Genomic DNA, 58482 nt, shown 5'->3' on the forward strand with positions numbered 1-58482 from the left:
CCATTTCCTTCTGCAGCGATCATTTCCATAAACACAAATACTGACCTCCCCCCTCTATCTTTTACTGACACAGATCCAACACACTGGCATCAAAACACTTTTTTTTCTTCTTCGCTGGTTTTCAAAGATGTTGCACTCAGACTGGCAGGAACATAACTTCTGAGTCAACATTACTTTAGTTACTCTGATTTTTTGAGGCTCAGAAGTGACATAATCTGGGGGCTTGGACATGACATCAGGGAGCAATTTGGATAATTTGGACACAATCTTGGTGATTCTGGCACGATCTCAAGGACTCGAGCATTACTTGGTGACTCGAACATAGACCGGGTGTCTTGGTCTTGACCTGCATGACTTGGATATGATCCAGTGACTCGTCCGTGATCTTTTTGGCTCAAACAATCTGGAGGACTCAGAAATTACCTTTTCTGACTTGGACACAACTCTCTTGGTGACTTGGACACGACTCTCTTGGTGACTTGGACACAACACTTGGTGGAGTTGATCCACGGGTCATTTAGCTCAGTGCCATATGGTCCAACTGTGCAGCCTCATAACGTTTTTAAAGGCATTGCACTGCAACAAGTTCTGGTACTTCTCCTTTCTACTGAGATGTTACCATTACTGTCACTCATACAAGAACTGTTTAATACTAAAGTAAATTAAAAGAATTAGAAAAAAGCTCTGCTGGCCTAGATATCCTAATTTCTGTCATGATACAAGTCTGTGTGGGACTGAGTAGTGAATATTAGTTTTCACCTTCAACAATTGTACACGTTATACACCTCAGGAATTAGAAACTTGTGTGCAGTTTAAATCGGCTGTCTCACTGTGTGTGCACTCAGGTGATATGTGACAGATCTCACATTTGTAAACCCTGGTTGGTACAGCACCAGGGGACTGTGTGGCGAGACAGTATAAAAAGTAAAAAACTTGACAGCAAATTATACTTGGTCTGACACTGAGAAGGTTTAGGGAAATGTTCTGCACACAAAACACTATATATTTTTTTTTAAATCTAAACTGCATGTACATTGTTTCCCTCCAAGATGCAACTTTTTTGCACAGCTCCTTAGTCAGTCACCTTGAAACTGATAGGCAACTCTTTTCGTGACATTTTCATCCCTTTGGTGTTTGAACATTGTAATCGTAAAAATGATCAAACTCCACGTCATCCTCCTGTATTTCCTCCACCTTCCTGTAATTATCACAAACAAGCCACCGTTGTTGGCTTTGACAAACATACATAGCATAATTTCCTGTGAGCATAGGATTTCTCCCAGGAAACAGGAACCCCCTTCCTGTGTGTTTATACAGGCACATGTTTAAGCTTGAACTGGGTGAAAGACAAATACAAGTTTCAAGGTATCAATCAGCCAATTCTCTCCTCAAATATTAGTTATTAATATAAAAAAGTTGTGCGTCTTCAGAGACAGAACAGAAACGGCAACCTCCTGCAATTCAGAAGCTGCAGCATTCAATAATGTGATTTTTACTTTTTCATTTGATTCTGTTTGTTGAGTCAGACGTTTGTGCGCGCGCGCACACACACACACAGGGCGAGAGAAACACACACACACAGTGACAAAAGACTACTATCTGCAAACACACTTAATATTACATTTAAATAAAAACCTCTGACACCTTTTGCTTTCACACATAAACAGACACACCTTCAGCCCCCCGGCCTACGCTGTTAAAACGCAGAGATAACCCGAGGCGTGGGGCTTAGCCACACACACACACACACACACACACACACACACACACACACACACACACACACACACACACACACACACACACACACACACACACACACACACACACACACACACACACACACACACACACACACACACACACACACACACACACACACACACACACACACACACACACACACACGGTTTGTTTGTCTTATAAACTCAAACAAAAGACCTGGACAAGTTGAAGTAGAGTTGACACATACAAGGGCTTGCAAACACTCACACAAACTCAGATACACCTCATGCTGTGACTTCCAACCTTTTTTTCTGCTGGACACACACACACACACAGAAAGACACACTGTGTTAATAACAAGCATCAGGTTAATAGGAGGGCAGCAGCTGGCTGAAGTGACCGCAGACTACTGATTAGGCCAACTATAGTCACAGTTATTAGCCGCCCTGTCATCTGGTACCAGGCCTGCCGTTCCCAGAGGATTGCTAACCGGACAGCTCTCAAGGTAATGATACATTTTTCAACTGGTCATTGTGGGATGCAGGTGATTTATTCAAGATAACATACATACTGCTATACAGTATTTTATTCTTGGTAAAAGGCAAGTACTTAACTCATCCAGGAATGGTAATGTTGTGGATCAGTCGGTCCACCACTTTAGTCCAGACTGAAATATCTCAACAACCATCAGATGGATTGCAATGAAATGTGGTTCAGACTTTCACCGTCACATCAAGATGAATTGAAATAACTTGTTACCATTTTCATTTTGACCAAGTTAGCAGGCTGACGTTAGCATTCAGCTCAAATCACAGCTTTAATTTACTCAATGTGACCATGGTCCAACAAGCAATATAGATGACAGTAAGTAGTAAGTTTGAATATTGGTGTTATGTTGGTAAAAGGCATTAAAAAAATACTGTGAATTAGTCTTCTCTCACTCATGCACCTGCATCCTAATCAGGCCCTGCAAAAAGGTGTTCCGGTACCCATATAGCACCAAATGGAGTTGTGATTTTCCTGTCCCACCATTTAGTTATTAAAGGAAATGCCAGTTGAAACGAGGTGGGTTCTACCAGAGTCGCTAGCCAATTTCACAGAGCTGGCAGCCACAGTCCAAGAAGCATTTGGCTGGTGGCTAACAGTTCTGCTTGCCGTGACTTGTCCTGAGCTCCTTGCCTGAGGGGAGGGAAGTGGAGGACAAGAGACAATTCACTTGAAAACACTGTAATCATGCCTCAAAGGCATTCAGTGCATCAGCCTGAGTACTGAAACATTCCTCTTCCTCAGCAATACACATCTTTCCTTTTCTATGCTTCTCTTCTGTGGGTAATATTCAAAAAGCTCCATATTTCCCCACAAGTGATAACACTGATAACCTTTATTTAATCAAAGCAGTCCACACTTATTGGCACTTATTGTGCCAAAAAGCTAACTAAACTTTGAAGAATATTGTGTTCCAGTTAATCTTATTTCATTTTCCTGGGATTACATTATTTGCTCTGCCATAATGTAATGTATGGCATAATATAAAAATAGCCTGAAGCCATTTATTCAATATCACCTCAGCTTTAAGATAAATATAGTGTGCTTGAAAAGATTGGAGACTTTACAACAAAGAGTGCCAACACGGGAAATTAAAAACCCCTTCTTTTATATTTTTTGGTTGCCTTTTTTCTAACTCTATTGCTACTATTGCTTGAGAACATTCAATTATTTAAACATTTTAATAAACCCTGATGTGAAGTAAAGAGTCGGGATAGAAAAGAGTGAGAAAGTGTGTTTTCCTCGTCCAACACTGAAACCCAATCTGAAGGAAACCAAAGCCTCGACCGCCTGCTTTCAATGCACCTCATATTTCTCCTTAACGCTCTTATTTTGGCTCTTGTCACTGTCACAAAAGGGATTTTTTAATATATATTAATTACTTGAGCTTGGCTTGTAACGTCTGTATTTGTGTTGCTTTAATTGGGCCAACTGGGCTTTTCAAACCTTAATATGATCTTGTAATATCTGCTACTTGGTGAATGCTTTCATCCTTCTCTTAGTGCGTTGGCCCCAGTTGGAATTGGACTCCTACCGTAACTTCGGCAGTGTGACTGTGATTCTTTATGTATCAACACACACATTCGTTCTAACAGACAACTTGGAATAATTGAATTTAGAATTGGAAACCTACTAAATAAGTACAGAGTGTATGTGAAGGTTCCCTGCTTTGCACTTATTCTGTTAAATAAACACATTTCTTATCAGTTCAGTATCATCCATCCAGCAGGCTGTCAGTCTGTGTGTGTGTGTGTGTGTGTGTGTGTGTGTGTGTGTGCGTGTGTGCGCAACCGTTTCTAATATCCTGTGTGTATGCATCACTCTGTTTACTGAGCAGAAACACACACACACACACAGACAAATAGATGAATGGATGAAGGCGACCTGAAGGTTGGTTGCTGAGCTAATCAATGGACGTGCAAATGCAACGAACAGACGGATAGGTGGATGAAAGGTGGCAATGGCCTCATCTGATAAGGCCTTTTCTAGTTAGTGTATCGTCAGTCTTCCTCGAGGATAAAAGGATGGAAGAGAGAGAGAAAGGAAGAGAGAGAAGGAGACCCAGGTGCCTGTATAGCCACTGTTAGCAAAGTATCACTACAAAATTACAAAACTGTCGTGTAACATTATTCAATTTATTGGCAACTCACCTTATTGTCAATATTTTAGATGTGTGCGCAATCCAGAATGTCAGTCCAGGAGAAACCTGTAGAGGGGTCAGACACTCAAGGAGACCATGCAGCCATGCAGGTCGAATAGAAATACGACCAGAATAAATAAATGAGATTAGAGCAGGTAAAAAATAGGCTGCATGAATGACTGTGACCAGACAGCAACAATAACAATGTCAGTTGAACCTCTGCTACTGGAGTGCAGAGATTGTTTTTATTCCTGTGGATCGTATTCACATGCAGACCAACCGGGCAAAATCTGTGGTTGCTTGCTGAAATATCTTGTGCCACAGTACTGCAGCACATCCTGCTGGTAGCTCTTTGGTAGTACATCAAGAAAGAGAGAGAGAGGGCGTCATATTCACTTTTGACCAATCTAGGAGGAGAGGAAACGGCACAGGACAGAGGAGGCAATGTGTTCATCTTGAGATCAGTGACGACATGCAGCAGTTGGTTTGATACCTCAGATATTTTCTCTTGTCTCAGATTTCCATTATAGTGCCTTAACACAGTGGTTCTCCACCTTTTTTGCTGGTGGCCTCTTAAACTGAGGCAATGAGTTGTTAGCGGTTTTTATAATAAATTATAAATGAATTCAGAAAAACTCTCTCTCTCTTATGCCTTGAATCTGCTGACCTCACAGATTTGGGAACCACTGCCTAATATCATGACGCTGTATGTTACAGGTCTATCAGAGCTTTGCTTTATTTCTACTACACAATAAAATAATAAACAAAAAACAGGCATTTGTGATTTTTAGACAGCCAACAGCCTCATGGGACTAAACCAGCACTAAATCCATCATGTCGAATAAGTACAAAGACTTCAGACAGTCCTAAAGATGAAACCATAAGCACAGTGTAGAATCAGTTTGTTTATTAAACACTTAATCAACTGTTTAATACATCAGAACATCAGAATTAGCTTTAAGCTGCTTTGTCAAAAACAGACTGTGGTACTGTGTGAGCTTATATTGTCGTTAAATCTCTGGTAGCGGTGAAAATAAACACAATTGAAAATGTTGGGGCCCCCACTCTGGCCTCATGAGGTGAACACAAAGCAAAAATAATCCCTTTAATTAAGCGAGTGAACCAACCATCAAAGCTGAAGTAGAAAATTGACAATATCCACAGCACAATGTAGAAGGAAATACATTCTGTCGGAACATTGCTTTTGAAACCGCGGTTGTGCTTTTTGAAGGTGGTGTCCATAAAATACTGATTGTCTACAGAACTGCGGCACGATCACCTGTTACACGAGCACTTCTGATATACAAGGTCAGAGATAAACAGATCTGGGAACAGAACAAGAGAAAAGATGACCACCAACTGTGATTAGCAGCAACTTGAGGTCTTAAGGCAAATGCTTTCAGGCTTTATTGTTGAACAGTCAGTGAGCCCGTTTCAGCCAACTAACGACCACAGAACTCCCTCCAGACGTCTTAATACATGTGAAGGGACACGTGTCACACTTCTGCATACTTTCATTTGCTAAACCTCAACTGTTATCATAACCAACCTTTCCAAACGGCCTCCAGACAAACAAGAAACATTTCCGTCTTCTTTTTCAGAATCACAACCTTCCAGCCATTTTCCCCAAAACTTCACCAATGTGTCGATATCAGCTTTTAAAGAATAATGATATATCTACAGTAGACTAATGAAAAGCCTCCAGAAGAATCACTAATGCAGAACAAGTCATTTTTGTCACGCTACCTGCTGATTGGCTGTGTGGAAAAATCGTATTAAAGAACTCTGTAAACGTATCCAAAAATGTCAAAAACTCTAATGTCCAGGGTCCCTATTATATCTTCTCCAAACACTGCAAACTCAAAACAACAAAACATCCATGACCTTTACATGAGCAATGTTAAATAGTATGTTGTATGGCATCACCCGAGCTAACAGTTTTGAGATCAGCAACTAACACAACATGTCATGAATGTTTATCAACTAGAAAACATCACCAATGTCTGTAAAATGTTCCATAGTCATTTTACACGCTTCTTGTTTACACAGCTGAGGAAGTGTTGTTCTTTTATCATCGTCCTGAAAATGGAGCGCTGCAGAAAGCATGTTAAGAACTACTTCACCTGTGAAATGATTTGTCAGATAACTCAGTCCTACAAGTCAAGAGACTGAAGAAGCGCTTTGGATTAGAAGCCAAATGCCCACAGAAGCACAGATTTACAGGAATCATGCATTTCACTGCGTACAACACCGAAGCACATTGAGGAACAACAAATGAGACGCCCACCGAACAACTGACTTCGGAGACTTGCAGGCAGTTCACCGTGACGTACGCCGTGTGTTAATTCTACTGTTTGGCAATAAAGATTGTTGAATAGAAAAAGTTTCCTGCATTTGTATTTAGTAATAACTTCTTCAGGATTAAATTTAGTAAAAATTCAATGAACCAGGCAGTGTTGTGTTGTCTAAAACAAACAAGTAATGTTAAGTTATGTATTGTAACTTTTTGGGGTGAAGGCGTAGCCCTCCAAGAGTTGTAGCAGTTGGGTTCATCCCCATGCACAGGCGCAGTCTTGATGATTTTTTTGGCGCCCTTGTGCTCTGCACGGCCCGCCCTTACATCCGCACTCGCGTCCATAGTTCTGCTCCCAATTTGAACCTTTATTTCTTCAGTGACCGAAGGCGGAACCAGAGGGGCCCACAGCTTGGAGGGCTACGTCTACACTCGTAGTATCTGGAGTTACAAATGGTAACTAACGTTTCGTGTCGTATGGGCTTGGCCCTCTTAGAGCTGTTGCTATTGGATAAAAGGTGAAGCTGATATCGTCACTGTGACACCAATGTCCCCGAGCAGAAAACATACACCAGTTCACAGACTGTAACTTCCACACATTATAAGGCAGGGAGGCCCCGACTGTGCACGTCTTTCATTTACGGGCACGCAATAAATCTTTACGTTTGCAAATACCTGCAAGGACAAACCCAATAGAGACAGCTCTTAGGGGAGAAGCCGATACGATATAGAAACAAGTGTTTACTCAGGAGTTAAACATAGATTACAGACACATACTGTATAAGAAACTTGAGCATCACTAATCCATGCTCTACTTTTTTGTTACCATATAGTTTTCAATTTGATCTTCTCATGCTAGTATGTCTAAGCACATGGTGGCACAGTGTATACACATAGTCAATTCTGATGATATTTTGGAGGCTAATGAGGTACAAAAATCTATTTATATCAACTTTAAGCCTTCTTAAGTCCAGCTAACCACATTAAAGGGTAATTTCAATCAAATAACAAAGAAACAATTCATTTGTGGAGGTTCTGTTGCTGCCATTCCAGTATATTGACAAGATATTTCCAGAATCTGTGCTCCCATACAGTATAGGTATGTATATATGCATATACATATTCAAATTCTGTTTTTAAAAAGCAAGCTTTTGTCACCTAAGTGCTTTTGTCAATATAAAACAAAAGTGTAATAGGTCAAGTGCTTATATAGTAATCCTCCCCTTTAATTCTTAAAACATAAAAGAATATATAATATAATATATATATTATCAACGGAATCTACTCTTTGCTACAAGAACATCTTGTTTCCCAATTAAATCTGGTTGGCAGCACATGACACTAATTGTAGTTTAGTAATTATTTGGCATTTCCACTGGAATGAAATGTTTTTTGGCAATAAATGCAACACGTCTTAGAAATGTTTCTTAAATCTTTCCTTAAATTTTAAACATGTTGAGAGAGAAGATTTGCACTCTGAAGTGTCTTTACAAATAATGACATCTTATGTCAAAGTGGAAGTTTCTTGTTTGCATGTGTCATCTTAAAAAAAACAAAAATAAGGGGTAATTTATCCTTTAAATAATATGTATAAGGTCTCCAAGATGTTCTCATTGCTGTAGTTTATCTGATAAACACCATTCTTCTAAAGCAGTACCTCCTCAGTTGGCTTGTGCGTTAAATTTTTAGTAACTGTTCTATATACATTGTGCCTGTTAATGTCACATACATTTCATCACGCAAACTAATTCCTAGCAGCTATATATCTACCTGGGCATCGAATCATTTGTACATTTTTTTTTTTTTTCACACGACAAGGGTAGAAATCTGTATTTTTTTCTATTCGACACACTGGTTGCCCAAGCAGGAAAAACACCCTGAAACCAGACTTGTGATTTACGGACTGTAGCTGTAGTATAAATGCTCCCCCTCTGTGTCGTCCTGTCTCTCCCAGCAGAGAGCAGTGTTGAGCCATCAGGAGCTTAAGTCCATGGTTGGAAACTAACTGGGGGAGAGGTCACCGACTGTCGACATATAAAATACTCTTCCTTTTTGTTACATTTGTCAGATTGTACTTGTTCATCTCCTGGTTTTAATGACAAAGCTCATCTCTCGTCCTTTCATTAGGACTGAGAGCCTTTGTGAGCTCATTGAAGCAGTTGGATCACCATCTGTAGAAGTGTTGACTCTTTTATGCCTCTAAATCCAAAGAAAACTAAATCAAGCCCAACCGTGCGTGTTTTGTCTACAGGTTGAATAATTTACTTGACTCATATACCTTCTTAAACACACCGTCTCTCAGTCATCCACCTTGTCCAAACACCATTGGAACAGAAAGAGTGCGAGTCGTGTTTCAAGTCGTCCACGTTACTCTGTCGCTGTGGTTAGGAGGTCAAGTCCTAAACCTTCTAGTCCCCGTGTTATTACTGCACTACTCATCTATGAGGGATTCTGTCATGGCTCTGCTCAAACTTATGCCTCCTCCATCACCTCCATGACTATTGTCCTGGCTCCGGTCAGGATCAGGCTGCTGACGGTCCGGTAGTCCTGAGAGAGGACGTTGCGTCCGTTCACCGACACCACGAAGTGACACACCTTTAGAAGAGAAGGACAGAGAGAAGAGAGTCAATCAAACAAACGAATCAACGAATCAAACAATATTGACCATCAACCAGGAGTCGAAGAGAAAGCAATATAAGAGAGAAAAACAAGGGACATACAAGAAATACTGTCTTTGGGGACTAAAATACTTAATTGCTTTGATTTGGAGATATTGTTTGCTAAACTATAGTCCATATCAACTGACATAATGAGGACCCGCAATGAGCTGTAATAAGCTTTCTTGTTAAGACTTCAATGAGAGAATTTACACCACTCTCATATCTGTACTATAAATATGTAGCTGGACCCAGCAGATGGTTAGCTTAGCTTAGCACAAACACTGGCGACAGGGGAAAAAGCTAGCCTGGTTCTGTCCAATGGTAACACAATCCACCTACCAGCACCTCTCAAGCAAGTTTACACATTCTATCTTGTTTGGTTCATCTGTACAAAAAAACAAAGTGTAAAAACGGCACTTTGCCATTTTACAGTGGAGTCTCCACTTGTGTCCACTTCCTGGTGGGGACAGATACGAGAGTGGTATCAATCTTCACATCTAACGCACAGCAAAAATGCAAATGCGCATTTCCAAAATGTCGAACTACATATCAAAAGCAAAGAGCTGCCTTCTAAATGCTGCTCTTGCAACATGATGCTGCCGTTTGACTCTTTGCAAGCTATTACAAGAGCACACGCATACACAAGCACACCGCTCCCAAAAGTGTTCCAAAAGCTCTGCAAGATGCAAGTTCGAGGAACGTCCCAGAAAACTAAAGCACACAATCACTCTGAAATTTATAATGGCTATAAATCGACAAAGTGTAGACGGCTGAGTGACGATGGAAGAAAACCTTTTACAGATGTGCTTCACGGGGCCTTGACTCAGGAAACAATTACAGGGAGCAGCTATTTAAACCCTTACTGCTCCTTGCATAAACTGGTGTTACGTACAGGTTACTATTTCTGTATTTTCACAGCAATTGCGACTAGAGGTTTTCCCGGCCTTGATGAAAGTTTCAGGAAAGCAGAGATCAGAATAGGCAGATGGCTTAAGGGGAAAGAGAGATTAAAAGAGTGATAGAGGAAAGAAAGCCTAGACTGTTAATTCTGTGCTGCAGAGGAGTTTCAGACTCTCGCTGTCATCAATATAAACCTCTGGAGAACTGTTCCTGTGCTAGTACATTTCTACTTAGCTTATGTGCCTTACTCACTAACATAGAACCATATATGTGACATACGATTGTGTACCTAGCTGAATGGTAACAAGACTATATGGGGCATTTCTGCCTTTGCTTCCATAAGAGGAAGTAGGGTTAGGAAGTAACTGAATGGGGGTGCGTTTAACCAGAGTGTGAAGATTCTCAGGGACAATCAAGGGTAATAAAGACGCATGTCTTTGTGTGAGGAGGCCCTGTCCACACTACTCTGTTTCTCCTTGGATGCAGATTTGTCAAATAGAAACGATCTCCGTCCACACGGGAGTTTCAGCATCATTCTCGAGTTGATCTGCGTCCACACGGCAGCCTTCGAAGGCGGACAGCACGTGACCATTAACGTACACTGGGCATGCGTGTGACGGTGTAAACAGGAAGTGGATTGCTTGCTTAGTTAAAAAAAATAAAAATACGACAGAGTAATAAAGTAGTCTCCGTTGAAAACTCTTTAACTCTTTCCAACTCCAACACCTCCCCCCCCCCTTTCTCTCCCACTGATGCTTCTCTCCATTCAGGCTGCGGTCTCGGTCTTGGCTGAGGCCCAGCTGCACTTAATGGCTCCTTGCTCTCAGAGGGTTAAAGTCACTCTCACACAGCGGAAGGAAAGAGACAGAAACAGGCATATAGAGAAGCGAGAGAGAGAGAATTATCAACACGTGTTGGGAGGCCTCGCTGAGATATTGATGAAGCAATAACAGCTGTACGCAGCGTAGAGAATAGTGCCTCTTTACCAAAATACTCAGGTGCTGGAAGACCTGAGGCCATGTTTGTCTTTACGTCTCTTCTTGAGGAATCAGAAAGCCAAAGAAACAATAGAGTTGAAACCACACGTTAGGGCTCCCTGGTAGGTTGGTGTCTTAAAGAAACTGCTTGACATTTTGGAAAGTATTTGACTTCTTGCCAAGAATGAATGAAAGTCATGAATCAAACCAATTGTCCAATAAGAATTTGGGCAATTAATCAGGCATCATGACCTCCCTCAAACTCAATGTCAAATGAAAGGCAACCTGGCCTGAATCTAAAATGAATTATGGCAACCAATTTGGGGTTTAAGTCAGGATTAATGTTTCTTTAGCTCACTAACCAACACTTTAGCTTTCTGGTTGCCTGGCAGCCTCACGGTGACTACAAGACTCCAGGGCCTCTCAGGATTTGCATGAATAGGCAGAGAAGAGTATTTCCCAAAACGCTGAACCTTTCCTTTAAGAGAGTCAGACTATTAAATGTTTTGTGCATGTCTCAACTGATGCACACAAAGTGAGACAAACACACACCCTGCTCTACCTGCTGCTGCCTTATAAAAGTGCATTAGTAACATAAGAGCCCGAATCCATTATGGTCGGGACGATGCTGATGTGTGCGTCTGTGTGAGGTGGAAAAAGATACAGAGCCGAAGTGTTTGAAAGCGTGTGAGCGATTAGAAATGAGAGGAGCTTTATGATGCTTTTTACTACCTCCCCACTGAGGTCGATAGGTGTAAGTTGCTCCTTTGGCCTTTTGCCTGGACCGCGGTGCCAACACCTCACAGCATGGCATTCCCTCTGCGGGATTGTTTTACTGCTTAATAATTACACATCAATAAAACTACTCAGGTGAAGTAGAAGAGGATAAACCTTCTTGAAACTGCAGGCAGTGCGATGAACTCACACTGCTGCACACCAGGAATCTCATGATCTCATATTTCTCAATTAATATTGTGTTTTTAGGGAGTTTTCTTTGCCCTGAGCACATAAAAGATAACGATACCTTTCAGACTAAATATATTAAAAATACAAAAATGTGGTGTAAAAATGTTACAAGACGTCCTCACAGTACATCCACAATCAGTCCACACTCAACAGAGCCACACACACACACACACACACACACACACACAATATGACAGTTAACAGTGACAAAAGCAGAAGTGATATTATTGACGGTTTCCTCTTTCAGTGCTAATCCTTAAGATGCTGCTTCCTCATCCTCCACACTCTTCAGCTCATGAGCCTTCTCGCTGACATCACCCCGAGTTAACATCCTTCCCTTTATTTAGTCGGAGAAAACTGAAAGGTTGCGTGGTGTTTTTAACCGCTGCTTTTGTAAAATCACTTTTTTCAAAGGGTCGTCACCTTTCGGTTTCCGTAAAAAACTGAAACACTGAAATGTTGGACACTTAGCAGATTTACTCCTGTATTAGCTTCTCTGCACTGGCTCAATGTAAACTCGCATATTTAATTTAAAATCCTGCTCCTCACCTACAAAGTCCTAGTTGGCCAGGCACCATCATATCTTAAAGAGCTTATTGTACCCCGTTACCCCACTAGAGAGCTGCGCTCCCACAATGCGGGGTTACTTGTGGTTCCTAGAGTCTCATAAAGTAGGATGGGAGCCAGAGCCTTCAGTTATCAAGCTCCTCTTCTGTGGAACCAGCTTCCAGTTTCAGTCCGGGAGGCAGACATCCTCACCACATTTAAGAGTAGGCTTAAGACTTTCCTTTTTGATAACGCTGATAGTTAGTGCTGACTCAGGGTTGCCTTGGACCAGCCTCTAGATATGCTGCTATAGATAGGCCTAGACTGCCGGGAGACTACCTCCTAGAATACACTGAGCTCCTCTCCTCTCTCCTTCTGTATGAATTCATGTCCCATTAATGCACTTTACTAACTTTGCTTCTTCTCCGGAGTCTTTGTGCTTTTTCGCCTCACAGGTTTCCATGGATCGTGGTTATATCTGGACCGTGGTCGTGCCTCCTGCTGTGGCCCTGCTGACACCCACTGCTGCTACTATCATTATTATTAGTCGCATTACTGTTACCATTACCGCTTTTAATATCATTAGTTTTTCTTGTACCGATGTGAGGGTCCAGGCACAGAGGAAGTTGTATGTGTACAGACTGTAAAGCCTTCTGTACGAAATAAATGGAATTGAATAGAATTGAAAACTCTAAGCCCGAGGAAACACTTTAATGTTCCCTTCATCATTTCAAGTGTTCACTGGACATTGTAATGATTTATCAATTATTCAAACGCAGACTTTTTAAAACACAACCAATAGTTTATGTGCTTAATAACTTCATGTTTACTCCCCTGTCTCTGCTACTCTTTCTGGCTCCTGCTGCTTTTTTTTTTTTTTTTTTTTTATTCAGTCCTTGCTCTCTCCTCCTCTCTCCATGTTGTGGTTTAAGTCACTTTGCATTCCCAGGATTCCTTGCTGCCACTCTGCTTCCACACCTCCATGCCAGCTGCGGCAGCAGAGCCAACATCACCCTGTTTACCCTCTTCATGACTGTTTTCCTCCCTCAACACTTATCCTGCTCTTACGGCTCCTCTCTGCTCCTGTCCCGACCATCATCCTCATTACAGGATGAGCCCTTGTACTCTTTCTATTCCTCTCTGTCATTCTTGTGTAACACTTATCTCACCGTCTGCACTTAAATGTAAATATGTATTTTAGTACAAACTTAACAAACCACTGTTCATACAAGTATTGTCACAACAACTAAGCGGCCAAGCACAAGAGATGCATCTTAAGTATCGAAGGATTTTCAATCTCAGACATAACAAGGGCTTCCTCATATTACATTGTGGTCCCACAGACACGTAAAACAAAACCACAACTTCCTCATCTAACCTTCAAGCTCCAGAATACATTATATACGCTACACACGGTAACATCTACCCTCCTTTCGTTCTTCACACCGGTACCTAATGCGTGAAGAGATGGCGGAAGTCCTCTGGTGCTCACAGTGCTTTCAGGACTCCATACATCGCTCCTGTCCTTACCTTCATGCCAGCAGCTGCTGCAGGTCCACCAGGGTCCACAGCCTGGATGTGACAGGGTTTGCTGCCTCGCACCACAAAGCCCCAGCCCACAGCATCACCTACAATCTGAGGAACAGCGAGAAGACACGGAATGATGACATGAGTCGGCACACTGTTTGTATTTAAGTGTGGTTGTAGCTAGTAGGTGGACCTTTGTGGTTAGATTCTCTCCATCATAAACTGTTCCCAAAAGGTGAAGAACAAAACATCGACACTGTGAAACCATGTCTGTAAATTGTTGTATACACATTACATTTATGTCCCTAGTATTATTCGACTTTCAGTATTATTCAAGTACGATACCCAAATTTATCTGAGACACGTGCCGGAGCTTCCTGCATATCCACATGACCTGAAGGCCCGGCCTTTAGTGTGTGTGAGGGAGGGAATGTGTGAGTATGCGTGACTACATCCACGCTGAAGTTGTCTTTGTTAGAGCGCTGTCGTGTGTGTGTGTGTGTGTGTGTGTGTGTGTGAGAGAGAGAGAGTGAGAGAGTCCTACAGTGACTGTCTTCTTAACGAAAAGTCCTCCTGGTGTCTGCAGCTCCTCTGGACTCACTTGTCTTTTCAGAACTGTTGAAAAAAAACACACAAAATATTACTTACTAGCGTGACAACCAGGCAGAGCCAAATACATGTGCACACATACTCAAATAGGCATGGACATGCAAACACACACACACACTGAAGAATACAGACATAATATTGTTGTCTAACAAGTGTGTCGAAAGTGGTGTTAGTCACATGGTAACGGGGCCTGGAGGCTCACTGCTTCCTGAAATATTATAGCTCCCTTCCCCTGATCCAACTTCCCCTAACTATTGCTCAATTCAACATGACTCTAAACCGGATTTAACTGGACTTTTGCGTCTCAAAAAATATCTAAATTAAATGTTATGTTCATTCCATTAGTATGATTGAGAATCCCCCACGTACACAATAATTACCACATAAACTGGTCACATTAAAGACAAATGTAAGCTGAGAATATGCATCTGAAACAAGTGGGATCATATAAACGACAATATTTCAATGTTTTTTTAGCCATTGTCACTGTGTGCATGTGTGAACTTCTAATTAACTGCTCAAGTTATATATTGTCATTTAGTCCGTTTCTGTTTCTTCAGTATTTTTAAAGCTCTGTGTTTATGTTCTGTTCATTAGCAATCCTTGATGAGCGGGGCTCTTTAAGTAATTACTGGTCATCTTTCTGGGGTTTAATGATTGACATATCCCTGAAGATCAGATGAATGAATGAAGACAGACACTTTACTGTGCGTGCTACAGTATAAAACAGCAGGATTTAATATTTGGTCTTCTTCTTTAGGAGTGAGCACAGATTAAGATTTTTTATTTTTTTATTTAAAGTGCTAAAATGATTTGAACTGTATTTAATTCTTCCACACAAACCTGACAGCAAATCCCTCCGGTAGCCTGTGGCGTGTGCATACTGTTCAGTATGTGTGTATTTGATGAATCTCTTGCGGTCTGTGTAGTACTTCTAATCTAGTCTAATCTGATGAAATTGAGGGAGTGAAGTGAGAGACTTCTTTTATCCTCTTCATCTGGACATTTCCATAATCTCTCTGTGGAAATCCTGATCTGATTAGATCTACAGGACAACCCCTCTTTAATGCCTCATCTCTTTTTATCCATCTGCCTTCATAAATGAATAGCAGAGCTTTTGTACAACATACTGTGAATGTTTTATGTTTTTGGACTCTTTATCTTCCCACAGTGTGATGCGCAGAATTATTAAGGTTTATTTGAGGCAGAGGGGGATTTTTTGTGTGTGTGTGTCTTCCTTTTCCTGTCCATTGTGCACGGCGTGTGTGAGTGCTCATGTCGAGGGGGCTCTGGTGCTACAAAGAGACTGTCAAGGACTCTGCTTGGATTAGACACATCAAAGGAAACCTCACAGTAGTAAAGACACGGAGTAGAACACACACACACACACACACACACACACACACACACACAATTGATTATCACTTGCTACAAGCAGCACATATTGATCTTCCTCTGAAGTTAGCCTCTCTCTTCTTCAAAGTTTCTATATTTCCTTCTAAGTCCACTAAAAAAAAAAAAAAGGTGAAGTTTGCTTGTATTGATTGGCAGGAGGGGGTTAAGTAATTTTGGGTATAACTTCTTTTTGTACTTACAAGAAACAATATGAAATTTTTAGGTGAATCTTTTTTAATAAATCACATCAGGAATTAGTGTCTTCATAACACATTTAATCGATACGTTAACATTAGCAGGCTTCAACTAGGAGCCATTAATCTGTCTGTGTGAACACAAAACCTTTCCCCCTCCATACCAATGTATTCACATTCATTAGGAGATGGATGCAGCTGATCTGCATGCATTGGTTGAAAACCAGGAACACGACTTGAGGTTGGGCTTCGTCTATCGCTGATGTCATACACACAACAATACTTTTTCCATGACTTTTCCAGGCCTTTCTTTTTGACCATACATTCTCTGAAACATCTGTGTATACATGAAAAACAAGAGTAAAAGGTCACAGTCTGACGTTACCCCACGCAGAGAACTAAGTATCGTCAAAGGGTCCAGGCCTGGAGTTTGATATTATCAAAATGCATGGCTCTTCCAGGTTTATCATGACTGTAACAAACCCTGATAATAAAGAACCAATTGAAAACTAAGTTTATAAAAGCTGAAACATAACCTCTAGTATTTGTTGTTAAGAGATGAAGAGTGAGGCCCTTCATAGACTGGACTCTGTGTGTGTGTGTGTGTGTGTGTGTCTCCATGTCGTCTCACCAGACTTGGGGTTGCAAAGGACAGGTGGACTGCTGCCGAGCGTAGGACTGCTGCTGTAATAACCGCTGCTGCTACAGCTGCTGCTCATGCTGCTCCGCCGAACTCCGACCACTACCTTAATCTCTTTAGTGGGACTCACTGAGACAGAGAGAGAGACACAAAGAGAGCTGTGAGACCACCGACAGACAGGGCAAAGCTATGAAGCTGGATCTTTCCTTCTTTCTACCTGCAGGTCAGTCAACAGCATGAAGAGTAGCAACCCCAGCTGCGTTTACATAAGAGCCTTTTACTTCATCAATATTTATGTTCTCAAGACAAATCCCTCATCTAATCCCCCTCAATTAGTTCAAACTAGCACATATGTTTGAAAAGAGTAGGTTAAACTATCTCTACCATAGTTTGCTAATTAAAGTGCATGTTCCCCAGAGGAACTAGCATTGAGTAAGTAATGAGACAAGGTTTTAATAGAGAATCTCCAGTAGTAGTTATTAAGATAAAGATGCTTCAAGCACAGCTCTAAACCCAGTCCATCTAGTACCAGAGTTTGCTTAAGATAGAGAACTGGACTGTTTCTTTTAGATTTACAGCTGAGCAGCTAAACTTTGCTGCTGAGCAGCCCTTGTCCAATCATTTTACATTCACGTAAATATCTTTGTGAAAATTGTGGGTCCCATTCAGGGAAAGTCAACCTGACAGTGTGATCGCACAACAGGACTCAACACTTTCCACCATGTTCTTCAGCCTGGCAACACAAATACCTCTACGGTGTTATCTTTATATGACGGATACAATCAAGGACACCAGTCATTGTGTGCGTGTGTGTGTCAACAGAAGATAACGCAATAGGCGTTAAACTGTCCCTGTGTTTTTCCCCCAGAAGACTGAATCCAATAACTGAGGGTAATATTGAAATTTTACAGTGAGAATAAAGAAAAAACACTGTTATGAATAAATTTTAAGTTTTCCGTCAGGTTTTAATTGAAGAACAGGTAACCTCAGCTTCTATGTTCTGACCACTACTAATAGCTGGCATACTATTAGACACAAATGGTAAGAGGTTCAGTTTGTACCTGAGAGGAAGCTGGTGTTGCCTCCATCTGAGTTCTGTTTGCGGAGACAGAAGGGACTGTCGTGACTCTCTGGGATGCTGCGGCTGCGCTCGTGAAGGAGTTCGATCAGCCGCCGTCGACGCCGGAAATTCATCCTGAACTGGTAGAGGAGGGGCCCGTCGACAAAGTGGTGCTTGTAGGTTACTGGTGACAAGGAAAAATGGACACGGAGAGAATAAATGAACTTTCTTTAAGAGGAAGAGAGAGGGAGAAATAAGACAATGTAGAAAGCATGAAAGGCTTTTGACACTTCATCATGATGGATATTCACTGAAACTAAATCTCGTCTGCGGTTCTCTAAGCAACAGAAATGTCTTCTTAAGAATAAAGTATGAAGAAGGCAGAGTGAGGCATGAGGAAATGGACTAATTACCACCACCCAGACATGAACAGGGTTTCTCTGCAAAATGGTAGTCAGACTAATGTAAAATGATTTGAGTAACTAAAGGGAATATGTCATATTTATTTCCAATGATCAGCTTGGCTTAAAAAAAAAAAAACCCTCACAGATTCTGCTGAAACTCTGAACTCAACTGAGCAGCGCTAAACAAACTGACCACTGAGCTCACATCACCCGTGCTGAACAAACATAACGTGACCTTAGAGAGCGTCGACCTCCGCCTCCACAGCTGAGCTGATAAGACCCGCTGGACCAAAGAGATCACGTGTAACTGTCGGTCCACCATCACCAGCTTTTATTTTACCGTTAGTTTTGTTTTAAGAATAGAAAAGTATTTTATGAATTCAGAGATCCTCAGATAGAATTTTGGAAAAATGGAAGACAAAAGATTAAGATTAAGATACACAGTTAACAGCCCAGATAAATAAAACAATTTAATTAAATTGTATTTACCTTTTTTAAATGTATTGTCTCTATTTAAGGTTGTTATGAACCTCCCTTTTAGATTTTGATCTATTTTGTTATCGATATAAGTCTTGGTTTTCAAAATTATAATGAAAAAGTACTACAATGAATCACAGGAAATGCACAAGCAGGTCAATGAACCACACACCTACATTCATCAGATACCTGCGTAGAGACTGTAGGTCAATAGCCTTTGTTCAACAAGTAAAACATTAAACTGTATTCAAACCGGTTTATTTTCATTTGCCCTCTACAGTATAGCCGCAGTTCCTCTTACCCAACCTCCTTCATGAGGATTTAGAGTTTCAAAGACCAAACACGGCCCTGACTCTCTTGCTGAAGCCTCAATGAAATGATTTCCATGGTTTAAATAGATCATGTTGCACTAGTAAGCACGAATGACGATTCAAACCCATTAGAAATATTTCATGTAGTTTGATTTAATTCATATATTCTCTTATTTATTCATTATGTACACATATTCGATAATGGAATACGTGTACATAGCAATAGCAGGTACACATTTGAACATGTTTGATATTCACATGCCCTTCGTCCACCCCTCCAACATCAGTGACGGTCAGTTATTGTCTGTCAAATGCTAATCCAGTGTGTTTATACAGTGAAGCCCTTTAGTTATCGTTTATCAGCCGACAGTACAACAAAAACACACACTGAGCTCGTGGTTAGTCCACATTTCCTTTTGTGGTTGTGAAGCTATTGTCAACCTAACAAAATCCTTTTATTATATGGGACAAAGAAAAACACACTAGTGAACACCCTTTAGGGGAGAGTTTTACTCTCCTCACCACAATAAAGGACTCAACTAATGCAACACTGAAATGCTACTTTCTCTTTGCTAGTTTTCTAATTCTTCTCGTGCTGGTTTAAACTGATTTAGGAGGAAATTCTGTCAATATAAGATGTACGTCATAACACCTTGCCCAGTATGACGACAGCGTACTATTGGCTGACTGTGTTTGGCAGAGCAATACATCTACTCTACTAAGTCATGTGATGCATTTGCTTACATTATCGGCACATTTTACTTTAAGGCCTGTTTTAAAGCTACCTCCTGCCTAATATCAGCTGGTCAGAAGTATAGTGTAGAAACACAGCTACCACATTGTCCCTCAGAAAACAATGATGACCCAACACAACGTGGATCCATCCACACTTGCCTGAATGTGAATGAATGAATGTGCGAGTATGACCTCTGCCCAGCACAGCAGAGCGTTTAGGAAAGCAGATTAGATAGTCTATATCTCTACTTGTTAATGTGTTTCTAATGGGAACATTATCACTACAGATAGATCATTTTAAATAACCATCTACTGTAACTACAGGGCGTATGAGGATATGAAACGGTGCAAAGTCTGCATATCATCCACTAGTGGAGCAGTTATTTCCACAGGGAGGATGAGACTACGAGGCCAGCAAGACACTAATCAGGCTCCTTATCAGGGAGAAGACATCAACAATGTTATGGCCTGTACTGGAGTACTGATAACTGGAGCATTCAAATAATTATGCCTTTAACTGGCCTGGTTTAACATGCTGTAACACATATTCACACCTGAGAGCAACATGTTTGATTACACACAAAGCATTTTTTGTTTGATTTTAACATTTGAAGTTGATTAAACGTTAACTTTGTGAAAAATAAAATATATCAATAGAAATGTCTCTTGTTGCTTGTATTCAAGTTGTTATTAAAAGATGTTTCTGTTTTCATTCTGGAACTAAATCTCAGTGCTGGAGAGTTTAAAGAACTTTACTTAAGTATGTCCATGTTTTGCAACTTTATATTTCTTCTACATTTGAGATGAGAACAGTGGACGTTTTACTTCACTACATTTATCCGATACTACGTCATTTTACACATTCATATTTCACTGGCTGCTGTAGTAGAGCATTTTTTGTTTTACATTTTTGACATTGTGCCGTTTGCTAATGGATGCAATGTAATATCCAGAACATATCCGTCACAAATTCCACTACTTCTGCCTGTTTTCAGGTCCTTCCACACACACACACACCATGAAATCACTCATTGCCCTCACCTTGTCTCCCACGCCCATCTCACCTGCAGCACATTCTGTCTTTAGTCCCTCACTATTTACATCCGTCCACTTGCACTTGATCCCTGGCAGATTGTCTTGTGTTACTACCAACCTCTCCAGCGGTATTCTAGTTTCTGTATCTGACCTGCCTGTTCCGACCCTGCCTGACCCTTTTTGGATTTGTTTGCCTGAGTGACTGATCTCCCTGTTTTAACCCTGCCTGAAAACTGTCCTTGTATCTCTGTCTCTTTCTCGTGTACAAGTACAAGTAACCTTTAAATGATCAGCTTATACAATGTGATTAATATTGACATTGTAAAAGATCCTTTATAAAAAATGTAAAATTAGCTCAACCTCGATTATCTTACAGTAAAATTATTATTTTTTACATAGTGGTATTAGTATTTTCACTTGTGGCCAGAGTATCTCTTCCTCCACTGCTAAGACTATCGAGCTGAACAAATCACATAAAACTTAAATCACATATTCGTAGATTACATGATAGCCCCACAGTTAGTCCAACTTGTTGACCTCCTGATGCCTGTGACATTCAGCTCACATTTCCTTGCGTATATCACTCAGTAACATTGAGTAACTCAACTCATCGTGGATGGTGTATTTATACTGTGTTCTGTGTACTGCTTATCAGCGCAGGACCGATTCTACTGGCAGAATGTGTTTGTCATATTTATTAATTATTGGCGTCTGCATGTTTTGACATTCTGATTGCGACGTCATTATTAAATAACCCGGAGTATGATTATGGCGTCATTTGAACACTGGAATGAATTTATTAGGCTCAATGTTTTGGGGGAAATTGAAATGATATAACTCATCAAACCCGACACTCAGGAATGATCAGCCTCACGCGACTGAATGAAAATGACGATAAATTATGTAAAAGGTGTCTCTCTCTGACTTTAATTGTATCCATAATAAAAGTTATTGGGGGAAATAACAGATGATGAAAAGACAAATCTTTCTAATAATCAAAGAAAGTGGTTTGTGGTCCTTTTGTTGTTCAGACCTTCAATTAACATATATTCTTAACCAGATGGTGAATCAGAAAATAGATGAAATATAAAACTTGAGTTTAATCTCTGATCCGTCTTCAGTCTGGTATGAAACTTCAGTGATGTTGAGAAACATCAGATCAGTCCAATCAGCTGCAGCGTCCAATCACATAGCTGAAACATTTCCTGTAAGGCTGCTCTTGGGCATCCTCGCTCATGGCTCCTCAGATATTCCTCCTCGCTGCTCTCTCCTCAGAGCAGAAATAAGAGCTTTGGTACGGCCGTCAATATGGCGGCGCAGAACAATTTCCGGTTCAAGCGAGGATCGATGAGCGAGGAAATGACGAATAAGAGAGTTGAGGATGTACCTTGAGAGACTAGTGAAATATAATCCCAGCCAGCGCGACATATAATGCGGGTCAGTTCAGAACGTAGGTGTAAGAAGTCTTTTCATAAAATATTTTTAAAAGAAAGGCACAACTGTAATCCAGGTTAGTACTTTCTAGACATATATATGATGCTTAAATGGGCAAATCGTCCTCCTGTGTTAAAAACTGCTGCATGCTCAGATTCAACTGCACTTGACTTTGTAAAGGACATTTTTTTCCAAGTCAAAACTGTGTGTTTAAGTGTGCAGATATCACACTATGAGTCAGTACAAGTATAGGAGTCAGGACAGCAGAAATGTGTCACCAAGTACTAGCTGAGCTGTTTCACAGGATCATGCAGAGGAGAGACGTGACTACATGAAGTACCATTCACAGATCATTAATCTGTCAATACTGCACTCAGACTGTGTGACACTCAGTTGAAGGAAGTAATATAATGTTGAAAGACTTGAGATTAAATTAAACACTGTACACACGAATTGAATGATACAGGTGTTGCTTGGAACTGCGAGCCGTTCAAATAGTTCCCAGTACATAAAAGAAGGGTTTCCTCGTCTTCCTCACCATGCTGGATGATGCCATGTTCGAGAAGCCTCCGTCCCAGCTGCCCTGCCTCCTCCCTGGTTGCCATCTCGCCCTCCTGTAGCAGCCAGTCGATGAACTCAGCGGCCACCAGCGCCCGCTCGAATGTCCCGTTCTCCTCCTCTCTGGTTTGTAACAAGGTGTTTTCTGTGTTCATCAGCCTGTGGAGAGAAGAAAGCAAAGTTGAATTGGTTATGAAGTCAAGGAGTGTGACGGAGAAGATCGTTGCATTCAAAAGGCGATCTAATCCGATCCATACACGAAGCTAAAAATGTATGACTCACTACACTCAGTCTGACACAGTTTGAAGTCAAAAGGTTTAGCTTCATGGGAACTGTGAACCAATTCAGAGATTGGAATCGATTTGGTTTTGAATCAAAGTAGCACCTAAAGTAATAGAGATGCATTGATACAGATATTGGTCCGATACTGACTCAAACAGCTGGATCGGGTATCAGTGACAACGGGCCAATCTGGTATCGAATACCATTATTTTAATAAATAAATAAATGTAGTACATTTATATCTATGCATTAATTTATTACATTGTGTTTTACAAAGTTGTGAAGCAATGTTTAAGTCAAGCCTGGTGTTGCTTAAAAGAATGATCCCATTCACATCCACACAGTGAGACAATCAGCTTATCAATTAAACACTGGTATCGGATCAGTACTTAGTATCCAAAGCCCAGGTATCACGATTGGGACAGAAAAAGTCAGGTCAGTGCATCCCTATGAAGTAAAGTACTCTTGACTGTATCAGGAAAATAAATGTGAATATGTTTCAAAATTTATTTTGCAGCTCTGGTGGATGTCTCCATAGCTACATCTGGCTGGGCTCATGTACTTTAGCAGTGCTACACACAGCACATACTCATCTAATGGGACGAAATGTGAGTTCTCAGAAATGGTGCAACATTTATAATCATTGGACATAATTTGACCCTAAAGCACTATTTAATTACCCAAGAGATGCGTTCAGTGTTCAGCAAAACTATGGGTTACAGGGAGTAAAATAGCTCATTTTCAGCAGGGAAAATCGTCCAAACCAGGAGCTCTACCCCTTCTCTCCACTCTGTAACCTGCACAGTCAAACGCACAAACACTGCAACTGTCTCTGGATCAGCACTTCAGCCACATAGAATCTTAAAACAGTCATTTTGTTTATAAATGTGTGTAATTCTTAATAGGATTACATGACACCAGATGACACTCAAACAATCAAAGTCAGACAAGTACACACATGCACAGAGAAGAGTAGCTGACTCTCCCCTTATATATAAACACATTCACACCCATCACTCACACCCAAACACTGTCATCTGAACATTCACACAGCATAAATCAGCCAGGCAGTGGTTACAAGGAACAATAAGCTTTCTGTGACACACCTGTACATGTCAAAACATGTGCTTGCAACTAAGTTTACCGTCAAAGAGACAGAGACACTAAACTTGCCACATCCGTGTTGGCAGTGTTTTGCATTCCCACATTCTGTTTAATTGGCTATCAATCAATTACTAAACAGTTGACTCAACAATCAGAGAAACACACTGAATATTTGCACCACCGTCCTATGGAGTGCTGCAGGAATGAGTCCTAAAACCTGTAGGCTACATGAGACAGCATTTTTGCACTTCTAATCCCCTCGTCTCATAGTCTATGCTTTTTTTTTAATGGGTTTCTGGTTAGAGGCCTTTAGATAAGATCTGTGAGAAGTTTTGTTCGTCAGTAAATACCCCTCTCGTGACTTTTGAAGCTTTTACGCGTCTTAAAAAGTGGCTGAATGAGACTAGAAAACGTCATCACAGCCTCGTTCAAACAAGCTCATGTGCACGTGGTGTAGTGCATTTACAGCCTAACATTAGCTTCTTACCATTGGGTATCTTGCAGAACAAAATGTGCAAGTATCCTACTAAAAGGCCTGCAAAAATAAGTCATCCCTGCAGCCCTCTATAGCCAAAGGCTTACGGCTCCGGGATAGGAAACGTTGACAACCACTGACCTACTTAGACCAGCCCAAACTGGAGACAAGAACCAGTGGTGCCCGCCTATCTGTCCGGTTGTTGTAAGTTAGCTTTAGACGTGCTGATAAGCGGATTCTGTTACCGTTGGACAGCGCCAAGTTAGCCGTTTCCAGCATTTTCAGTCTTTATGCTAAGCTAAGCTAACCAGCCGCTGGCTCGAGCTACATATTTACTGTACAGACCCGACAGTGATCTTCTCATCCAACTCTTGGCAAGAAAGCAAATAAGCGTATTTCTGTCTGGCATTGACAAACCATCAGCACGTCTATTGTTCATGGGAGACAATTTAACATCTTATGGGATTAGTTGCAAAACCTCTCGAGCCCAGGAAAAACAGCTTCCCCTTTAATGAAGCTAAATGAGGATATGTGAAATTAAACTAAATGAAACCTAAATCAGGTGCAGCTTGTGAAAAAGCCTCCTTCTTTCTGCTAGGAGGCGACCATCGTCCCAGTGAGGTCCATTCAACTATGACTTATGATCAGAGCTGTAGGCCCCCATTTAAAGAGATGAATTAGGTGACACTGTATTCATCAAAGTTCAACCTCGGGTTAAGTTAAAAATAGAACTGCAGGAAAGAAAAATGACTGCTTCAGTCCTTCACTCATGTAAAGTCAACACACTACAGAATACATTCGTTTAGATGTGAAACTTTGACGATTAGGAGCTTTGGTGGGCCCACATGAGAAGACATCATAATACAAACGTTGAAATAACTGGACATGTTCCATGAGGTGTGGCTGTGTACATAACGCCAATTAATCTATTTAAACATGTTAAGTCAATAGATCATGTAATGTTAGCTTTAAGGGATTGACTCAAAGCACTGTACTCAAAGTGAGCACAGTGCTTTGAATGATAGCATCCTGAGTACTATGTAGAATATTAGGCAAGACGTGAGACTGTACATACAGCATGCAAATGGTTCATGATAACTTAAAGTGGGACGAGGCGAGCTGCCGTGACCTGGATACGCACTCAGCGTAGTTGTTCAGTCAGCATACCTAACTCAGCTGGAGTAATGCCCACTGAGACGCGTTTGTAGGACCACCAGCCTTTTACCTGCTCTCAGATTTGGTCATTAAAGAGGGTCCCTGATGACTCTCTTGGGCCATGCAACAACTTCTAAAAGCAGAAATACCACTTTGAGGGTCATTTAAGGGACATGTGATGTGAGAGCAAAATAGAGTAAGCAAGTCACAGGCAGGCCAACGTTTTAAAAATAAACGAACAAACAATGAATAATAAAAACAGACCGAGAATCATCTGACCTGGAGGATGATTTGGAGGAAGCAGAATGTGTTTTTTTCTTTTCCAGGCCTTACCTTTAATTATTTAATGCTGGACCTAAGTCATTTCTAAATGTAGTTTATTTCTGAAGAGAGCAAAAGTGGAAGTAATCAAGGTGTCATGGCCTCCTCCTTTTAACTCTATTTTGTTGCATTTGCTTAAAAAGAGAGGCCGACAGCTCAGTATTATTCAGCATTATTACTTTAAAAAGCAACGTTTGTGCTTCTATTGTCACTTTCTATCGCAAAGTTAGATTTTTTTTAAATATTTTTTTTCCTTGTTTAGTTCAATTTGCTCTTTGGTTTGGTCTCAGTAGTTATTGCAGTATTTTGGGAAAATACAAAAAAACCATGCTATACCTCATTCAGAACCCATGATTAGAAAATAGAGGCTGCATTTGTTGCCGTTTCCTACATGGCCAACCTCTCAGAATGTATATGCAAGCACATTGTCACACTTCATGACCCCATTTTAGCTGCACTGTGGTAACTTGACAGCACAACTTGTGCTGTAAACAAAACCAGTTCTGAACCTTCAATGACACATCACTTTCTAATGTCAAAGCGGTTTTATTTCCACAGCTCTTAATCTCGGTTGCAGTGTCCAAAGGCTCCTAACAGCGACCTCATGGAACAACAAATAAAAGATAACGTTGCTTAATGTACTTTTCGGGACTCTCAGTGAATCTACTCCACGTAAATGAAGGTTAGATTCAAGTGTTTTGGTTCATTTATTCAAAAGGCAATTTGTTTCATTTAATAGTTCAATATGAGCATAACTAACTCTTTTATATTGTTGCCATTCAACCACAATCTAGAGTACACATTCACAAGTAAACAGTCCAACTGGTGAACAATGTTTTAAGGAGGCCTGTTAAACATTGTGCTCTCCGAGTAAGCCTGTCGCCTAGGAAATGCTGTCAAGACAACGGTTTGAAATGTCTTCCTGCGGTTTTTTTGTTTATTGGTGTGTGTATGCTGATTTGACAGCACCAGAGATCAAAGTGTGTTTGCAGAGCGATGTGAGCAGATGTGAATATGGCTGTAGGCAAGGGTCCTTGAACATGGTGAACATACAGTTTACATGCGTGTCAGCATGCTAACATTTGCTAATTATCACTAAAAACAGCTGAAGAAAAAGAGATTGTTATTTGCTTTCCAGGTATTTAGTCACAACAAATGTACTGAACGAATAAACACCTGATGATGGCGTTAGAAGAAAGGTCAGGGGATCGCTAAAGTTATCACATTGATGCTGAGAGAGACATGAATGTGTGAACCACATTTCATGCAAATCAATCTTATAATTGTTGAGATATTTCAGTCTGGACCAAAGTGGAGGAGCGACCTACATTAACATCCCCCGAGCCACTCCGCTAGCACGGCTAAGAAAAGCTTATCGGTTTATGAATTCAAATTTCTGTTTAAGACGATCAATCTAAGATCTCGTTTAGAAATACTGAGATCAAGTTGAATGTTTGCAATCCTCTCACCAAAGAACCAAATCATATATTTGACCTCTGGGAGATGGTTGGTTTGTTACCTTTGCAATAAATGTAATCATGAAGCAACTCTAGTTTGCAAGGAAGCAACCACCACAGCGGAGGTGTATGTGCGTGTGTGAGTCCTCGGCTGCACCATGGCGATTACATAAACACATAGCTTAGAGAGCTGCGATAGCAGATGTCTACCCTTAGACTATTTCTTCCTCTTATGCAACTGCTCTGTCTGTGTGTGTGTGTGTGTGTGTGTGTGTGTGTGTGTGGTACAAAAAAAAAAAAAGACATTGAGTGTGCGTGTGTTAATGCAAAGAGCGTGTTAGCATGAATCCTAAACTGTAGAGATGCCACTGAGAGGAGTGGAGACACACAGAGGAAGACTTTGGGGTTACTATAGAAACAATTAGTCTCATCAGTATTGGAACACTAGCATCATGGGTAGAAAGCTGACAAACATAAACAGTATCATTAGTGGTGTCCTCTGGCCTCTAAATCCAGCCCATCTCTGGACAAATGCTACGAGTTAAGATGTTTCCAATGTCTTGATTTTCCAATCCTTGCAGCCTCCCACTGCGGTCAACAACCAGTCAATACGATGCCCTCCAAATCTAATGAAATCCAATTTACCAGCAAAACAAATTTTCCAAACATTGATGGTGGCAGCATTTCTGACGCATTCAAATCATGCCTTTGAGAACGCTCTCGCAGAGAAACGAAGAGGAAGACAGGAAATACATGCATGGCATGTGCTATTGCTTGCCAAAAGGCCACAGCACCAGATTGTGAAGTGATAGTTCACCGTTCATCACGTCAACTTTACCAGTACCATCTTTGAGGAGGTACACCATATAGCTTAATACACTCAGTATTTGTATCAGTGCATCCCAGTAAAATTGCTTTGCTTTGTCAAAAAGTTACAAATTCCACCTGAGAAACGGTCCCAGCCAAGAAATATTCGGACACATAACTCCACCCGTTTCCAGTCTTTATGCTACGCTAAGCTACCGTAAACAGCTGCTGGCTATAATGCCATACGTATCATACAGATATAACAGTGGCGATCTTCTAATCCAACACAGCAAGAAAAATAAAAAGAGAGAGATGCCTGGGGACTTTCTGTTTCCATGACACAAATGTATGAAAGGCCATGTTCCCTCAATCCCTCTCATAGCTCCTCTACGGCTGAGTGGTTGTGTTTGAGCGTGTTCATACTTCTCATAGATCCTCTGCCCCCTCATGAAGACTTTGGCTTCACTGTCCAACGGGAATGTGCCGTCGTCTTTCCGGAATCGGTAAAACAGCTTCAGGTCTTTGAACTCCCGGTGCTCGTCACACACTGAAAACACACGCATGCACAGGGGGATTAGTTTTGAGGTTATGACTAATGAATGTTGGGTGTAGTTAATGATCAATTAAGAAACAAAATATAGCATAAGCAAGCGTCTCACATAATGGGAACATAGGAACTTTTACTATGTTAGTATAAAGCAGTCGGTGAAATCTTTAAATCGTTAAATCATTAATGTACAGCTGGGATGAGTTAATATTGAATTGGCTCTGTATAAACTTCCACTAAAAAGGAAGAGGCAGCCAACTCTTTTGTCTCAGTTTCAATGTTTGGTCAAAAGGGAAACCGCAAAAAAAAGTAGATACTGTACAAGACTAAGCCCACACACTTTGTGCACACGTACACAAACACACACGCACAGTAGCTCAGCTTTACCGTGGTGAATGATGCTCTTGTCTAAGAGTTTCTGTATGATCTTGATCGCCGTGTCTCGGTCCGAGGCCTCCTTGTGTTCGATGAGCCAATCAATGAGCTCCTTGGCCACAAAGCAGTTTGGGTAAGTACGCAGGTGGTGCCGCCGATCCTTGATCACTTTCGCCTCATGGAGCCGCAGCCTGGAGGGCAGCAAACAACACCAAAGAGAGGGGAAAATAAATCATCACGAGTTCTATGACATGCTAAACTTTTGATTTAGACTTTTTTCATTTGAAATCAATGACTTGAAGTCAATAATAGTAACAACTCCTACTGTTATAAGAATGAGAGTAATGACAAACGTTTCACCGTCTGAAGGGGAACAGTCCCTGTTTTAGTTATGTGAACTGCATATCATATTTATTAAGAAAAAAACATCTTCTAGAAAACATTTAAAACATGCACCTAAAGATAAATATTTGATGCATTACCGATATCTAAATATTGCTGTTGCAATCACAACCGATACCAGATGACGCATGATGTTGGTTTGTTGTTGATGAAATGATATCGTTTTTGGGCTGCTGAGGTATCATGAACCTGACAATGCGTCATCTCTCTTAAAATGTGTTTAATTTATTCAGAGACGACATCACACCAACTCCATTAAACTAAAGGTCAATTTAATATTTCTCTCAAGTTGGGCTGAAAGCTAATATTTGGATTGGGAGAGAAAGGAGGAACAAGCAATCCCAGACTTGCTGGTTTCATTTTAATCTTTAATGTCACATTATCATTATTAAGCCAACAGATAAACTGCATTGTATTTTATATACTGAAAATAAAAGGTGACTAAAAATGACCATCATATTTTAAATACCTGCAATCAAAAGCTGATGCCTAAGTTGCCAACCTGGCAACCGCTTTTAAATGTTAGTTCTTAGCGCTTCATTGAAAAACCGTCTGCAGGGATTTATATAGTGACTACATTGCATGAGGACATGACAATCCTCTTAAGCCTATATAGATGGCCTAGATGATGGTTTCACATCAGCAAGGTGACACCTTCCTGACCCTGATCATTGTGAAACAGCCCTCCACAGCCTTAGCAGAGCCTCCTGCAGCTATAGCTAGTTCCCCTCTGTGCTGAGTCTGTGTGCAGCTGGCTAGCATCACTCCGGATTAGCAGTGACAGCCCTGGTCCAAGGCTGCCCAGTAAGACTTCACTGCCAACCAGGTCTGGCATCATCCTCTCCTCCTCCTCTGTTCAGCTTCAGTGGGTTTCATTATAATCTACCAATAAATTGTCTCAAATGGAGCTGGAAATGAAATCATCCATCTTGCGGTTTCCTCACAGGACGATCGGGTGTACGACTAGTTGTTGTGGTAGGTGTTCTTGTTGCTGCCTTGGTTACCACTCTGTAGCAGCATCACACGACGACAGGAAGGAGCGTTTCTGAATGGGCCTCTGGCTCCCAGTATGACCGTAACGATGCTGAATCCCAGGCTGCAAACATTCACAAAGCCTCCCCTCTCTATCGCAGTCTGACATTGTGCAACAAACGGTCTATTCACAGCTATGAACTAGTCACAAGCCTTACTACAGCAGCTGCATGCGTCTGTGTGTCACGGTATCCACGTCTTTCTGTCTGTTTTGTCTGAAACGGATCCGCTTTACGGTGCAAGCTGTCGACATGATGGGACACAAATGTATGATAAGATATTCAAAAAACAGCCAACAAACTGTCATCAGTACCGGGAACTCGTGTCTCACGAGCTTGTGATAAAATGATCAAACAAGGGCGTGGATACGGTACACTCCTTGCTTTTATACCAGCAAGTGTTTCACATCAGGTCAAATTGTATTCTTTGACTTCCTCATTTCATCACTTGGTCTGAAATATCAATTCAGACCAAAGGACAAAGCTAAAGCCGGGGGGTCAAGGTAAAACACTGAGGGAGAGCATCAATCATTAAACTGTCCTGTGTGTGTTTGTACTGCAGTGTAACGAGACTGCAGGCAAAGCCAACGTGCACCTAGTTCCAGCTTAGTTTAACGTTTTCTAATTAGCAATGAACGCAACATACAGGAAAATCATTGTTGTGCAGGTATTTCAGCAGAAACCAAAGCATTGGACAAATATATTTTAACCGATTCATTCCAGATTCATCCCCAGAGCCATGCTTGCTGGCTTGGCTAAAAAAGCTCTCAGCTCTGAGAATGTACAATATGCAGAAAGACAGAGACTTGAATGTCTCAACCTCGAGCCCTTTCCCCCAGAACAGCAGCGTCTCCGAGGCAGGGGACTCTGAGACAGACAACTCTGCCAGCTGGCAGCCTCAGTATACAGCTGTGCCAGAGACACTACACACACACACACACACGAATACACACAGTACACAATGATAAACAGGAAAACACACACTGGTGCTAAGCAAAAGAACACCAAAGAGTATATTCAGGCACAGACTATTAATCTCTTGAGGTGATGCCTGGTGTTGCTATTTATGGTTCTACAGAACAGAACAATGTTACAGCGTGTACCACTTCAGAAACAGCAAAAGCTCTAACTCAGTGTATCCCCACCCAGCTGGAAAGCACAATTCAGCGTGGTGTGCTTTCCTCATAGTTCAGCGGGGGGGGGGCTGAAATTCCTGGCATTGGTGCCATGCTTTACCTACTGAGCCTCTATTCATTGCTAAGAGCGTGAGCCAGCGAACACCACCAGGGTTTTGGGGCCTTTCTTTGCGTACGGAAGGTCAAAAGGTGCAGCGTGCCAACAACACTGCATGAGACAGCAGTGCAATTCCCTGATAGGATGAACGGGCAGGGCATGACAATGATTAGTAGGTTGATCATTGCCTGTGCAGCTCAAAGGGCGCTGAATTACCGGAGCAACAAAAACAAAAAAAATGACTCATGCGTTCGGTCCTTAAAAGCAAAACAGCCTCCTGCAGAATGTAGACACTGCCTCATGGCTGATATGTGCATGTGATGTAGGTGAGGGGCAGCAGTGTGCACGGGGAGGGTTGTGCATGTGTGGATGCCTTTGTTTGGCCGTGCATGCTGCAGTGGAGCTGAAGGCTGCCTGTAGGGCCGGCTAGCAGTGAGGGAGAGCTACATGCATGATCATTAACCTGCAGTCACACATGCTTACAGCACCCACTTTTCTCTGTCATCAGGTCACAAAAACGTGCAAGAGGGAGCATGAAAACTAACTAAACAATGATTATGTACTTACAGGATTTACAAATTGTTAGGTATTCAGCCATGACTGTATAGTTGGTGGTGAGTTTGCAGACGACCCTGACTGACATGCCACAGCTGCTTTCATTGTGTGACCTACATGCAGAGCCGGGGTCAGCTGGATTTCTGACCCGGGACCGACCGACCTACCTCAGCTGTTCTCCGGTGACGAGCACCTCGGCCAGCCGCTCCAGCTCTGCAGCCTTCTTCTGCATGGTGTTCCCGATGCAGTCCATCTCTCTGCTAACATAAGAGGCACAATCCCAGGGTGGGTTTTTTTTGTTAATGCCAAACAAACACATAAAGATTTCTCTCACCCAGATCTGTAAATGAGTTTTAAAAAATGTGTGCAGCAAAGTGTGCACCCGTATCTTTCCATCTGACAAACACACAGAAAGGGGAACGAATTGATTGAAAAAAAAACAACGGCATGCGAAGCCATCCACGCGGTGGTGATTTAAAAAAAAAAATAGACCGACACTGACACCTCGGTTTTCGCTTACCCTTCAAGCAACATTGAGACGGAAAAGAGGAGTCTTTCGATAATTCCTTTGATGAATGAGGAGGGAAATTATTCCATCCCAGGAAACATGCAACAATGCAGTCACTCGCAGCCCAGCCCCTCAGTTTGTCGGCATCTCCATTAGTCCACTTTTAATTCCTCGAAAACCTCCAACGTCTCCAAATATCTGCACGCGCACATTAATGCATGCGTGCATGCCGCGTTCCCTTCACGAATGCCTCAAACGCTATTTATCTGGTGTTTTTTTTCGACGCACCGCTCGTGAAAAACCGCCGAGTGCTTTCTCTCAGCGTTTGGGTCGGTTTGTTTGCCAGTGATGCGTGCACGTTTTTTCGCCACGGCGCAGCCAGCACCCATCCACAAAGCCCCCGCATTGGGAGGTATCTGATGTCGTCACTGGGGGCGGGGTTACAGAGGCACGCGAGTGCGCTCGATTCATACACCGCGTGGTCCTGGTAAGATGTATAGGGGTGGCGTGTGTTGGACATTGGATGTAGTTTTAGTTTGCACACCTTTGTACTTTACATGCGTTTTTATTATGTAAATCACGGACCATGCTGTGTAATATGTGACCAGTTTAGAATCAGAATTTTTTTTTTTCTCCTTCCTCTTCATCTTGAGTGATTTTGATGGTTAGGTCTGATTTATTTTGCCAAACAGCTGAAATGTGAAAAGGATCCTTCTGAGCGGCTTTATATTCAGCCTACACCAAGTGCGCCAGAAAGCTGAATTTTGAATATTCAACCACCGTTTCCCAGGAGGATCAGCAGAATTAGTTTGTGTTCCTCGAGATATCCGTGAGAGTTAACCTGCCTGAAAGTTATCTCCTTCCAAAATACCAATATTTTCTCCAGTTCTATACCCAATAATCAAATAAGATGGAAATAAAACTTTAAAAAATACAAAGTGAGAGTGTGCAACATCCTGCAACAAAATTCACAATAACAAAAGCATGCTATAGCCACATATCAACAACTCAATTTAATTTATATCACAACTGCATGGAATTCTTGACCCAACCATCATTTTTTACAGTTGATTTTATCTCATAATCCCTTTTACAGTTATGATTTAAAAAGTGTTCATCGTGTTTTAGTATAAATCCCATATCATCATTATTACTATCATCATTGAAATGTCCTAAATCCATTTTTTGTCATTTGTTTTCCTTTTAATTGTGTAATAATCGAAAAGAGGAGATTTTGATTTAAAAAAAATATATATATTAATGAATCAAGTTACTGGCTTGCTATTTACAACATGTGAAGTTTCTGTATCTGTATGATCTGTATCTGAGGTGAACATAAAACCAACGCTTCCCACCCAGGACCGATGAAGTCATCTGGCTGCTGATTGGCTACACTGGTAAGAGTGTCTGTGTGCGTTTATGTACGTATGTGCGTGTGTGCGCGCGCACGTGTGTGCGTGTGTGCGTGTGTGCGTGTGTGTGTGTGTGCGTGTGTGTGTGTGTGTTCTATAAAGTTTGCTAATGCTCTCATGTTTAATAGCGTATAATCAGAATCAGAATCAGCTTTATTGGCCATCAATTTGACTCTGGTTTTCACATTGCTCTCAACATGCATACATGGAATACACAAATAAACAAGAAAAATATTTTTTAAAAACAAGCACAATAAAGACAACAAAGTAGAACAGAGGAACTATGCACAAACATTTAACTACTATGTACAATATAAATATATATAACCTACATATATAGCATATAAGACCACATAACCTGCTGTATATGTTTGACTTGAGAAGCAAAGTGCCAAAAACAAAACCCACAGCGGACAACTTGAAAACAAAATCAAAAATTGTCTTGATCTGTTCTCATTTTCACTAGTGCATGTAACAGACATGACTCTACATAGCATCATACCATCATCTGAGGTCTTCTTTTGTGGTGCATTCAAATATCCTGCTGATCACTGTATCTCCTGTTTCTATTGGTTTTGAGGTCCTTTTCATTCATTGTTTCAATCAGTCTGTCTGGGTATCATTACAGAAAAGGTCCCATGATCCCTTTGCATCTAAAAGTTTACAGGCTGGCTCTTCTTATAAATGTCTCATCATTAGTCATATCATATTCTGCTGCTGTGACTTAACTCCTAGACATTTTATTGCAGCATTACTCCCTGTATGACGGTCATGAATGATCTAAACATACACATTAGCTAATTTACTTGTTGACACCACAGTGACTGTTAAGTCTCCAATGGACAACGTGGTCGGACCGCGACATCTGTTGGCTAATAATGGTATTACGGGCAACGATGGTCTGTTGTGTTACATTTTATGTTTATCAGTCGTGAGAACGCGACTTGAATAATTATGCAACAAACATCGTGACTTTGTTATCGCGATATTTAATTACGTCATGTGATACAGTGCTTCTTCATCCGGGCCAGTGGCGCAATGGATAACGCGTCTGACTACGGATCAGAAGATTCTAGGTTCGACTCCTGGCTGGCTCGTTCTTTTCCCTTTTCTTCTCGGGTTTTCTCACATCGTAAATCTTGACGGTGTAGCGCATTAGTCTGCATAAGGTACCAAGAATAACCTGAAATACCCCCTCAGCTCATGGTTTCGAATCCCGCGTGTTCTTTCTGACTTATTGTGATCATCTAGAAATATGCATATCAGCAACTAAATTAACATAGAAATGTTAAGTAGGCTATGTTAAAGCATTGGTGGATAGTTGATATTTATAGTATAGTATATATTTTGTATTATGAATCTGAATCTTCAAAGAACCTAAATATATTTTAAAATTTAGTGGAGTAAAAAGTACAATATTTGCCTATGAGATGAAGTGGACTAGAATTACAAAGTAGCACAAAATGTAAAGTAAAGAACAAGTACCTCAAAATTGTACTTATCTAAAATAGTTTGAGTTCAGATAATCCTCTCTTGGGTAGATATTAAAAGCTATAGGCCTACATTTGAGTGAAGTGGTTGTAACAACTACAGTAAATAATAATATTAATAACTCGCCTGAATGTCTGCACGCGAAACACACCAAACTTGATTTCAAAGAAACCCAGCAGGTGTTTTCTGCTTGATGAATCTCGAATTCTCGCATCCACGGCTTTCCTTTGTTGCTATCCTTCACCTTTGTCGCATCAGTTGTGTCTGTGAGGTTAAGACTGCCACCAGCACGTCTCCTGAAGCCAGGATCCATCTAGATTAAAAAATGAAAATATAAAGAAAAGATAGAAACAAATACACAGCTGTGAGAGATTAAATGGACAAAACATTTGGTAACACATTACTTAAGGCAGCTGTGTATATTATACTATCAGTTATATGCAGTCAGGATCACCTTGTAATATTGATTTTATATTATGCCCTGTCTGTGCATATTTCTACAACAGACTCAAAATGTCGGATAACATCCCAGAATCACTATGAGTCTAAAGCATCGTGAGGAAGCGACACGTGCTATGACAAGTATATTATAAGTATTAAACACAGCTTATGTCCTGGGGCCAGTGCATGGTGGAAGAAGTATCAGTATATTTTACTTAATTAAAAATACACCACTACAAGTAGACGTTAGTAAAAAGTTACCGAGCCACGCGTCATCCATTCAAATATCGATATATCTCAAGTCATTTCTATTGACAATAGCCACAAAGGATTGACTTACTTTCGCCATGCCGGTAAGAAAAATAAATCGCTGTTCGTCCACCGCACATTCCCGTCAGCTGGAAGACGTCCATTGGTCAATTCTTGGTTAATTCTTGGTTGCAATACGAGCGCTGATTGGCCACAGCGGACAATTCTTGGTTGATTTGTGGTTACAGACGGAAAGGTGGTTGGCCACAATGAAGGTGCAGATAAGTGCAAATGTCAGGACGTTAGTTCAGAATACAGGACAGCACAGTGGCATCCTAAGCTGTCCTTTAGCACGGTGGACACACTTTGGTGTTACCTTCATAGGTGCTACTGAAGACCAGTGATTCTCCTCCACTGGAGAACGACTTTTCCATCCCCTGCTGCTCTGGATGCCATGGAAGCTGCAAGTCAAGCTCACCCGTCCACATCCAGTGTCACATACAATTTATGACCTCATCGTTGTTATTATGTAACAGAAAACGAGTTCGGACGTCTCTGTGTCCTTATTTCTTATTTTTTTGTTAATAATGTTGCATTTTATTTCATTACTTTTTATTGGCATTTAGTTTATTTATGCCTAAAGTCATTTATGTTACACGTCATTGTTATCATTATTGTTGTTCTAACTATATATTAAACAATATAAAATGGACGTTTCTGTGTTGATGTCTTCTTCTTCATCTTCTTCCTATTTCTTATTATTATTTGTATTAATGTTATTATTTAGTTATTACAACCACTTCACTCAAATGTATAGCTTTTAATATCTACCCAAGAGAGGGTTATCTGAACTCAAGCTATGTGGATAAATAATAATCCTCCTATTTGTCACATTCTTTGTTTGCTTCCTCATCACATAAGGTCCTTAGTTTGTGTCTGCGGGCTTTTCAAACAGTGGTGGACAAGTACATTTACTCAAGTACTGTACTTAAGTACAATTTTGAAGTACTTGTTCTTTACTTGTGTATTTGCATTTCTATGCTACTTTATACTTCTAGTACAATTCACCTCAGAGGCAAATATTGTACTTTTTACACCACTACATTTTTTGATATCTTTAGTTACTTTGCAGATTCAGAATAATAATACGAAATATAATTAACTTAAGTTTCCACCAATGCTTTAACACAGGCTACTTAACATTTATATGTTATTTTAGTTGCTGACAAACACATTTCTAGATGATCACAAAGAGTTAGAAAGAACTGGATTCAATACCACGAGCTCAGGAGGTATTTCAGGTTATTCTTGGTATCTTAAGTAGAATAATGCACTACTTCTTCAATGCTGGCAACAAGACAATCGATGCCCCATGTGTGAGAGCCAATCGTGTTGCCATCGCTACCAAGAATTTCCAAGATTTATCCAATTACCAAACACTGCGAGAATGGCACCAGAAGCCTCAATGGATATCACGTCTGACTGTGGATTGGAAGATTGCAAGTTCGACTCCTGAATGAGTCCAGCATTTTTTGAACAAATAGATATCGATGAAGTCGCCTAGTTTCAGAGCCGTATATCACATACTCTTCATCTATATTGTTATTTGAGATTTACAATTAAGAAGAAAAGAAAGAAAAGAGGAAAATCTGCAGACAAGCAAGCAACAAACAAGCAACATGGGTGGTCCATGTTCCCCAGTTTATGTGTACATACTTGAACATATGTTTGCTATCAGGCAAATTCTGCAGGTTGAGAACTTTGTTTTTGCCCTCAATCTGCAGTGCAGGGAGCACAGTCAGCGTGCCTTTTTTCAATGTACCCTTTTATGTAAAAAAAAAAAAAAAAATCAGATACAAATTGAAATTGAGGTTTGTCCTATTGCAATGCATTTATTAAATATTTTCTTGACAACACTCATATGTTATGTTCTGTTGCCCTTATCTTAATCTACAGGAACTCAAATGACCGGCGAGGTTTTAGTTAGTAAACTGAAGACATGAATAGAATTTAGATGGCAAAGGTAGACAATCACAAACTGTAATTCCCACTGCAAATCAAATTAGTATTTGAAGGGGTTTTGCACGAGTCAAAATGAAACAAAAGTAAATGAATATAGTGCGACAATATCTTTTTAAATATAGGTTTGCAAACGTAACAAAATACATCGATCAAGCCTAATACCAACCTCTTCAGAGGTGAATCAAAAACTCACAAACCGATCTTTAAGTGCTGAGAACAGACTGCGTTTGACAGATAATGGCTGTTGATTGAGAACATTTGAACCTGGCTCTCTGAAGCACTCTTGCTCGACTTAACAAAGAAGAATGTTTTATATGACAGTGAAATGGTCGGTCCTAAGCACACAGAGGCATTGCAACCTGTGGGATAATGGCATTGTTTAATATTTCTATGGAATGGTCACGCTAAAGAGTTATCATTTGATATGATCATACAGGACACACGGCCACAATGACGGCTCATGTGTGCAGGTCAACAAATGGAAGCCTTTGACAGAGTGTTTGTGCAGCCTTGAGAAGAAAAGAGCAACTTTCTGTAACTCTGGTTAAAAATTGGAAAATTGTTGTTGTACTAATCATTTTCATCATGATGCTCAACGCCAAACTGTTACTTTTTTGTATATTCATCTTATATAAATACACACCAGCTGTTATTATTGCATGAACTTTATCATGATTGAATCATTATTTTCCCACAGCATAGCTAATAAGCCAGCAGAAGCAGATCACTTATGGTTTGAATTGGATTGAACATGAAGTTGAAGGTACATCGTTTCTAAAAATGAGTTGACCTCCAGATATTTACACAGACAATGCAATTGATATTTACATTTAAAAAAAAAAAAAAAAAAAAAAAACTATGGCCACACAAAGTCCATATGCAGCGGGTATAACGCGACGCCTCCCTGTATTCAAAGTAGGGCTTTGGTGTATTACAATCCTTCATTATTAGGTGAAACTTCATTAACATTCCTGTGAAAATACACATCAAACCAGAGTATGATCGGATGCATTGCATTAATCAATCCTTTACAACAAGAATTGCACACGTCGACTTCCTGCAGTCAGTCACGCTTTGGCAGTTCCTCCACACATCCACCAGGTGTCTCCCTCCACCCGCTGCAGTGTCAGTAGGAGGCGGCTGCAGCGACCGGAGAGGAGCAGCCAGGCTCCATGTGCTTCAGGTGGCAGGAGTGGCAGAGAAGGTGGCCGTTCAGAGGGTAGCAGCGGTGACCCTCCTCGTCGTTGAGCTCCATCTTACAGTCCTGATCAGCACAGAGGAGGAACAAGGGTTAGACACACACCCGCTGACAGCCTACAAGAGCTTCAGCAGAAGAATGGAGGATAATTGCTCTGGTATCTGCTCTGCATTGACCTCATTTCACAGCACTGACAGATTGGACAGCAATAATTACCGCGATAGTGTGCAAGGACAGCTTTTAGAACAGATTAATTTCTACATTTACGAAATGATTTAAACTCATCATATTAGCAAATCTCAAATATGTGCACACCGGGGAAAAAAAGAATCTCTGGTCAATAAAGGATTCTTTTATATATATGCTGTATTTAATCAGGAAGTCACATTGAGTTTAAGATCTCACTTACAAGTGAGACCTGAGCTCAGAGATATTTATAAATGAATAAATAAAATGATAATGACATAGATGCATAGCAATAATATAGCAAAGATATAATTATACATACATACATACATACATCAGCGTGAACACTGATAAATAAATGTTTTCTGAAATATCCTTGGCAAAGGTAATAAAACACAAGAAGATTAACATAAAATCAATAGAACTTATTCTCATAAATCATTCTCTGCCGTTTCAAGAAAGAAATGTTCACAAAGACATAATTCTAATGTCAAGATGCTCCTCTTTGAACAGCTTGAACGATTAAGAAAAAAACAGGGTGCTGCTCCTCACAGCCCACTGATTTTTATTCTCAGCTGTCAATCAGCCTTTGGCACAAAAAAAAAGAAAAAAGAAGAGGCACTTGAGTGAAATGATGAGATAGGGATGATGAGGCGTTGCATACCTGCTCTCCTCAGCAGTATGTCATTACCGCCAAGACTGTAATTAAGATCAGGGATCTACTCATTATGATATCTCTTAATGAGCCATTCAGAGGGTCCCTGGCTCAGAGCCACGTAACACACGCAAAGCTTCAGAGAAATGTGCCATTTTGTTTCCTTCAACCCACCTCACAGTGATAGCATTCCACATGATAGTCTTTGTCCATGGATACAACTCGGATGGTTTCATCAGACCCCTGGAATGAAAGTCAGACAAATGCAAATGAAGCCAACCTTTGCCAGAAGAAGACACTCGTTTCGGACACCGATGTAAGCCAAGAGCTGGATTGTCTGTACTTTTAAATTATGAATCATACTGGCATACAAGAATATAGCCACACGGAGCCAAAGACCGTGGCAAATCATTTATAAATAGGTACAAAGACCCTGTATCTGTACATTTAATGTGTGTGTGTGCTCTTTGTCCTGAAGACAGGAGGTATTTCTCTTTCAGTCATCTTTCTCTGATTACAATATCAGCCTGAGAGGGAACTCCCCTGAACATCCGTAACAACAGCTTTCATAAAAGCACAGAGACAAAGCCCCCCACCCCAAAACAGACACACACACACACACACACACACACACACACACACACACACACACTACCTCTCCTCTAAATACCGGCCTCACTGCTCACTCAAAGGGGAGGGCCGGGGACATTCCAGCAAAGCCAACTCTAATTTTGGACATTTCTTTGCTTTTGCCAGCACGTCCTGCCTGCGTGTGAACTGTACTTCTCCCGACTATCAATCTGCTCCTCCTTGACACCGCATCAAATCAAAGCCCAGAAATATCAGGCCTCACATTGTTTGACCTGTAGTCCAGAGGGAAATATGGCTATATTGAACTACATGCTACTTACGCAGCTTAGTTCTGTGTTTGGGTCATAACTGAGTAAACACGAGCCGATAAGGATTCATAATCTGCTGAGCATCTGGTGGTTAAAGGTAAAAGTGAACAACTTCTGGAAGTAATGAAGGTATAAAGCGGATCATTCACACCACGCTGGAATTCATTGAAACTTGTCTCTTGACAGCACTTCATCCTAAAACTACTGCACTGCCAGGAGCATAATCAAACACACACAGTATACACACGGGCACGCAGTATGGACAAGACTAGTTTTGTGCTTATTAGCAGAGCATTATCTTAATATTAATGCATTTAGATGTTAAAACCCTCATCCCAGTGAGTGAAACAAAACCCCGATCTGGTACATTTAACACCACGGAACTCAACGTGTGATGTTAAACGTATTGATTTAGACAAGTTAACCACAACAACCTTGATAGGAGTCAAAACATGATGATATAGAAAGACTATATGTGATAATGTTTCATCACGACCCGGTCCTAAATACAGGTGAGTGTTAGCTTACCTCTGAGGGCAGGATGGGCTGGTTACAGGATGCACATTTAGGCGCCAGGACCCTGGGAGAGCACGAGGAGACAGGTTTTCATAGATCACTTTGAACTGCACTCAAAGAAGTTCATGTCCTGAATTTGAATCCACTCTATCCAAAGACTATAAAGGTTACAGTTAATATTTGATGTCTCTCTCCCTCTCTTTCTCCCCTGACCCTGACTAGATTCAAGATGGCCGGTTTGCAGATGTGCTGGCTTTCCCTCACACACACACACGTGATTCCCCACATTCAAATAGGAGCAGAAAAATCAAAAAGCAAAATTAATTCATTCTTTCCACACACATGGCTGGCACCTGGATGTCTGAAGAAATAACAAAGGGCCTCTCAGTGCGGATGGGCATGACTGTGTCTAAAAGTCAAACACATACTGTACACACACAATACGGTTTGTCTGATTGGATCAGCGTAGAGAACTTGTGAGAGCTTCCAGACAGCGATGGTCCACGTGCCTCGCTGTGCTGTACATGTTGTCCCAGCAGGGAGGAGAAAGGCTGCAACTGTCGGGCTGCTGTTAAGGTTGAAGTGCTACAGGCTATATTTCTATATGCAGTTTCTACAAGTGGCTAACAGGCACAACTTCAAAATGGTCTTGCACTCATAAAACAAGAGGAGCCGTCGCTGCACGCCACTCTTCACACCTCTGACTGGACAGTGTGATCTTTTCTCCCTCCCCCTCCCTCTCCTTTCATCCCTGACTACACTTCTCATGTGTCTGCCACACGTGGCAAGTACTCAGTCGACCCGTCTCAGCCACATCCTGCAGCAGCGAGGGAAATGTTCAGGGGCTGTGCTGTCATCTGGAATAAGACACCTCGACCTTTTCCCGGTGTAAACTAGTTTACCCCACGGATAATGCGACCATCTTGTTCCTTTGAAATACTGGGACAAAACATAAGTGACACTCACCTGTGGTAGTCTTTGAGACAGTAGATCTTATTTTCGGTGTCCACAGTGAAGGGCACTCCGTCAAGGCTCTCATTACAGATGACACAGCGGAAACAGCCAGGGTGGTATGACTTCCCGAGGGCCTGCAGGATCTATAAAGACAGAAATGAGTGAAGAATTAATCTAGTTCATTCCTCACAATTTGTATCCAATCATATTAAAATAGTCATTGTTCCTAAAAAAATCTTTCCCTTTAGATTAGATGAACTTTAAATGTGGGTATATTTGATCATAACAGCAGCTGAGAATAGGACAAAGTTAAGAATAAGCCGCCAGTACTTTCATATATACGTATATATCCTGAAAACAAAGAATCACACCTATCAAATAAAGCTAAAAGGAAAACATAGCAATTAAATGAACATACTAAGTCTTCTCTAGCAAATTTAAGACAAAGGAAGACAATATGTTGTATGTTGCGTACAGATTGCTGCTATGAGATACAGCATTTAAAATGTGTAGATATGAAGATAAAGCAGGCAGCGCCTTCATCTCTGTCTGCTGGATGGAGAAGGTGTTGAGAATCATGTCTAAAAAAATCCTTCATATGCTGCGTCACTTCCTGACTCATTTTTACCCATGAGTCTCTCTGTGTGTGTGTGTGTGTGTGTGTGTGTGAGGGAGAGATGCACATGCAGAGCCAATGCTTCCTCTTGAGTCTTTATCCAGATGTGCCCACAGAAAGCGTATTTAGGGTGAAGTCTGCTGAGATCACTTGGCTCGGACCCATTCACACACACAGGCAGACAAATCCCTCAAAAGTACACACAACTGGAGGGGAGGAACACACACTCACCATGTCCATGATCAGATGTCCACACGCGTTGCACTTGTCTGCAGACTGCTGGAAACCAGAGTACTTCAACAGGCAGAGGAAAGACGACAGTGATGTCATTGGAATTTGGTGATTTAATGGATGACTGAAATCTCTTGACTCTCTGTTTCAGACTGAGCACTAAACAGCTCCACAATGTCTCCCGGGCATAATCCAAAGTAAACTACATGGTGGCTTAACATGTGTAGTTTTACTAAAAACCCTTCTTTAAAGCTTTAAAGCTGCTTAAACGTTCCCTCTCTGAGGCAAGCACTGCACTCTAAGTGTGTGAATCACTGAACAAAAGTCAATATGGTGCAGGTTCCCGAGATAGGTATTTAAAGGGATGCAGTGTTTGAATCAGTCAGCCCAGCTTCATCGTGTGTTAATATGTATGAGCAGTGGCAGTTAGCAGAGGCCACACTCACAGAAGAGCAGGCGTAATTAACAGCACATAGAGGGAGAAAGCCAGAGCGAATTTAATTCAGTATAAATTTGGATTTTAATTGAGCGACTATCGGAGCTTTTGGTGGAAAGTGAATTAGATGAGGTCTGTTGCGGAGGGCTCAAGATGTAAACACACACAGAGCTACTGACAGTGTGAAGGATTAGTTGGGGAAATACAACCCCCAAAAAAAAGGTGGATTTCCTATGAGAACATGCACAATGGAAAATGTATTGGAAATTACAACAAATTTTACCAAGGGGGTTCAATTGTGTTTAATGTACGTCCTATGATTATGCATAGTGAAAGGTACATCCAGTCATTCTGCACTATGAACCACAGCACAGCAGCCTCTCCACTTACTGACCTCCTTCCAGTCCCAAAGGGAGGAAACTGATATGAATCAGCGGCATTAGATGCAAGAAACTGCGCGACAAGGTCAAAAGTCTCTAAACCAATATTTTGTGTTTAAGTTGACGGCTGGCAAGTTGAGTATAGGTTGATTATTAAGTGTGTAAGATAAGGTGAGATTTGTAAACCATGAGACAGGAGATGTTGACTGGATGCAGCTCAGCATGAGAAAGGTACTGTGTGTCATCTCACCGTAATGCAACAAATGTCACAAGATGCCACATACCTCAGTGGAGGTATACAAAATATAGATTGTGTGTTGACCGCTCACCAGAAAGTCCTCTTCACAGAAAACCCTCCCTCCGACATAGTAGAACGCCTTCCCTCTCAGCCTCCGACCTGCAGCAACAGACACAGAGAAGTCATCTGTATCATTTCATTAGAGCGAAACACAGCAGCACCTGGTACTCTGAGAAAAAAACAAACGTATTCCTATCATTGAATTACAATAAGTAGATTAAAGCAGACGAGAAAAGGTAAGTCAACGATAGAATGTGGAATTGTCTTACTGGAAAATCTTGCAAAGCTATGAGATGAGGCCAGTCCCAGAAAATAGTTAGAGCGCTAATGCATAAAGGCCGCGGTGATTAATTACACCCGTTGGAAGGTAATGGACCCTCTTGCAATATTCATTCTATCTTGCTGAATTCCGGGCAGATAAATCAAACAAATGGATCTTTGGTGTGCTGGTGTCTTCATATAATACTGCTGGGGCACAGAGTGGGTTGCAGTCGGACAAGGAACACATCTGCATCAAACACGTGAGGGTAAAAATGCTGATTAAATTCAATTAGTGGACAGGTGCAACAGATTGAACACTCTGCTTTATTGGATTTCACGGCAACCACAGGCCAAGACCTGCAACCACCTGATATTCTTCTTCTTTGTTCCTTTCTGGTGTCTTTCCACATGCCTGGTATGCTTCCTGTCTCTCTGTGTGCTTTAATAGGTCGATGGTCTGGAGCTGGCTTCTTATCGCAGCACACACACACACACACACACACACACACACACACCTAAACACACACACACAGCAAAACCACTTCACATAGCTATTCTTGACCAGGTCCCACAGGAAGAGGAAACATTCCTGACGTGTTGCGAGTGTGGAGGTGAAGGAGGGGACAGCAGAGGAGACGAGGCGGTTAACCTTGGTGAACAGGAGCCTTCTTTATCTCCCACGCTCTGTTTACCTGAATGCTTGTCTCACACAGTCATTTAGCCACTATTTCACAGTTTCCTTCTTAAGATGAGAGGAAATGCAGCTGAAGGCATAAGCCCAGTTAAGGACATTTTAATATAATTGGGCTTTATTAGAGCTTTATCTATTTGCATCCATGTGATGAAGCACTTTGATTTGCTGTATTAGCTAAAAGCAGACCTATAGTTTACTATACCGCTGTAATATTTTGATTGAAAAAAGCCTGAACTACACACAGAATCAGAGGCAACAACAAAGTAGAAAACTGAAACAAAGAAATAAACTGAAACCTTGTGATTCATTTTTTTTACATCAATGGCACATGACATTCTCTGAACCAGCTGTTCATAACTACATTAACTTACTTCATAGAATGATACTGGTCACGCAAGCAAGATGTGGCCACGGCTAACGCAATAACTGACTTAAGAGGAGACGAGTCATTGTGATCGGGCCACGGTGTGAGGCTGGCCTCGGGCAATTACTGAAGACAGTCCTGGCACTGTGTCCCTGAAGGGAAAAGGGGAAGGAGGAAGTGAGATATGGGCCATCCCTCCTCCTCCTCGCAGTCTTCTTTCCCAGTGAGTCAGAGAGGGAAGGCTCTGAGCTTTCCGGAGAGATAAGAGCTTAATTAAAGTCAGGAGTCAGGACTGACTATTTGAAAAGAACTGCGACTGTTGCGCTTTCATAAAAATGTAAAATACCTGAGGGACCGAACACAACACAAGGCCCGTTTTCTAATTAAAATATTCTATGAATTTCCTGATGTCATTCCATTCAGAAAATAAGAAATTCACAATTACTCTGCCGTGTCCTCCTAATAGGGACTCAACCCTGTTCTTTCCTGTGAGTAAATTGGCAAAAAAAAAAAAAAGGAACGTATACCAAATATACAAATTTCACATTAGTAGACTCTGTTCTATGAGATTAAGTCTCACCTCCTGCCCTGCTAAAGATAACTACGTATGTTTAATCTTTCCTGCATTTAGAAGAAGTGCTTTTTGGTAGTCTGAATGCATTTCTCTGACTGTGAACAGCACCTGGGGTGTTTGGTCAAGGTGCTGACAGTCTACCCACCAGATGTTAGCACACAACGTACCAATCAGGTCCTTGTTTGTATTCTCCAAAGCCTGCCGACTGGCTGTAGTAAGCGCCTGATATCATGAAAGCAGAATCTGACAGAGGGTCTGTGTACCACTGTTCCTTAAAAACAATAAATATACTGGAAAGAATATCAGAGTCTCATATAAGGAGAGGCAATTGCTTTATTTTGTACTTATATTATTATTTGAGCTGGCTAATGTGTAAACTAGTTCCCCTGATTACAAACTTGAGCTTAATCTCCAACAGGAGTCGGGTTGCTTGTATTCAGTCGATGATTAGCCTGGAGGGAAGCCCAGAGTACTGAATCCCAGACATGTGGCCTGAATGTTCTCCACTCAGTCACCTCAGAGGAACTGGTGTGTGTGTGTGTGTGTGGGGGGGGGGGGGGTGCAACTCCACAGAGAATGACAGCTTTCTTGACATACTGACTCTGGAGGAAGATGAGAAGGGATGCTTAGTATACAGGCTCTGTATATTCAACTGCATTGTGCCGTTTACTGCGTGGGCACAGCCATGAGTACACGCATGTGTCAGCGTGCCCCTGCCTGCTGGCTGAGTGGGCTGTGCTCTCACTGAATGTCCTCCCTGTCCCACACTGTCCTCCCACCTCAGCTGACATAACAGCAGCCAGTGTCCTCCTGGAGACGGACCTACTGAGGGCCCCTATGCCTGCAATCCCCCCCCCCCCCCCCCAGCTGAGATGCTCTTTTCCCTGGGGGCCACTACTCACAGCGAGCACAACCCTTGTGCTCTCACATGGAGCAAGGTATGAGAGGTATGTGGTGAGTAAAACCCCCCCCCCCCCCCCGTGTCTCCCCTTTTTCATCTCCTCGCTCTCACACACACACACGTATAAGCACACAGGACGAGGGGTAAAAGAAAACACGGAGATGTTAATCATATATTTGGGGGCGTAAGCAGCAAGGTCAAAGGTGCTGCAGAATAATAAGCCTGAGTGGAGGTCACCACAGTGCCTCACATTCTCCACATACCCATCTTATAATTGGGACAAAGATTTTAATTGGTTGGAGCACAAAGCCAGGTCGTTCTTCCACTAGGGAGGGGCGCGGCTGTCCAGTCAGGAAACTACAGGTCACACATACGTCGGACAGAGCCGCCAGGGTGATGAGCCTCGACTGACACCCGGCATACAGTCCATCTAACTCTACTAAAGGCAGTTTTATTGACTGGTGGTTAACTCAGGTCGGCAGAGAGTCTCGCTCCGCGTGTCTTTGTGTGGGCTGGAGGAGTGACTGGCACACCCAGAAACCAAACACCAGTAAGCACAGGACAGTAATCCCTAAATAATTGTTGGTTTCTGCTCGGGGGCAGCGACTGACTGAGGAAGAAGGAACAGCTTTTAATCAAGAGGACGGGTTCTTTGGCAGCCGATTAGTCGGGAGGAGACACGAGCAGGTGAAAGTGTCAGTGAAGGTACGCTGTCTGTGTGTACTTACTGCAGGCGCTGCAGGTGAAGCAGCTGTCATGGTAGAGGCTTCCCATAGCTTGGCAGGCCTGGCTGGCTCCATACACCGCCTTGTTGCACTTAACACAGACGCCTGGAACACAACACAGCATATGACCACGTCAGGAAAGTCACAGGGAGGCACACATTTAAGCCACTTATGCATTTAATTAACATTTTGATGCAGACACGGTACGTCGACCCAACCAAATGAGTACTAAACCTGAGATATAAACTGAAACACGTCTATTGTATCACGATAAAGGGGAATGAAGAGACGCTGTGATCCAGATTAATCCAGACAAAAACAATGGAGACAAAGAAAAAACATCACTTCAAAAAGTCAGGAAGCTGGGTCCTGGGCTGTGTCACTGAGAGGGGAAATATATCCCCATTTGCTTATTTGACTTGGCTCAGAGACCGAAAAGTCTGGTCATAAAAACTTTGATCAAAATCTAAATGTTCCGACCCGAACTACACACCCATTCAATGTGGCTTGATATCAAGACACTGGAGTCTACTCAATATGAATCCATCCACTCATCCACAACGTGAAAAAGAAGAAGAAAATACAAAGAAAGAAAAGATAAAAGCCCAAAAGACCTGAAAGCAAATCACATGAGAGCATGCCATGCAACATTATATAATCTCTCCTTGGACTTTGGACCGCTCATCAAAAACACAGGGTTTCCATGTGATTAATACACAACTATTTTTTGCTTATGCAACACTACTTTCCTGAGACCTGGCATGGAAATATCATCTTTCTTTGCACCCATGCCTTGCCAATCTCCATCTTTCCCTCTGAGCACGCACACTACGGCATGGAGCGATATGACGACTGGCACACAGACCGTGAACAGCGACCGCAACGGGTCGTCAGCTAGCTGCTGAATCAATCAGATACAGCATGATATGACCTTCCAATCATCAAGTATCTACTTTAAGTAGCAGAGGGCAATGGCACCGATGGAAGCAAGACCTCAAGCTTCTCTTTTAGAGTGAAGATGTGTGTGCATGAGGTTGTGTGTGTGTGTGAGTTGTTTTTATAAAGAAATAGAGCTCAGCAGAAGAGCCCAGCCCAGGTCCTGCTAGAGCACTGACAAAGAAACTTCTGTTTTCACTGTATCTAACACTTATCACGCGGCTGCCTCCCCCAAAAACACACTGTTACATGTAATAACCTTCAAATTTTTCTGTTCTTAGACGCTCAGTAATGCAATATACAACAGGGTTATATATAATTCAGCTAAAGCCTCTCCCAATGCCACAACAAAGGACACATCGCCGGGGGCCCCAAAGGCTGGAAAGAAGATTTAGAGATAATAGAGGGATATTATTAGAGAGCAGAAGAATGGGGATCTTATGTAAGCTATTTGTTTACATGAAAACACAATAAAGTATTCATTCCCCTCAAACTAGTGAACTTATCGTGAAGGTGTGAAAAGAATGAATGAGTGAAGGTCCTTCAAATCACATTCTCTGCTCGTCTTCTGTAAACTCTTCATGTCAGAGAACAAACAGGAACACACACTTTTTCAGGACTTTTTTGAGATCTTTCAGTGGGCCAAGGAGATCGTTTCCTTACTTTCTTTATAGCTTTGGTTCGTATGCTCCATGTGAACAGAATTGCAGTAAAGGTCCATTCACTCTTTTCCTGTTTGGGACCAAAAATAATCCTTGTTTTCATAGTTTGGGCCGCCACAAATCTGTCTTTGGCCACAGTCCCATATTCCTAAACAGTGTGATTATTCAGGAGACTGACTGCCTGCTTCAGGAGGGGGGAGGGGAAGCAAAACACGCCAACACTGCACCCCACCTATCCCCCCCCCCCCTCACCTTTCCCAGTTGTCAAAACTGCCAGTAGACGGCCGCTCGCTGGCCAACACACCACTAACTGCCTAAAGGGACCCGTGCTACACATTGTAGCAGCTGTTGAGTGTTATCACTTCTACAGTTAGCCCCAAAGTTTCAGATTCACACATGACACATCCACAACATGATGAAAATATGAAAAGCAGCAAATCAACCAATAACCCATAAGTAATCTGATTTTTAAGAATAACTTGAAATGGACTAAACTCCGTCTATAACGCGTCCACCACATGATATAATAAATGCAACTTCTAAAGTAGCAAACGTATGTACATTGTACTCTCAGTCACTGAAATGTGCTGAAGGCTGAGTCACTATGCCATCATTATCAAACTTTTACCACAGCACACACAGACACCATATAGGCCGTATATTGATAGACAAACAGACGCACTGATACGCATGAGAGGATATCTATCACACACACACACACACACACACACATTAAAGAAAGCCTCCAATTGCCTGCCAGAGCACAAGCCAAGAATCCCTGGGAAGAGTTCTGACAAAGTTTTCCACTCAACAGCCAGATGGGATAAATTAATCCTCCATCTTAACACAACAGTAAATGCTTAACTGAATGGGCGCGTGTGTGCGTGTGTGTGTGTGTGTGTGTGTGAGAAAGTCAGAGGAAGAGGGGGGGGGGCAGAACCCTGGGACGTCCCACCACTTCTCCCCTCTCGGATGAACTTGTCTATAAATCTCATATCCTTTCAGGCTCTTGTGGGCGAGCACAAAGAAGCATCTTACCAACGTGTTCCTAAATCTCTGTTCGTCCACTCATCCATTCAACATGGCAGACGCTTCTAACCTTGACTGGGACTCCCCTCCTCTTTGTATCCTAAGACCTCATATCTAAAATTCTTTGCTCTCTTCCTTCAGACATTCCTCAGTGTTCCCCCCGGTGCAGCCGCTTTGGCACTGGACTCACTTTCCCAGAACCTCCAGCTGTAATTTTGCCAATCAGACTTTTAGAGGCACATTATGTTCAAACAAACCGTAGCTTTAACCCGACAAACCTTCTAACACAACGGGATGTACAAATATGACAGTACACTAAAGGTGCTTAACAGAATATACATATTGTATTCACGGCTCAGAAGGTCTTCCACGATGACAGTTTTTCTTCCGGCATTAAAAGCATGACTCAGAGGACGAGCCTCGGTCTAGTGGAAAACTCCACACAGGAGCCATGTGTGGGCCACGTCTATGTGGGAACGCGTGTGAAAAAAAAAAAAGGTCTATATTATATTACTTCAAACCTACACTTGAGCTGAATGCACTGTGCTCTCCCACACATCACTGTGCTATTTGTGAGCCTCGTCGTGACAGTGACGTGTGCCGTAACATCTTCCCTTACACACCAATATACACACACCGGGGGGGGGGACATAGGGGGACATCCCGTTTACAACGCCTGGCTAACATGTGAGCACCGGCTTCCTCTGAGACGAACACAATCCCAACAACATACAGCACACCTCACCTGCTCACTGTGCATCTACTACAGTCTTTCAGCTGACCTCACAGCAAAGCATGTGTTCTCTCAATGGTGCATTCATTTCCTGGTAGCGCTCCTACGGTCCACATAGAGCAGCTAGAGCGCTACAAGCAGTGATAAGAGGAACAGGAACCAGAGCATTCTGCTGATGATGGACATTCTCATGCAACCCATCTCACCCAGTGACCTTGTGTATTGGTTATCATTTTAGCTGCAGGACTTTACTCCTTTTTTAATGTAATATGAGGAATCTGAAATGCGTATAATTCCAACAAATACAAGGGTACTAGATCATAAAACTTCACAAGCAAGAAATGATCTTCATGATAAATGTGTCGTCTTCTTTATCATAACACAACAGCCATGGTTCCTTGTTCCTAGTGGGGCCCCCAAATACCAGAACGAACCATCACAGGTGTTGCTCACAAAGAGCCAAGCACAGATCTGTGATGATATGATGTGCCAATGCTACTGCTAGTCAAACAAACTCTACATGGGAACTAACATTAAAACTGTCACAGAGCTGACGGAAGTGATCAAGGTCCAACTAATGAGTTTGTCGTGGATGTTGTCTCGTAGTACATTAAATGTCTGGGAGGAGATGGAGGGCAACATTCTTCTGTCTGGCCTTGGCACCACTTTTTTTTTTTACTGCTGAAGGGTTTGTTTCAGCTGCCAAGTGGACAGACAAGGAATCATTTAAAAAAAATGGAAATGATTCTGTCTGCATTCCACAGAATAAAAAAAGAGAAGCTTTGCCTGCATAAGTTTAGCTATTTTATCAGCAAAGACCATCAGGAATGCCACAAAGACTCTTGACAGTTGGGTTGCACTCACAACCACGACACAGACACACACAGAATAAATGTGTGTTAGGGAAACACAGAAGAAGGGCGACAAAGGGTGAGAGTGTGTGCATGTAAATATGAAATCAAAAACAAGTGGATTCATGTTGTGAACTGTGGGTGGGCAGTTCTTAAACTGACAGAAGCCCCTTGTTGAATTTGGATAGTTTAAACTGTCTTACCAAAGTAGTCAGCCTTTGGTTGGGCATCCATCTCCTTTTCCAGTCGATTGGTGAGCGCTTCTAACTTTATTTCAGCTGCTGAAGGCCCCTGTTCGGGGGTCTGTGCGAGGAGAGGCTGACAGGGTAGTGGGACAGGCTTCGAGGGGCAAAGCATTTCAGCTTCAGCACCAACGGCGTGTCCACAGACCGGTATCTGGCCCCGGCCTTGACCCTGGCTGCTGCTCTTGGACACATTGCCAGGAATCAAGGCAGCAGATGCCACCTGGGCTTTGGGTAGAGGCGCTTCAAAAGGTTCAGGTAGGAGCGAGGACGGCGCCAGAGCACCATTATGGCTGGTGGAGGGTCTCGAGGTTGGAGAAGATGGTGCGTAATGGTCAGCTCCTGCTGTGAAGGCACTCAGAGGCAGGGCAGGGATGAAGTCAGGTTTAGCTGAGCCAGGGGGCTCTCCAGCCCATCCCCTGGGTGGACTCAGGTTTAGAGACGGGGTGACAGGCTGAATCTGCTGGGGTGGAAGACTGTTGGCGGTGGGAGGTGCAGACTGACGCTGAGGGTTAGGGTTAGACGAGCTGCTGCTGCCTCCAGACCCAGACGAAGATGTAGATAGCTGGCTGTCTCTGGATGAGGCCCAGGCAGCCGGCTGGCTGACCGGGTAACGAGCGTGTGTGGGCGCGCTGAGAGACGCGTTTCCTGGGCTGGGGGGAGTAGTAGCGGTGTTGTGCTGGTATGAATGCGGCTCCTTATTATCGTAATTGTTTCCGTAGCCATACGCCCTGCCTGCTGGAGGTTCAGACTGAACGCCCGTGTGGTGTTTCTGGCCGTCAAACGGTGCGTACTGAGTCCCAGCCGTGGTGGCCGGCACGGGGCCAGAGAGCATCGGGGGCTTCGCGGCCGCTTCGCACGGTGGTTGCTTGTAACTATTGATGGGCGGTCTGTCTTTGGTGTAGTACGTGCTGTTGTGGGCCCCGTTCATTTTCATGGCCTGGGTGTTTTTCGCCATCTCCTCTTGCTGTTTCTGCATGTGTATTTTACTCATTTTAGTGGCAAAAACTCTTCTCGTCTCCTCAAAGTCGGGGTTATTTCCCGCATCCCTCCTCATCCGAAACAAGCCGTCTCTGGATGCTTCGTACATGTTCAGGTCCTCGATAAACTTACTCGCCTCGAGTCCTAAATCCTCGTATTTATCCATGTTGCTGATACTTGGTGTGTCTGCTTCAATGAAGTAAAGTAACAAGTAGTTATATTTCACGGTTAAAGTCTAAAAGAGTGATATATCCAGAGTGAATTATTAGCTTACAACTCCAGCCGCTCGTGGTCTTGGCAGGAGACGCGGGTGAAACTTTTCTCTTCTTCCAAACTTCCCCCCTTCTTATTGGTGTCCTGCGTAAAGAATACAAAAAGTTGAAGACTCCGCGTCCTCCTCGGAGAAACCGTCCGAGCTCAGCTCTGCCTCGAACAAGCCGCCGTCTGTCTGGTTATAAAAGTGAGCAGATCCCAGATCAGATAGCCTGCACGACCCCGCGGACTGCCCCCTCCTCCCGCTTTACAGTCCCAGCGGGGAACCCTCATTCAGAAACTATGTCCTCCGCATCTCTGTCGAGGAAACAAAAAAAGTACTTCAAAGTAGTCCCAACTCGCTAATATGTCGTTAAAGTCGCAAAGGTTGACCGGTAGAAGTCGTCTACCGTTAACGACCGGACCTTGGGAGTACCGTTGAAGCACAGAGCCGTACGTGGCCGACCGGGTCGACCGTCGGGACTGAACGCAGGGAACGGTTTGTTTTTAAAGGCGCAGTGCGCAAATTGAGCCGCGAAGTAAACGTTGAGTTTGAGATCAGTGCTGGTATCAATAACCAGACAGTCGGCTTAACGTTAGCTTATTACTAACTGTGTCTCGTGTTAAAATAACCTGGGGGCAGATATTCATCCGCTCCCTTACATCCGGTGTTATTGTTATATAAATATTCAGAGTTGATTCAGTCGCTGCTATTTGAGTCAGCAAAACACTTCAGCATTCTCCTAATGCTCCATGGAATTAAAGGGCTAAACAGTGAGTGTGAGAAAAACTGTAGTAGCCGACGTTTTACTCCACTTCACGGCTATTTGACAGTTAGGAACTTTATTAAGATTGTACATAGCTTACAAAACTAAAATATGAAACTACCCAATACACAATGGCCACATGCTGCTTTAAATTGGCTCCACCAACTTCAATCCATCACTATTCTAATATATGATAGTATAACACTTATGCTTACTATTTAGCCATTTTTATGCATTGAGAACTTTTAATGATCACAGTCCAAGTACATTTTATTATAATAGGCCAACATATTATCTAAGCAACACTTTCAATGCAGAGCTTTAAAATCTCGCCTAATGGAGTGTTTCTACAGTGTGATATAGCTATTTTTCCTCCTAATTTAAAGGTTATGGATACTTCTTCTAGCACTGCTTGTTGGTTTAGGAGGAGGAAACATAAAGTAAAGCAAATGGGGGATGGGTCATTATTTTTAGGATACATTATTTCAGAATACATACAGGAAGGCTGGGGACACTCCGACACAACTTTTTAGTTTCCAGCATCTCATAAACAATTTATGTAGTGGAGTAAAACCATAAAACTACTGTATGGGTGTGTTTTTTGTGTGGTTAAGGGGGGCTATTTACAGTGCTTGTGCCCCCTGTTTTGGTTGAATGACGTCACACATTCCTGCTCATGACACACACAGACACACTGACCCCTCCACACTTTGTCCTGACCCTGGCTGGAATATATGAGACAGAGTTGTGGTACAATAGGATGAACTCATGTGTTTGGGGGGGGAAAGGCACAACTTCCCAGCAAACACAGGACCACATCTTATTTGTGTCCGGGATGTGGCCTGGATGTGCATACATAGTCTAACAGCCCTGATGTGAAAAAAATATGGAGCCAGTATGTTGAGAGTTCATTTAGGCTGCTGCTGCTGGTGTAATTAAAACACAAGGTTTATAAGGACCGACCATGCAGGTAGGAAAACGGTCACCATAATGCAGCATTTCCTTGAAGCTATATATATATATATATATAGGATTAACTTGCTTTTTCACACATATTTTCTATAAACACATATCCACTAGAAACAGCCACGGGTATTATTGTAGTAAAGCACGCAGAGACCTTGTTCACATGTACATTTGTGTTATTCACAGAGAAGTCAGTATTTGAATAAACGGAGCAGGATCTTTAAAGTTGTGTAGTATTTGCATTTACAAACTAACACACATCTAAGAGAAATTTGTCATTGCAGCAAAGATGAACGCATATATGTTATTTATAATGTTCATGACCGTAAGATACATTTGAACAAGTATCAGTAAGCGCTCTTGACTATATTGAGGGATTGACAGCGATTTCAAATGTAAAACTGTTTGGACATCTTTGTGGGACATCTTCAACATTAAAGTGCTCATGTGTTTTGCAAACTACTTCCTGTATATTATCTCCTGGTGTTGGTTAAAAGTTAGTTCAAACATGTGGTAACAGCAGCAGGGGGTTTTGGGAAAACTTGAGATTATTTGGTTTCAGCAATTATGTTAATTGGATGATTTGTGTCATTAGCGCCTCATTAAAGGGGAACAATTAGAATGATACAGAGAAGAACTTCATTTCCCGGTAAAGTCAAACCCTCCACACATTCCTTTTTAATAACAGATCTTCAGGGATGGGCAGTAAAGGCAAAAACATTCACAATATTTTCTGGAATTTATCAAGTCTATCAATTTTTACAGTAATATTTCTTGAGGCATACAAAGCCTTATTCACACAGCGTAGGGGCGTCTGTTGCTGTCATGTAGGAAATAAGGAGTCAAGTCAGTTGTATCTATTAAATCACTTTATCCCGGAGTTTTTTTTACAATCTGTACAACCTACAGTACAGCACCATCTCATTAGACGGCTGATTAGGAGTTTGTTATACGGGGCTTTTGCATATTTTCTGCAATTGCAAAATTTGAGTCAAATACAAATAGGGTAGCTGTTGACATTTACTTTAAAAGGCTTCAACTTTGAAGCAGCTGCAGATTTGGGTACGATATGTCCACTCACTGTGTGTTTTACAAGTGCTTTAAAACAGATGTTCTGGATGGATTGACATTAACGGATTTAACAGCTCCGGCAGACAAAAAGCTTATTTTCATTCCGAAAAGGTCCAAATGACTAACAGGCTGTATCTATGGAGATGTACAGTAAATAAATGAATAACTTTGTTTTTAAGCATGGTGCCTTCACATACATGCCAAGTGTTTAGCTGGATCCCCAAAACAATAAAAAGGATTAGTGGAAAATCTGCTGGTACATTGAGCTCTCACACACACACACACACAAAAAGTCCTTGGATGACCAAATTACCAGCATTGAGTTCAGCCTCTAAGATAATGAGCTGCAGCATTACTACGCCCCCCCCCCCCGAGAGCATAGACGGCCCAGTCCAGGGACTCAACCGGTGCACTGGAGGGTGACTGTGACTGCTGTGTGCACACCACCCTTTTTATTTCCACCGTGCAGTTTCTCAAGAAGGGATTTCCTTTAACTCAGCAAAGACAATTCATGCTGTAACTTACATCCCATGTGTAAGAGAGAGACAACGGCCGTGGTCAGGAGAGAAAGTGAGTCATAGTGCAATTCTGTTGCCTATTCAATAATCCTAGTCGTCATGGAAACTGCAGAGCTGACAAAAAAAGTGTTAACCCTCTGAACCCTGAGTAGTTTTGGGACGTTTTTGGGCTCCGGTCACATTTTAGACTCTGTGGCCTCGTTGTTGTTTTTTCACTGCAATGTATAAGCCATGCATCTCTATGGAGGCTCTATGCGCTATATTCATTGAACTATATACACAGAACATGTGTTCTTGGTGTTCAGAGGGTTTTGGACTCCACAGGCTGTTATTGAAGTGACGAAATTACATATTAGAGGAAATGCATCGGTTCAGCTCAGACCTCCTTTGGTTGAATTACACTGTTAAGTAGGATGCTACTTATCTATTTATTCAAAGCCAAGGTAATATCAGTCTGTAGATATGTTCCTGGCTATTTCTGACCGATCTGAAGTGACTACAATGTTTATCTTTTCAATGACATGGCAGCTTTAGCTTACTGTTCGGGCCACTTCAGACCTGTTTATTAGCTGGTGTTAGTAGCACGG

General features: G+C 41.9%; 2 protein-coding genes and 1 non-coding gene across 6 annotated transcripts; 1 reads left to right on the forward strand and 2 right to left on the reverse strand.

Moving 5' to 3' along the window:
• Positions 1-5303: 5303 nt before the first annotated feature.
• deptor (DEP domain containing MTOR-interacting protein) lies at positions 5304-33755 on the reverse strand. Of its 3 annotated transcripts, none has more exons than XR_012959093.1 (10): positions 33397-33755; positions 33044-33136; positions 29668-29846; positions 29157-29280; positions 23113-23291; positions 18180-18362; positions 17110-17247; positions 14825-14895; positions 12757-14388; positions 5304-9299 (listed from the first exon to the last, which is right to left on the reverse strand). XR_012959093.1 is itself a non-coding variant. In XM_076108847.1 (10 exons), the coding sequence occupies exons 1-10, from the start codon at positions 33408-33410 to the stop codon at positions 9177-9179; spliced, it is 1206 nt and encodes a 401-aa protein (XP_075964962.1). In that variant the 5' UTR covers positions 33411-33755; the 3' UTR covers positions 5304-9176. The 3 variants fall into 3 exon arrangements, 2 of the variants coding, with proteins under 2 accessions (XP_075964962.1, XP_075964961.1); XM_076108847.1 differs by having other exon boundaries at positions 14284-14388; positions 33044-33133; XM_076108846.1 differs by having other exon boundaries at positions 14284-14388; positions 33397-33754.
• A 2065-nt stretch (positions 33756-35820) lies between these two features.
• trnar-acg (transfer RNA arginine (anticodon ACG)) lies at positions 35821-35893 on the forward strand. Its single transcript has one exon. It is a non-coding gene; the product is annotated as a tRNA-Arg (tRNA).
• Positions 35894-38843: 2950 nt separating this feature from the next.
• limd1a (LIM domains containing 1a) lies at positions 38844-55056 on the reverse strand. Of its 2 annotated transcripts, XM_076109476.1 has the most exons (9): positions 54596-55056; positions 53302-54510; positions 48891-48992; positions 45400-45467; positions 44255-44317; positions 43420-43550; positions 42466-42517; positions 41213-41281; positions 38844-40263 (listed from the first exon to the last, which is right to left on the reverse strand). In XM_076109476.1, exons 2-9 carry the CDS (start codon positions 54485-54487, stop codon positions 40126-40128), a joined length of 1809 nt encoding a protein of 602 aa, XP_075965591.1. In that variant the 5' UTR covers positions 54488-54510; positions 54596-55056; the 3' UTR covers positions 38844-40125. The 2 variants fall into 2 exon arrangements, with proteins under 2 accessions (XP_075965591.1, XP_075965590.1); XM_076109475.1 differs by having other exon boundaries at positions 53302-55056.
• Positions 55057-58482: the final 3426 nt, after the last annotated feature.

The sequence above is a fragment of the Anarhichas minor genome, unplaced genomic scaffold, assembly GCF_050575085.1.
Source record: "Anarhichas minor isolate MPS153535 unplaced genomic scaffold, ASM5057508v1 ptg000041l, whole genome shotgun sequence".
NCBI classification, from domain to species: domain Eukaryota; kingdom Metazoa; phylum Chordata; class Actinopteri; order Perciformes; family Anarhichadidae; genus Anarhichas; species Anarhichas minor.

What these genes read in the sequence shown, in the direction of transcription:
- deptor (XM_076108846.1), bottom strand. An exon ending in CAAGAGCATCATTCACCACG is followed by an intron (nt 29,281 to 29,667) that starts GTAAAGCTGAGC and finishes GTGTGTTTTCAG; the next exon opens with TGTGTGACGAGCACCGGGAG. An exon ending in CAGCAGCTGCTGGCATGAAG is followed by an intron (nt 9,300 to 14,283) that starts GTAAGGACAGGA and finishes TCTCTTCTAAAG; the next exon opens with GTGTGTCACTTCGTGGTGTC.
- limd1a (XM_076109476.1), bottom strand. Translation starts at nt 54,487, where the DNA reads ATGGATAAATACGAGGATTTAGGACTCGAGGCGAGTAAGTTTATCGAG. An exon ending in TCTGTGAAGAGGACTTTCTG is followed by an intron (nt 44,318 to 45,399) that starts GTGAGCGGTCAA and finishes TGCCTGTTGAAG; the next exon opens with TACTCTGGTTTCCAGCAGTC. An exon ending in TGGAATGCTATCACTGTGAG is followed by an intron (nt 40,264 to 41,212) that starts GTGGGTTGAAGG and finishes TGTGCTGATCAG; the next exon opens with GACTGTAAGATGGAGCTCAA.